The sequence below is a fragment of the Gopherus flavomarginatus genome, chromosome 1 (genome assembly GCF_025201925.1).
Source record: "Gopherus flavomarginatus isolate rGopFla2 chromosome 1, rGopFla2.mat.asm, whole genome shotgun sequence".
Taxonomy (NCBI): domain Eukaryota; kingdom Metazoa; phylum Chordata; order Testudines; family Testudinidae; genus Gopherus; species Gopherus flavomarginatus.
Window position 1 is genome coordinate 201572830 of NC_066617.1, and position 72089 is coordinate 201644918.

At 42.9% G+C, this 72089-nt stretch overlaps 1 protein-coding gene across 2 annotated transcripts; it reads right to left on the minus strand.

Annotated features, from left to right (window-relative positions):
- Window positions 1–6893: 6893 nt before the first annotated feature.
- On the minus strand, window positions 6894–34531 carry C1H21orf62 (chromosome 1 C21orf62 homolog). 2 transcript variants are annotated; one of them, XM_050942914.1, is made up of 3 exons: window positions 34364–34531; window positions 15019–15163; window positions 6894–7610 (listed from the first exon to the last, which is right to left on the minus strand). In XM_050942914.1, exon 3 carries the CDS (start codon window positions 7566–7568, stop codon window positions 6894–6896), a length of 675 nt encoding a protein of 224 aa, XP_050798871.1. In that variant the 5' UTR covers window positions 7569–7610; window positions 15019–15163; window positions 34364–34531. The 2 variants fall into 2 exon arrangements, with proteins under 2 accessions (XP_050798871.1, XP_050798870.1); XM_050942913.1 differs by lacking the exon at window positions 15019–15163.
- Window positions 34532–72089: the final 37558 nt, after the last annotated feature.

Below are 72089 nucleotides of genomic sequence, written 5' to 3' on the forward strand. Positions count from 1 at the left end.
CACTTCAGCCCTCTGTCACACAAGCCACTCACACAGGGGAACGCTAATCAGGATTACCACGGTTCTAATACCGATGGCGTCTATGCCTGCCCTGGGCAGGGGAACTGGGTGGAGTAGGTTTTCACTGACCCGCCTTGAAACAGCAGGTACCTACAAGGAAGGAGGTAGAGGATGGGACGGGCTTCCTTCCGGAGAACCCGCGGTCCCCGCACGCCTGTCGTCAGCCCAGAGCACCAGCCTTAAGCCAACGATGCTTCTGAAGCTACGGACTTAGCGGTACGGTTTTCCTAGGGGCTTCCCTCCTCTCCGAGAAGGGAAGGGAGCTTACAGCTCCAGGGGGGCAGAATAGGGACTCTGCGGTCCTGAAAGGACAGTGCTCGAGGAGCGGTCACAGGGTCATAGGTCGTGGAAGGGAAGGGAAAAGGGACGGGGAAACACACAAGCACCCAACAGGTTAGCCACTTACCAAGGCCTGCCAGTTGGGAAGCCTTATACAAACACTTCACACACAGAAGCTCAGCTGTGGGGCTTGCTTTCGAGACACTCCCGGTCACAAGCTTTCGCTTCGCAGGAGGCTCGGGGCGTCTTCCCACAGCTGCATTCACACTGGCCGCTTGGCCCTCACACACACAGACACAGGCACTTTCTTGACACAGTCGTCAAGGCGAAATCACAAAAAACTGGAACGCTATACCCGGATCCCCCTCAGACCTGGTAGGAAGGGGACCCCTGATCCCCCGGATCAGGACGGACCAAAAGGAGCGCGGTCCGTGGGCTGTCGAAGGTACCTTTGAAACCTTGGGAGCGGAGCCTTTAGAAAGGCTCTGAAACCTCAGAATCTCGGAAGCCTTAGAGAAAGGGCATCTGGTCTGTCTGATGGCTAAAAGTTCGAACCCAGCTTGTGACTTACCCAAACCGGAGCCTACAGACCAGTCCTCTGCCAAGCCCCATAGAGATTTCAAAAGGTCTCTTACCTTTTAATTGGGCCCGGGGGTTGGAAGGAGACTGCCTGCGGTCCTCCGATTCAGGAGAAGCCCTCTTGTGGGTTCCCGGCCAATGCACCAAATTGTCGTGGAAAAGGACCACCACTCAGTTGAGTTGATCAGACAGCCTGAGGCTCCTTTATTGATTAATCAGAGAATACAAGCATATATGCAGGGAGAGACGACTGGGAGAGTCGCTCTACCTTACAGCAGTGGTACCTGGGTTTATATAGCCAAAAACCGCACATTAGCATATGAACTCATGCATCCAAATATACCATATTTGGTTAATACAATGACACCATTTCCTAAAAATATATAAAATAAGCTAATTTTGCAAGCTTGCCCTTTGCAACTTCCCCTTTTTACAGGTTGTTGTGTTTGTCAGGATCTTGGCACCTGGTGTCCACCTACTTGCGGTTTCTGCAGCTGTGCTCCCAAGCAAAATTTGAGGAACTTGGGTTCAAAAATACATGTTTGTTCCTTTGGCCAAGTACATTGGGGTTATTTTTATGCGTGCACAAGCTTTTTAATAAACTATAGTGACCTAGCAGTTGTTAGTCTATTTCAGTAGTAATACAAGGGACTTTATATTAGTTTAATCCCTTAAAGGCAGCATTTTAATAGCATAATAGTGTGATAATAGTAGTGTATAGAGAAATCAGAGAGTGAGCCTCAGGAGGGTCAGCGGAAAATCAACCCCTCTCACCCTGCCACATGCCAGTACGATTGAGGCCCACTGTCTTGATGCAATCTATAGCAGCATCAAGACCTGGCTTTTGGGCCTGGGGTTATTTTTCTTTATCACCACCCTATACCAAAAACCTACCGACCGCTATGCCTACCTTCATGCCTCCAGCTTCCATCCCAGGCACATCACATGATCCATTGTCTACAGCCAAGCACTGAGGTACAATCACATCTGCTCTTACCCCTCAGACAGAGACCAATACCTACAAAATCTCCACCAAGCATTCTCAAAACTGCAATACCCGCACGAGGAAATAAGGAAACAGATCAACAGAGCCAGATGTGTACCCGGAAGCCTCCTACTGCAAGACAAACCCAAGAAAGAAACCAACAGGACTCCACTGGCCATCACATACAGTCCCCAGCTAAAACCCCTCCAACGCATCATCAGGGATCTACAACCCATCCTGGACAATGATCTCACACTTTCACAGGCCTTGGGTGGCAGGCCAGTCCTCGCCCACAGACAACCTGCCAACCTGAAACATATTCTCACCAGTAACTGCACACCGCACCATAGTAACTCTAGCTCAGGAACCAATCCATGCAACAAACCTCGATACCAACTCTGCCCACATATCTACACCAGCGACAACATCACAGGACCTAACCAGATCAGCCACACCATCACCGGTTCATTCATCTGCACGTCCACCAATGTAATATACGCCATCATATGCCAGCAATGCCCCTCTGCTATGTACATCGGCCAAACTGGACAGTCTCTACGGAAAAGGATAAATGGACACAAATCAGATATTAGGAATGGCAATATACAAAAACCTGTAGGAGAGCACTTCAGCCTCCCTGGCCACACTATCGCAGACCTTAAGGTGGCCATCCTGCAGCAAAAAAACTTCAGGACCAGACTTCAAAGAGAAACTGCTGAGCTTCAGTTTATCTATAAATTTGACACCATCAGCTCAGGATTAAACAAAGACTGTGAATGGCTTGCCAACTACAAAACCAGTTTCTCCTCCCTTGGTTTTCGTACCCCAACTGCTAGAACAGGGCCTCATCCTCCCTGATTGAACTAACCTCATTATCTCTAGCTTGCTTGCATATATATATATACCTACCCCTGGAAATTTCCACTACATGCATCTGACAAAGTGGGTATTCACCCACGAAAGCTCATGCTCCAAAACGTCTGTTAGTCTATAAGGTGCCACAAGATTCTTTGCTAATTTTTGGATTGGCATCTTTTTCCTTAGTCCCTAAAAATAAATAAAGGAAAGGTCCTATATGCAAATAAAATTGAAGAATGCATAAGAAGAGTTGCTTCTTCTCTATGGGCCAACTCTGAGGTTCTTACTCAGTTTTCACTCACGTTTTATACTCTATCCTTACTCGCAGTTTGCAATGGGAATTTGCCTGCGTAATGAGTGAGTTAAAAATTGAGTAAGTACTCGTGGTCTAGTGAATGGGAGAAGGGTGAAAGGAGCTTCAGATCCAAGTGGTTTGTGCTTTGATGGAGTCTGTTTTTAAAAAAGAGACAATGTGTCTTTACTTTTCAGCCATAAAAATAAAATAATGCTGTATCTCACTATCAGTAGGTTTACCAGATGTCTTGTTTTTATAGGGACGGTCCCGTTTTTGGGGACTTTTTCTTATATAGGCACCTATTACCCCCCGCCCTCATCCCATTTTTTCCACAGTTGCTATCTGGTCACCCTAACCATCAGAAACAAAGCCCTAAAGAAAATAAAAGGGTAAAGAGAAAAAAGTAGGTAAAATTATGTTAGTAGTTACTTATGACATCAGGGTATTTACAACTATTCATGGATATAAATAAATATTGCATTTGGAAGGCCTAACTCAATTTAAAATATCTTAATTTAAAATAGAAGCTCCTTGTTAAAGATATCATGATGGTGAGTGTGACGGGTTAGATCACAGAAACCCCCCTGGGAACTGCCAAGTGATGTGCCAAGACTACTTCTGCCCCTGCTTTCCCTGCCAGCTTGGGACCCCAGCACCCTGTCTTGTTGAGCCAGATACATCCATCTGCTCCAAAACCAACTCAGGGTCTGAATTACTTGCCCCAAAGCTGCAGACTTAACTGAAAGCAGCCTACAGAAGTGTTCTTTTCTTTAACACTCAGATGCCCAACCCCCAATGGGATCTAAACCCAAATAAATCTGTTTTACCCTGCATAAAGCTTATGCAAGGTAAACTTACAAATTGTTCGCCCTCTATAACACTGACAGAGAGGTATGCACAGCTGTCTCCCCCCCGCCCCCTGGGTATTAATACATACTCTGGGTTAATTAATAAGTAAAAAGTGATTTTATTAAATACAGAAAGTAGGATTTAAGTGGTTCCAAGTAGTAACAGACAGAACAAAGTGAATTACCAATAAAATAAAACACACAAATCTAAGCCTAATACAGTAATACAATTGAGTACAGATAAAATCTCACCCTGAGAGATGTTTCAATAAGTTTCTTTCACAGACTGGACACCTTCCTAGTCTAGGCACAGTCCTTTCCCCTGGTACAGCCCTTGTTCCAGCTCAGGTGGTAGCTAGGGGATTCCTCATGATGGCTGCCTCTTCTTGTTCTCTTCCACCCACTTATCTCTCTTTTGCATAAGGCCGGAATCCTTTGTCCCTCTCTGGGTTCTCACCCCCTCCTTCTCAATGGAAAAGCACCAGGTTGAAGATGGATTCCAGTTCAGGTGACATGATCACATGTCACTGTAAGACTTCATTACACCCTTGCCAGCACACACATACTGTATACAGGGAGACTTACAAGTAAAACGGAGCCTTCTGCAGACAATTGTCCTGGTTAATTGGAGTCATCAAGATTCCAAACCACCATTAATGACCCACACTTTGCATAATTATGATAGGCCCTCAGAGTTATTTTTCATGTTTCTAGTTTCAGATAAAAGAGTGGTACATTTGTACAAATAGGATGATCCCACTCCGTAGATTATAAGTTTTGTAATGATACCTTACAAGAGACTTTTTGCATGAAGCATATTCCAGTTACATTAGCATATTTTCATAAAATCATATAGAGTGCAATATCACAGTGAGTATGGTCTGACAACCTATACAGGTCAGAAAGATAGAAATTAGAGGTCAGAGTGAGTTTACATTCTCTTAGGAAACTGCTAAATCATGCCCGCCAGAGATATCAGCTACTGGTATTAGAAGTTAACAAATACTTCTAGAGAGCATTTCCCCCCCCTCCACCTTTGGAATGTACCAGACTGCGCCAAGTTTTGAGTATTTTTGAAATCTCTCTTAGGGAAAGATTTCCTTATTTTCTGACTACTTACAACACTATCACCCGCGTTCCCTTTTCAAATTACACAAGCTGAATACTGTTCTTTGTCCAGGGGCCTGTTAAGATAAGTTCCTGTCTGCATCCTAAAAACTTGCCCATACCGGTATTGCCCTGGCCTCTTCTTTTGTCATTCAGTGTTAAACGCATTCTAAACTATATGCATTTCCTTACCTTTTGGGGGCGAAGCCAGACTTTTAGGCACCTGCTCCCCTACTTGGTGTAAACTTTGCTTGTACCAATCAGAAACGAACACACACAGTTTTTGGGCCCCGTCCCCTATGACACTTCTATGATGTCATAGTGGGTACTTTAGGCTGGTCTGCCATGTGCAGGCAGAAGAGGAGAAAGAAAAACGAATCCTATGTACCTTGTGCACACCCGTAACCGAGCCTGATCACCTCGAAGCCTCTCTCAGCTCACGTGTTTTAAGCAGAGTTTCTACCTTTGCCGGTCATTATGAGTTGGTTTGTATTCCTACTTACTGGTTATTACTAAATGCTGCATCTGTGTTTATAAATATTGTTTACTGCATCTTTGTTTATACATATTGTTTGATAGTAAATACTTTAGCCATTGTATGTTTTAAGTTCCATTAACCCTATTAGCCAATCATACGCTGCTCCCCTACCCCGTGTAACTATCCCCAATAAAACTTTAAATTAATTAATTTTAGTTGTGTACGTGCTTGCAGTTTGCATCGTGACCCATACTCTCCTTGCATCCCTTACCTATACAGTCTATTGCCACTTGCAGCCTGGTAAATAACAGGTCTGCATTTTTCTTTCGCCCCTAAAAGTACGTGGCAATCTACAGGGCCCTGCCATCTTTCTTGGTTATATTTATGAGAAAGGATTTCTCTTAAATGAGAAAACAAATTAATAGATTCCCCAGTTCCTTAACACCATCACTCCCCCAGGTGTTATCACAAGCTAAGGGGGAAAGATTTGTTAGATATCCCTTATTGGCAGTACAAGACTGTAAAGATCTGCTGTTCTCGATACTTATTATTCTTTATATATGTGATATAATTAACCTAGCCTTCTTGTGAAAACAGAATGACACTGGCAATTCATCTTTGGTAACCTATATAAAAGGGTCTGCTGGAGCTAGTGCCAAAGGTTCTGTCAGATTTCTGCATTTGTGCAGCCAACAGTACTACTTTAATTAATATGATGCCTGTCTATCTCCAAGTTTTGTATTAATGGAGAACCAAATTAAGACAACACTGGAGTAATTAAACAGCCTTCATAAGGAGATATAATTGCTTATAATACACTATCCTAATGGTTTTCCAAGGTAAATAATGGTGTGAGCTTTCAAACTATAACTGAAAAAGGTCCATGTACTTTTATGTAAAAAGATAAGAGATTCAGTGCATATAACTAGATATACTCACTACTATTCATACTACTTATATATTTTCCACATATTTACTTTATCTAGCAGAATGTGTAAAAACGCATTACACATGGGTTGTTATTATTATTAGGTAGTTCTATACCCAAAAGATACATTGTCATGTTTTCATATGCCCAACTAATGCACATTCATAACGAAATTAATCAACATATTTCAATCTTTACCATACAATAATTAAGTCATTTTGAAAACTTTGTTACATCACTTTTAAAATTGATCATTACACATTTTCTCTGTTCTCTAAGAAACAGGTTACAGAATTAATTCTCTGTGTTCAAACTATTTTGAACCCCACACAGTGTCATTTTGAGTGCAGTAAGAACTGACCCACACTTCCTCTCCTTTCTGGGTCAAACACAACAGACTTGCAAAAGTTCCATATCTTGTTCTATTGACAGGTTAATGTGCCCCTTACTGTACTGCTGAAGTTGCTGAACATGGCTCAGTAAATGAATGTTACAACATAGCTTTTGTTATTAATAGTTGAAAATATATCAGAATATGGGAGACTTGGAAAGTGGTCTGTAATGCTGGAGACATTTTCCACACTGTAGGACTTCAGTAAAGAATACCTGTTGAAAAGAGATGTATCCAAGACAGAAATATACAAAAACATTTGCCTGTCTTTGTGTAGCACCTTCAGTTTGTCTCTCATCTCATTGTCACCACTATTGTAGATTGTTAAATTTTGCTCCAGAAACTGGCCCTCAACCTCACTGTTTATTTGCAGCTTTTGCAATCCCAAAATGGCCAGGTATTCTCTTGGTAGAGGAGTGGGGCCACAGAGCGAAAGCTTCAGGTAGTGCACCACTGTAAAGTTCAACAGCATTCCAAGCACAGTTGTATCTGTGAACCAAATTGTTAGGTCACTGTGGTAGCTGGCTCTCTCAATTGTATAAGGCAAGATGGTTTTGCAACTGCACATGAGGTTTGCCAAGCTGTAGTCACAGTCATGGATATCAGCAGAACAGCTGCAGTTGCGAATTGTATTTTCCTTGGTGAAAATCAGAGTGTTGTTCTTCTGACCTCTCACAAAACTGTTAAGACAGAAACCAAGAACGCCAACCAAAAGGAAATGGTGCTTATGGCAGGATACTGACATCACACTTCCCGGCATCTTGTCTTCTTTTACTCAGTGATTCTTATCACTTGCCATTACCTAATGAGAATAAGAGTAGCTTTATTATGCTAGGGTTCACTTAATTGTTAATACTTTCTCCCACTCATTGTCTGACTTGTCTATTCAGGGCTAAATTGCCACTTTACAATCTACCCTAAGTTAGGGGACAAGATGGGTGAGGTGATATCTTTTATTGGACTAATTTCTGTTGGTGAGAGAGACAAGCTTTCAAGCCACACAGAGCACTTCATCAGGTCAGGAGCGGCACATAGCTGCACTGATCCCAATGTAGGTCAGAGAACAAACTGTGACTCAGTTGGATTTCTTGCCAGCCGTTCCCTTCCACTGGAGGAGGAATAAATTGTTTTACTCACTTTTATAGATCAGCTTGCTTCCCCCTGTGCACTTCGCCAGTTACTCTGGCTGACAAAGGTGAGGGCAAAGATATAGGGCTCCTCCTACTCCTTGCTCCTATCCATCTCCTCCCAGTGCACTTGCTTGCTGCCAGGAATATTGAGTGAGTACTAATAACCCCCGCAACACTAGCTGCAGTGGAGGGCAATCCGAGCAGGGAAGTAAAAGGTGGGGTCTTACTGCCTCTCTTACTCCCCTGCATGGCTGAGTAAGGGATGTGACAATCTAGCCCTTAGATTGTGAACTCTTTGGGGGCAGGGACTGTCTATTACTCTGTGTTTGTGCAGTGCCTAGCACAATAATGTCCCTACATTCATTGGAGCCTCTGTAATAGAAATAATAAAGGCATGGAGGTTTATAAAGAACAAATTGTATCTCAGTCATTTAATCTTTACTGTTTTATAGCTCTCATCAGAGCTATGGTTGAGTACCAAACCAATATGAACATTCTTCTCTCAGGCCATAGCCTACACGTATGGCGGCGTGTAGACTATACACACTGCATGCCCCTCAGCATGGGTATAAACAGCAGTGAGGCACTGCTTAAATGAGTAAGGACATGACAGAACCTTAGGGTACATACCCTACACAGCTCTCTACCCTCCCCCCCCGCATATTGTCTCTCCCATCCGTACTGCTATTTTTAGCAGTGTAGTGTCCCAACCCACCAGCAGCAGGAAAAGGCTCTTTCGGGGGGGAGGCGGCAGGGAAATGCTCTAGCAGTGTGAAAGACTCGGGCAGCAGGGCAAGGCTCCAGCAGTGGGAGGCAGGGGAATAATGCACTGCTGAGAATAGCAATGTAGATCAGGGAGGCACTGATTAGGCAAGTTAGAGAGCTGTGGTGAGTACATTTCTAATGTTCTGGTGTGTCTTTACTCTACTCACCTGAGCGGTGCCTCACTGTCTACACTGCTATTTATACCCATACTGGGAGGGGCATGGAGTGTCTGTACTGTGTAGACATCAGATACAGACAGCATCTTACAATCAGACTGTTGTGATTTGCCCTCATCCTGAAAAAAACCCACTTTTTCTTCTGAGTAAAACTAGAACAAGCCATGAAGCTTTTATGAAGTAAAACACAAAACATATACATCATATACATTTGCTTCATATGCATAATTATTCCTCAGACATAAAAAAGGCGTTCATTGTCCAAAATGAAGAGCTTGCAATTTTGTAAGTAAAACACAAGAACACAATAATCGACTGCTCCGGTCTGCTAACTGGCGAGGCCCATCAGTCTTTTGTATTTGTTCTTAGATACTTTTACCAGCTTATTTGCTTTTTCAGAATCTAACCTGTTGCACAATTTAGATTTAACCAGTCCAAATATGCTAAAAACACACTTGGTTGATACTGGGCTGCGTAAACAAGGCAGGGAGAGGGTCTTTTAAAATTTGCCATAAATCTGAATTCAACTAACTTTACTTCCATAATTTTTCACCATTATGATGCAACCGAGTATGCAACAACTCCTTTCCTGAGCATAACTTTTAAGCAGAAGATGAACGGAGATTGCTCGTGAAAGAACCCGATGCTGAAAAGTTGCTAAAGAGCCTGATACTGAGACTTAAATTATCATCACATCTATGTTTTCATGACGACAACGGCATGGAAAATGTCTCACTTTCAGGATCATTAAGTTAATGTTCTGCTCTTCCATTTCAAATAGACAGAGTTTCAGTGACTCCTTTAATCTTGAAAATCTGAAAGACTGACTTTCTGCACCTTTTGAGATGGATATGACTCCTGTCTTACTACTTATCAAGGTTTACATTTTATTTCAAAAGAATTATCTTTTTTCATTACTTGAGAGCACACTATAACTTATTTCTTACACTCCCTTCAACTTTAGACAGGTAGAGTAAGATAAGTTTATACAATGATGTTTGATAATCACTAAACACTAATCATATGTTCGCAGCATTGATCTGCAGCTTTCACATTTATTACTGGTAAAACCACTATAGTGAATTCAACACTGAAGACTCAAGACAGAAAACTAAGGTGAGCTAATCAGTTTGGGTATGTCTACACTACGGGATTATTCCGATTTTACAGAAACCAGTATTTGGAAACAGATTATATAAAGTCTAGTGCACGTGGCCACACTAAGCACATTAATTCGTCAGTGTGCGTCCGTGTACCAAGGCTAGCATTGACTTCCGGAGCGTTGCACTGTGGGTAGCTATCCCATAGTTCCCGCAGACTCCCCTGCCCATTGGAATTCTGGGTTGAGATCCCAATGCATGATGGTGCAAAAACAGTGTCACGCGTGATACTGGGTAAATGTTGTCACTCAATCCTTCCTCCGTGAAAGCAACGGCAGACAATCATTTTGCGCCCTTTTTCCCTGGATTGCCCTGGCAGATGCCATAGCATGGCAACCATGGAGCCTGTTTAGCCTTTTTTCACTGTCACCGTATGTGTACTGGATGCTGCTGACAGATGTGGTACTGCAGTGCTACATAGCAGCATTCATTTGCCTTTGCAAGGTAGCAGAGATGGTTACCATCCCTATTGCACCATCTGCTGCTTTGGAAATTGGCGATGATGGTTACTAGTCCTATTGTACTGTCTGCTGCTGCCATGGGTGCTTCTGGCTGGCCTCGCTGAGGTTGGCCAGGGGCGCATGGACAAAAATGGGAATGACTCCCCAGGTCATTCCTTTCTTTATGTTTTGTCTAAAAATAGAGTCAGTCCTGCCTAGAATATGGGGCAAATCTACTAGAGAACCAAAGAGCACAGCCGCTCCGGGTCAGAGCCCGAGACATCCCGCAGAAATGATGAGCTGCATGCCATTCTAGGGGGTACCCCTGCAACAACCCCACCTGTTGCTTCCCTCCTCTCACACCCCTCCTGGGCTACCATGGCAGTTATCCCCCTATTTGTATGATGAAGTAATAAAGAATGCATGAATAAGAAACACTGACTTTTTAGTGAGATAAAATGAGGGGGAGGCAGCCTCCAGCTGCTATGATAGTCCAGGCAAGACAGAATCTCCATTAAACAGGAAAGGGGAGTGGGGAGAGGAGCTCAGCCTCCAGCTTCTATGGTATTCCAGCCAGGACTGAATCTCCAGGAGACAAAGCTTATTTTTGCGCAGGTGCCCCCAGCCGACCTCACCGAGGCCAGCCAGGAACACCCACGGGATGATGATGAGGTTGGCTATCAGTCATATTGAACTGTCTACCATCGGGGAGGAGAGGGGAGGGGAGGGGATGCTGCTGTTTAGCGCTGCAGCACCCCGTCTACCAGCAGCATCCAGTACACATATGGTGACATTGAAAAGAGGTGAGAAACAATTTTTTTCCCTCTTCTTTCATGGGATGGGGGTGTAAATTGACGACATATACCCTGAACCACTGGCGACAATTTTTTTGATCCTTCATGCATTGAGAGCTCAGCCAAGAATGCAAATGCTTTTTGGAGACTGCAGGAACTGTGGGATAGCTCAAGTCCTCAGTCCCCCCTCCCTCCCTCCATGAGCGTCCATTTGATTCTTAGGCTTTCCGTTATGCTTGTCACGCAGCACTGTGTTAAGTCCCTGCTGTGACCTCTGTCTATCATAGCCTGGAGATTTTTTCTAATGCTTTGGCATTTCGTGTTGTGGAACAGAGCTCTGATAGAACAGATTTGTCTCCCCATACAGTGATCAGATCCAGTATCTCCCGTACGGTCCAGGCTGGAGCTCTTTTTGGATTTGGATTTGGATTTGGGACTGCATGGCCACCCGTGCTGATCAGCGCTCCACACTTGGAAAACAAGAAATGAAGTTCGCGGGGCTTTTCCTGTCTACCTGGCCAGTGCATCCAAGTTCAGATTGCTGTCCAGAGCGGTCACAATGGTGCACTGTGGGATAGCGGCCGGAGGCCAGTACCGTCGAATTGCGACCACACTAACCCTAATCCGAAATGGCAATACCAATTTCAGCGCTCCTCCCCTTGTCGGGGAGGAGTACAGATATCGGTATTAAGAGCCCTTTATATCGATATAAAGGGCTTCGTTGTGTGGATGGGTACAGGGTTAATTTGGTTTAATGCTGCTAAATTCAGTATAAACGCGTAGTGTAGACCGGGCCTCTGATTTAGAATCTCATTTTATATGGTCCACTGGCCTTCCAAAAGTATTGTTGTAAACCAACAATTCACAGCTCCATCTTCTCCTCTCTCTTCTGTGTCCAAAGACAGCTGATTCCACTTCTTATTTATGACCCTCTATGCAGTCGCCATTGACTTCACCCATTCTCTTTCTCCTCCTAGCTTCTAGACAGTTCTATAATTGTATTACTGTCTTATAAATTAAATTAATGGAGATATCCTACCTCCTAGAACTGGAAGGGACCTTGAAAGGTCATCAAGTCCAGCCCCCTGCCTCCACTAGCAGGACCAAGTACTGGTTTTTGCCCCAGAGCCCTAGGTGGCCCCCTCAAGGATTGAACTCACAACCCTGGGTTTAGCAGGCCAGTGCTCAAACCACTGAGCTATCCCTCCCCCCAATAGGCATAATAGCAAAAATCTTTATTTTCTCATCACTTTCCTTTTTATTTTTTTGGCCAGATTCAATGATATGTTCTGCCTCCTTTATACTACTTCATCAAAGCAAAGTAGCAAAGCAAAGCAGTTTAACAACCTTCATGTGTGCTACAGACAATATAGTAGATTCTTCATCCTGCTCAAGCTCCACTTGGTTGCACTGGATGGAGGGCCACAAGAGCTAAGAGGGACACCCTGATCTTCAGCCACCCAGCCTCATGTTTTTAGAGTATGTAGTACAATGGTACCTGATCTTGACTGGGACCTTTGGTTCCTACCACAGTGAGTATAAATAATAAATACCACGGGCAGCGTGTGACTCCTGCATTTGGGGAGGCTGGGCACTGGAACTCCCTAACAGTGGGGGAGGCCACTGGTGCCTGGACTATGGCCCCATCCCCTGCTCCATCCTGAGGCCCGCCCCAGCTTGGCCTCGTCCCCCAAGGCCTCACCCACACTCCACCCCAGGCCCTGCTCCTGGTTGGTCCCGTCCCCTCTCCACCCCCTCCCCTGAGGCTCCTCTATCTGCCGCTACCTCCTTTCTGCCCCTGAGGCCCGCTTTCTCGCTTCTTGTGCCTCTTCATCCCCTCCCCTGAGGCCACCACTGCTCATGCCTCTTTGACCCCTCCCTCAAAACCCCCCTACCCACTGCTTGCACCTTACCACTCCCTCCCTCAAGATGTCCCCCACCCACCATTCTTTGGAGGGGGTGGAGAGGTGTGAGCAGGGTTAGAGTCCTCAGAGGGAAAGAGGCAAAGTGTGGGCAGGGCCATGGGGGAAGAGGACAAGCGAGAGCAGGGCCTTGGAGTGAAGCACGGGTGGGGCTATGGCCCACATGTCCTTTTGATGGCAGCACTCTGAAGGCGGTGGGCCAGCAGTAGCGCCTTTAGAGAGAGGTGCACCGCATCTTGTTTGGGGAGGCTTAGTCTCCCTGGTCTCTTATACCTTCCGCACACGATAAATATTACAGTACTACTAATGGTAAATACTACTATTACTACATAATATCCTGCCTCAAGATAAGAGATAAGATACATGGGTGGGAATATTGTTTTCCTATTAATTTGAAATCCTATACAGTAGAACCAATTAGGACAAAATTCTGCCCAGGGGTGTGGTTCCCACTGAAGACAGCCAGAATCTTCTTTGAATCCGAGGGAAGAATTTAGCCCTTAGAATGTTTAAATGTTCTCTCACCTCTAGAGCACATATCCAGTGCATCAACCAGTACAGTACAATAAAAGCTGATTATTTAAAAAAATGGGGCCTGCAAGAAACTAACAGTAATAATATATAATTAATGAATATTCACAGGGTATGAATCCAATCCTAATTTAATTAAACAATGGAGTCTTTTAATATACAAAAGTTTGTGTAGCACCATATTAACAGAATATTTCAAAATGCATTTAGTAGCTTATTAGACTACCTTTGTATTAGTAATCTGCGGCTGATCCTCAGAGCTCCCTGCTAATGGGTTTTGTTCACATAGTAGAAGTCTATGCTTTGGATCTAGATATTCTGGATTCAGTCCCTCCTGACAACCCAACAAAGAGCATGTTTAAAATTATTAACATCATTGCATCTTGATAGAATGGCTTCATTGTCCTCTCAATTACATTCCAAATTTATAGTTTACAAAAGAGATACATTTCAGTCCACTTATTTCTTTGCTGTTTGGTCACACACCAGTATATTTACAGAAATTATGCCCCAGGATTTACACATCCATGAAAAGAGGAAGATGAGTGTTCTAGACCAATCTCTAAGGAGCTCACTCCAAAGGGATTTAATTTCATACTCACCTCATGTCTAGCAACTATTTTAAAAATTAGAAAAATATGTTTCATTTGAACTCAGGATACAGACAGCTTCTTGTTGAAATTAAATATTTAATCCAAATTCCACAGCATTATCTCTCACAACATACCAGAAATGCCACCTGAACATTTAGTTAATGTTAAACTTCAAAGGTCAAGTACAACCATGCTGTAACTCCCCTGATATTATGCAGTTACACAAGCAATGAAGTTGGCCTCAAACATCTAAGAATCCAAGCATGCATTACAATGATAATTCTACTACCATACCTTCACATTTTGTTTATTTTTCTTTGTCTTAAGGCTATGATAAAATAAATCAGAATATTTACAGTATCACTATTGTGTCATAAATACAGTAATATTCCCCTCACACATTGCCAGGAATGATCTGCATCTATCTGTTTTAAAGATAGTATTTTGTGAACAAAATTCATAGATAAGGTTAGCAGCACTATGAATTTATATAAAAGAGGTTTTAATTAAAGTGCTATATGAGCCTGGAACATACCATTTCTCCTGAATTGCAAACTCCACACAAAATCAATAGGAGTTTAGTGATTTTTCCAAGTTCTGAAAGCTTATAGACATGACAAAAAACAAAAGCAAAACATTTTTTTGATAAATTCTAATCAGATCTAACTAGTTATTCCTCTGCTAATTTTTTGCACTCACCTGAGCTTTGCTTTCCTTTGTTACTCTCATGCAGCCAACACAGGAAAATTCTGTTTCACAGTTAGTTTAGTCACAAGCTGTGTTCTATACCTTGGTATTGAATGAAGCATTATCTCCAAAACTACTTGCTATCCTCTTTTGTTCCCTGCAGCTCAGAAACAATCATAGCAATAAGTAATGCATGCTAACTTTTGGTGTGTTTTTGGCAAGCAGTATGCAGGCAGTGAAATATCTGTTGTAGGTTACAGTGTGTCCACAAAATATTAAAATCACCTGCACTGCACTGCTATTTGAGCCTCCAATTATCTACAAAGACATGTGCATTACATAACTCCTATTCAAACTACTCTGCTGTCTGCACACTTTGGGGGGTTTGAGAAAGGTTTTGGCGGATTTTTTTAACAAGCTTTTCTGGAAAAAAAAAGAAAGAAAGAAAAAGTAGGAAATTAATTAGAAAACAGTGATAACACCTGAACACAGCAGCTTAATTGCTCCTATCCTTAGATACATCTTTTGAATCATTATTAGTGCTGTGGAGGGGCTGTTAGAAGGGTAAGGGTCACAACTCAACAGGCAGGGGAGACCCCCTTGGGAAAGTCTGGAGGAGCTGAAAAACTGGAATATGATCATGAGGCATCAGGGAGGCCCAGAAGGCACTGGGAGTCTGTAGGGAAGAAAAAGTGGAGGGGGTTGCAAAGGGGAAGGCAATAGAGTTCTAAAAGACTGGAGAAGGAGAAGTGAAGTGAGGAAAAAGAGCCTGAGAGAAAGGGATACAGGACACAAGGGGTCTGAAGAGTATGCATGGATGGGAATCTTTTGGTTTCAACTAAGTAGACAAACCTTTTCCTGCTTAATCAAACCAAATCTCTGAACTATTTGGTTTAGTCATCACAAGTGTAGCTATGTAGAGCTGGCCAACAATTTCAGGGTTGTTTTTTTGTATTGTTTTTGTTTTTACAAGATTCTTCATTGAAATTTCAAATTTAAATTTAAAAAAGGGGGAAAACATTTTAACACAATTTTTATAATCTCCCACGACTCATGGTGGGTTATACCTTCCTGAAACATAAGTCTTACTGCTTTGCAGGGAGACTCTCTTAGTTTGGATTAATGTTTAGAGAGTTTTTAAAAGCCAGGAGGTGCTGGAAAGGGCTCACAGGGACATTCAGAAGCTCCTTATTAAAATTCCACCACTAAACTAAAGGTAAGATTAGGGTGATTTCCTGTCCTCTAATGGGACTGGATTCTCCATTGTGTCCAAGGTTACATCATGGCACAAAGTGGCTTTAGGTCTAGAGAATCTGGGCTATGGAATCTACCCCTCCTCCTCACACTTTCTCACTCTCTAGATGTTGCTTAATTACCTTAATAGAGACAATTTATCCCTGGGGCTCTTTAAAATACTCTAGAGAGTAGTCTGTGGAATTCAGAAGATTGCATTAAATGTCAGATACTTTAATAAAATTTCCCAGAGAAGGAACTTGAGTCCCCGCCCTGAAATGCCTGTCATACACAACATCCCATTTCAAATCACACTTCGTTAAACACTCCACTGTACTATCAATATACCTCCTATATTTTCAGAAACAAAGTATAAACATTTCCAGTGAAATGTGTTTCATATACATTTGTTGCCTTCCTTCCTTGGCTATGGTTAAGAGACAGTGCTTTGGACATAAAAAAATGAATAGACTGTCCATTCCTCTTTGTAGCCCAGGCACATTTGGAAGAAGGGTTTATCACAGGTTAACAGGGACATTTTCTTGTGGGAACTCCTCAGTAAAATATTAATGATACATGACTATTTAAAAGTCTCTGCCACTGTACAATTTGTTTCCATTAGAGGTGATATTTCCTTCAGAAAATCAGCAATTGCCATAAAAGTGTGAAATTGTGAGCATTCCACCTACAGGTTTTTTTCAGCTTTCAATTTGTACATTGAAAGACTGTAGAGCTCAAAGAACTATTACTTCTTGAATTTCAAACTGGTGCTTGGCAAGTGGACTGAACACTATCCTTCCACGACAAGTCAGTAAACAGAAACTGTCCAGTCTCACATGCTCATTCTGGAGCCAAGTATGTCCACATTATCTGAGGAACGTGGGTGTATTCCTGAGCTAAGAAAGACTCTGGTATGGATTTCATTTTTAAATAACTGTTCGATCCAGTAGTTTCAGACAGTAAAATTTGTCCAAACTTATGCCTGATATTTAGTCTTTAAAATTGTTTGGAGTGGTGAAAATCAGTACATATTCATATCAGATATGTAGAATTAGTTCAATCATTTATTTTAATTAATTGTTTGCCCGATAAATACTTTCTGATCAGAACATGTAGAGGTTCTGTACTCCAAGTGTCTGTAGGATTCTTTTGCTTCCAGTGAGAATCTGTTTTAGTCTTAGGATTGGAAAATTCTAAGCCGTGTCAGGATGCAGGATGGCCTTCTGCAGAACCAAAATTTATCCCACCCAGCAAAGAAATGGACTGTCCAAAAGATGAACCAGCAGCTATGTCATTTCAGAAAGAAAGAAAGAAAAAGAGACCTTGGTGAAGGGATGGGCTGAATGTGTGAGCAAACCCTTTACCCAATTGCACTGACAGTGTCTCTAAACTGTTCTAGTTTAATTAGTTAACTTTTCTACAGTGCTTTGAAAATCTAATGCTCTATGTAAGTAAGGCTATGTCTACACATCCACCTATGTCAGCAAAACTTATGTCCCTCAGGCATGTGAATATTCCATCCCTCTGAGCAACATAAGTTACACTGATATAGGCGCTCATGTGGACAGTGCTATGTTGGTGAGAGAGCTTCTCCTGCCGACATAGCTTATACTGCTTGCGGGGGTGGTTTTTTATGCCTATGGGAGACCAGCATAGAGCATCTTCACCACAGTGCTGTACATGTAGACATGGCCTAAGATTCTTTTCATTTACAAGTCAGACTATTGCCAGCTCCATCCCCCAATGTATAAATAATATAGACTGAGGTCTGCTTTCTCCCATCCTTCCCATCCCATCCTTCCCCATGGAATCTTTTTTAAATGGTGCCTTGTGGAAATAAATTCAGTGAACAGAACAAAAGGAGAGGAACAGAAGACAGCTATAAACAGCTTCTGAGTTATGCCACTCAGAACTACCATTGCAATGGGAAATTAATCAAATTTACAAATTTCTGAAATAAGCCAAGGCCTGAAATAATAATTAGGTTCCACCAACAGGAAGTGCTCTTCTTATCACCGCTCTTTCATGATATTATTACCCCTTTCCTTTTAGCATTCATTCAACCATCCTATCCGGCAATAGAATCCACCATCCCTACAAAATAAAATCACTTCCCTCTTCCAGTTTCCTGTGATTAGTTGGATTGCCCTTACTGTTCTCCAGAGCTCTGGAGCCCATTTACTTACAGCTAGCTGCATGCTTACCAGTCACAGAACTGATAAGCCACAGAAGCAGTGGTGGGCAACCTGTGGCCCGCAGGGTAATCTGCTGGTGAGCCGCCAGACAGTTTGTTTACATTTGCATGGCCACCTGCAGTTGCCAGTGGCTGCAGTTTGCCATTCCCGGCTAATTGAAGCTGCAGGAAGCGGCACAGGCCTCAGGGATGTGCTGACTGCCACTTCCTGCAGCTCTCATTGGCCAGGAATGGTGAACTGTGGCCACTGGGAGCTGTGGGAAGCCATGCAAATGTGAACAAACTGTCTGGCGGCTCGCCAGCAGATTACCCTGATGGGCCGTGTGCAGCCCACAGGCTGCAGATTGCCCATCACTGCACAGAAGACATCAAGCTGTAATTTAAACAACGCTCACCTTCCAGTGAGTGAAAAGGAATCATCAGATGGAAACCAAAAGAGGTTCAGGAGCTCTGGGGAAATTAGTAGTGCCATAGTCTGGCATGCGGCAGGAAAAAGAAAGTGTGCTTATTTAAAGTTTCCTCTGAGATGCCAAACTCAAATGTGGCGTAAGGATATGGAGACCCTGCAAATGACACCTATGTCAATCTGTTTACTTATTTCAAGAGTTCAGTAAGACTTGGGGCAATGAGAACTATGTGAAGACATTACAGCACAGCTTGTCTATTACAGTCTGTAAAATGTAAGTGCTAAGGCGGTATTTAGTTATCTATCTCAAAAGTTATCCTACATTCATACATCTTTGCTACTTTTGACACTGTCAGTCAGCTTTGCTATCTTATTCTCACTGGGATTTTGAGATACTGTCCTCTCCTGGTTCTCCTATTTCTCTGATGGCTCTTTCAGCATCTCTTTCAATAGGTTCTCCTTCTCCCCTCTCCTACTGCCTGTAGGGATACCCAGGGCTCTTCTCAATTCTCACGCTGTCTCTAGGCAGTTTCATCAGATAGCACTCTCATCTCTAGGACAATGACTTGCAAATCTCTTTCTTCTCCTTCCATTCAATCCCATATTTTAGCCTCTCTCTCCAATGTGATGTCTTGTCATCAGCTGAAGCTTAACAAGACCAAAATGAAACTCCTTATGTTTCCTCCCAAACCTTCCCTAATGTGCCCCTTTTCTATCCCTGCTGACAGCACCACCATCTTTCCCATCACTCCAACCTGTGATTTGGGGTACTTTTGACTCCTCCCTTTCCCAGTCATATACATCGAGCCATATCCAAATCCTGCTATTTCTACCTCCTCAACAGCCATCCTTTTCTTTTCACTCCCAGATCTTCTTTTCCCAGCCAAATCTTTAATTTGGGCCCTTATTATAGTCCACTTTGATTACTGCAATATCCTCTTATTTAGCCTCCTAAGTATCCTCATTGTCCTTTTACCAGAGCACAATATGTCCCTGCTGTTCTGGGCTCCTGCACTAGGAAAGCACGGCAGGCAGGGTAGTCTCTAGAGCTGGTCTAATTTATGCCTCCGGTATTCAGTGGGAACAGAATTGGGATTAAAGTCTTCTGATCCTACCTCTGAACTAGAGCTCATCCAATGATAAATACAATCTAATTTGGGTCAAGATGCCCAACTCTTGGTATACTTTAACCCTCCCCCATACATTATGAAGTATAAATTCCTAAAGAATTCAGCTGTTTTCTTCTGGGCACAGGTAATTCTCTATTTGTAGGGCCCTGTCTAGAGGCAGAACTATGCATTATTGCTACAGGCTACTGCTAGATCCTTGGGATCACATTCTGGCAGGCTCTGCCCATGGACTCCTGAAAGGAAGTCAGTGGTCAACAGTGGGATGGGGATGTAGAAGTTGTTCACCCCTATTTTGCCTCTCTCCAAACCTATATAGAGAGTGCTCTACATGCACTTTGTAACTAGAGTGAGTGTGATGTGGACTGGGCATGTTCATCTGCATAGAGCTCCTGCCCTACAGGCTTTACAGAAATTATTCCTAACAGGAATTCCTGCTTGAACTAATCTTTGCGTGGGGGGTATGGAGAGGCCTGCTTACAGGTTATATCATTAACTCTGATTTTACAGTGTATGGATTAACACTGTGCACAGCACTGGAAGAACACACGTATACACAGTAGCAAGGTTTTCACAGTGTCTCGGCCTAATGCCGCAGCTATTGAATTTAATGAAAGTATCTGCATATATCTGACTGGGGTGAGGCTATCCTGCTTTGCAGTGACCAAAGGCCATATATCTTATCCCAACCATTATTTATGTATTCTTATTATTTAACTGCATTATAATAGTGTCCAGAGGCCCTCAAACAAACAGAGGGCTCTATTGGATAACTGGTTGTGCAAACACATAATAAGAAACTGTCCCTCCCCTAGACAAGCTTACAGTCTAAATAGACAAGACTGACAAAGAGTGAGAGAGGGGTCCAGCTACATCACTTGCATTAGGTGCTGGAGGCAGGATTTTGGTTTTTGTGAATGTAGAACAGCCATTTCCTACCTTTCAAATATGCAACTCCAAATTCCTTCCACATACCCAACAATTTGGATCCTAGTTCTATTTATCTCCTTCACTTAATATTTTTCTCCACGACGGTAGGGAGTTGAGTGGAGAAGACTATCCTGCTCAGAAATCTGCAGCTTTCCCCTCATTCCTGAGGGGGCCCATATTATGATATGAGATTATGATGGGTGGGATTCATAAAGGTATGTAGGTGTTAACTTTCATGGGAGTTAGGCACCTAAATAACTTAGTGAATCCCACTCTGTATGACTTCCCAGCCTAATGGTATTAGATGAAATTCTGGAGCATTTCAGTATTACTTCTTTCTTGGCCAGACAGTTTTACTGAACAACAGGGGTGCATCAGTATTTGATATTGGAGCCTTCACCTTGCATTAGACTGGTACCTTGCACACTCCCCTTTCCTACCCTTCATGTTCCTATGCACCATGCCCCAGAAAAATGCTTCCATTCCTCATTTTATTTCTGCCCACTTTTTCCTTTCTCTTTCCCCTGTCTTTGATCTATTTTTTTTATTTTCTGTGCATTTTTCCTTCTTCTATTTCTTCTTATTTTTTTCCTTTGTTGTTCGTTTTCTGTTGCCTCTCTTTCAGTGACTGTCAGAGCCTGAGCCAATCCCCCTCTCTGATTGAACTTCAGTCTGTTGTGATTGTATCTAACTACTGAATCACATGTGGTTCTAAGGTCCCTGGGTCTGGGTATTGACTGGTCACTGTTCCAAGCTCTGGGTGTCTCAGATGCACTCCCAGGTGCAGACCTCATATCTGACATCCTTTCTTGGGCTCTGGAATCCCTCAGTCTGGCCATCTATACCACAGAACAAGTGCCACCGCTCTCCTGAAACCTCTTAGACACTTTCCCCTTAGAGCAGGAGTGATGGAAGCACCTTAAAAGTGTGGGGGCCACAGGCCCCTGATCTGTGGCCCCATCCCCCCGCCCCACACTGCCCCCTGAGGCCTGGCCCTCACACCATCCACTCCCCCAAGGTCCCACCCTCACACTGCCCCTTGTCCCTGAGCCCCCGCCATCACACCGCCCCTTCTCCCCTTTATAGGACTGAGAATTTTTGAAATTCCACTTCCTGTTTGCTCGGCATGGAGAGCTCACATCACATCTTCCCAGCTGACCATGGCGGCTCCATGCAGCAAACACTCTCCTGCTTATAGTACACCTGAGTTGTTGGATCTGCTGGTGCTGTGGGGAGAAGAGGCTGTGCAGTCCCAGCTCTGCTCCAGACGTAGGACCTTAGATACCTATGGTGAAATTTCTCATGGCATGTTGGATAAAGGTTCTGAATGGGACACACAGCAGTGCCGTGTGAAGATAAAGGAGCTGACGCAGGTGTACCAGAAACAAGGGAGTCAAACTGTTGCTCTGGTGCTGTTCTGAAGACCTTCCACTTCTATAGGGAGCTGGAAACCATCCTCTGTGCATCCCCACTTCCTCCACCAAGAGCCCCGTGGATACTTCATGGAGGCTGGAGAGAGCAGTCTGTGGAAAAAACCCTGAGGGTGAAGTGGTGGACGAGAAAGTGGAATTGAGGATGAGGTGGAACAGGCCTGAGCTGTGGTTAGCCAGGACCTCTTCTCAACCCTGGAAGGTTGGAGCCAGTCTCAGCACTCTGTCTCTGGCGTTCATGATGCAGGAGAGGAAAGCTCTGGTAAGTGCTTGTTTTGAGTTGATGCTGCTTGGTTACATGAGGTAGAGCTGTCCTTTGCTTTTTTATATGCTAGAAGTGGGTTAAGGGACAGAAATGTACAAGACTAGCAGTGTTTGTGTCTGCTACACATCTATGCAGTGGGGCCCCCGCAGAACAGTGTGTTAATGAACATTGAGATTTCATGGGAATCCTCTAGAAAGATCTCTAGGAAAGTTTCCTGGAGGTACTCGGCAATCCTCTTCCGGAGGTTCCTTGGCAGAGCTGCTTTGTTTCTCACTCCATTGTAGGAAACTTTCCTGTGCCAACTGGCAATCATTTGTACAGGGACCAAAGAAGCACACAGGCGAGCAGCATAAGGACCAGGTCTGAAGCCACACTCATGCAGGAGATGCATCCTTGCTTACCCTAAGGAATGAGATACCAGCTTCAATGACCCCTGCATGTGGAAAATGGTGGCAGAATTTACAATATTGTCCCTACTCACTTGCAGTGATCCCTTTAAAAAGCCACCAAGATCCTTTGCCCCATCTTGAATGCCCCCTCCCACTCCTGAGCTGAACTTACCATGTGTAGGGTGTTTGCTGAGCTCTGTGCTTCCAAGGGACAGTGAGAAAGAGGTGTATTTTACTATTATCATTTGAAGCTGTGAGTGCACTAAGAATCATGCCTCTGTTTATTGTTTCTTATGCTTCTGCATGTATGATCTTCACGGGAACCCCCTATACATCAGCAGAGTGCCTCCACCAGATAAGGAAGTGACCCAGGAGGAGCAAGGAGGACATGTTTTGGGAGATGCTCCAATCCTCTCATGCCACAGATCAAAAACACAAAGCATGGAGAGACTCAATTAATGAAAATTTAAAAATAGTTAGTCAGGAGAGGAAGCAGGGGCATGAGCAAATTGTAGTGGGCCAGGAGTGGATGATAAAAGTGATGGAGGAGCAAATAGAGATGCTCAAGTCCCTAACAGCATTGCAGGCAGAACACGCATGCTTGCCTCCCCCTCTCTCCTGGAGCCCATACAGAACTGCTTGCCATGCCCTCCCCAAACTCCTCCCACACAGTCCTTGCATCTTCCTGGCCTGTCACAGTACCCCATTCACTCTGCCCCTTTGGACACCTTCCAAAATGACAGCTGTAGTTACACACAGCTATGAGAGCCTCTGTCGAGGAAGTGCCCTTGTCAATGTTATGTCCCTTTCCAGAAAGCGTTTTCTGTGTGTTGTTTATTGATATTTAATAAAAAAAATACTCTCTGAAAGATAATCAATCTTTATGTGTTTCCTACACATGGTGGTTGCTGCTGGAATTAATACACAGTGGCAACTGGCACATTCACAGTCTGCAAATCACGGTCAGGAAGCAATCATCAAAATTATCATGCAAAGAAGCAAGTTAACAAAGCATGGCAGAATGCTTTATAGAAAGACACATTACTGATGCTCATTGTCAAAATGGTGCCTCAAAGCCTCCCTGGTTCAAATAGTGCCCGCTTGTGCCCCTCTTATAGCCCTTGTATCAGGCTGCTCAAAATCAGCTGCTAGGCGATCCACCTCCACGCTCCACCTCTGGGGAAACTTTTCACCCTTAGCCTCGCAAATATTATGTAGCACACAGCAGGTTGCTATGACCGTGGGAATATTTTCCTAATTTAGGTTTAACGTGCCATAAAGACAGAGCTAGTGTGCTTTTAATATGCCAAATGCACATTCAATGGACATTCTGCACCTTCTCAGCCTGTTGTTGAAGCGCTCCTTGCCACTGTTCAGGTTTCCTGTGTAAGGCTTCATGAACCAGGGGAGTGGGGGCAGGGGAGTATCTCATGTAAGGCTGGCTCTCCAAGGATAACTATGGGCATTTCAACATCCCTCAGTGGAACCTTCTGGTGTGGAAAGAAAGTCCCTCTTTGCAGCTTTCTGTACAGGCCAGTGTTCCTGAAGATGTGTGTGTCATGCACCTTCCCTGACCACCCTGTGTTGATGTCAGTGAAACAACCCTGGTGATCCACAAGCACCTGCAATACCGTAGAGAAGTACTCCTTTTTGTCAATGTACTCCATCACAAGATGGTCCAGGGCCAAAATAGGGATATCCGTGCCATCAATTGCCCCACCACAGTTAGGGAATCCCATTGCCGCAAAGCCATCCACTATTTCACAAACATTTTCAAGAGTCACAGTCCTTTGTAGCAGGATGTGACTCGTGGCCCTGCACACTTGCATAAATGCAATTCCCACGGTGGACTTCCCGTCTGCAAACTGATTCGCGAGTGACTGATAGCAGTCTGGAATTGTCAGCTTCCACACAGCAATCACCACATGCTTCTCACTGAGGGGACAGCTCTCATTTTGGTGTCCCTGTGCCGCAGTGCTGGTGCGAACTTCGCACACAGTTCCAGGAAGATAGCTTTGCACATCCAAAAGTTCTGCAGCCGCTGCTTGTCATTCCAGACTGTGCAGGTTGACTGTGCACTGTGTGAAAAAGTACTTATGTTTGTTTTAAACCTGCTGCCTATTGATTTCATTAGGTGAGCCCTGGTTGTTCTGTTAAGTGAAGAGGCAAATAACACTCCTTATTCACTTTATCCATGCCATTCACAATTTTATACATCTCTATCATATCCCCTCTTAGTTGTCTCTTTTCCAAGCTGAAAAGTCTCAGTCTTTTTTATCTCCTCTCATATGGAAGCTGTTCCATATTCTTAATCACTTTTGTTACCCTTCTCTGTACTTTTTCCAATTCTAATATATATTTTTGAGATGGAGTGACCAGAACTGAATGCAGTATTCAAAGCATGGACATGGAATGGATTTATAAAGTGGTTTTATGATATTTTTCTGTCTTATTAGCTATCCCTTTCCTAATGGTTCCTAACATTCTGTTAGCTTTTTTGACTGCTACTGTACACTGAGCAGATGTTTTCAGAGATTGTAAAGTTTCATAAGGAACACCAGGTACAGTCATGTACTTAGATATCCAAATGATAGCAACTGACATCAAAAACTGGGGGTGCAAAGCAGATGCCAATTTTGAACATTTAGACCACTATATGCAAAGTATCTGAGCCACAGCTGTTGTGAGAACTATGGGCCAGTTCTTGAGCTAAAATCAGTATAGGTTCAATGGAGCTGTGCTAATTTGCACCAGCATAGGATCAGCACAACTACAACTTAAATGTATCCATCTTTTGTGTATATGAAATATCGTCCATAATATTGCAACAATGTAATTTTTAAAATTTCATTTCCCTGGTGTTGCATTATATTTGTATCTTAAGAGAACACTGTTAAAGTTCTATTGGAGGATCTGGTAGCAAACCCTAAATTTAGGTTGCATAACATTTTCAATTATAAAAGATTCTTGTGATCTTTTCTTTGATAAATTCTCACAACTCCATTGTACGCAGAAGGCCTTTGATATTTGGCAGGGGGAATGTCTTTTCTTTTTGGCTCCATGAAATTCAGTTATGATTTGGCTCAGCTATGACATGTTAAAAAACCACATTCCCATTCTCTCGCTTGTGTTCCTCAGGAATATTTGGACAGCCTGCCAAAATCACTGAACATTGTGAGGCCAGGCTCATGCTGCTGCTGGAGCGGGAGTGAGAAGAGACAGCCAGGCTGAGTGTCCCACATTAATCTCCAAACCCAGCCTATGCTCTCAGTGGCCCATTCACATGCATACACACACTCCAAAGCACCACATGGGATAGGAACTTCCCCAACATTTAGTTGTGGAGGGGAAAGAGAGAAAGAGATGGGGCCAGGGCTCCTCTCAGCCACTCCTTGGTGCCAATAGCCAGTCTCTCCCGCTGAGAGCAACCCCTGGGGCAGGAGCTGGGTAGCTCAGGTAGTGGCAGTCTGTGCTACAGTGTTGAAAGTCTGTGGATCCAACCTTTCTGGTGACTCGTGAGGGGGCAGGGGGACTGTTACAGGTGCACACAGTAGAATCTGTTCCTTTTTCTTAAACAAAAAATCACACACGCCCCTCCATAATTCCTCCTTCCCCAAAACCTAGGAAATGGTGTTATAACAAATTACATTAAAATATGTTTTTAAGGTTGCAAAGCTCATGCAAACTTCATTCTGTCCTCTTGTGTGCACATTATGATACAATCATTCAGCACACAGATGGACGACAAGAGGGCAGGCCTGACATCAGGGCACTCTATTTACAAGTTATTTTTTGTATTTAGAAACCAACTACCTCTTCTGCTTCCTCCACCACAATTTAGAAGTGTAATTTTAAAATATATTTTATATTGTTTCTCATTGTTGCTTGTGAGATGTTAGTAATATCCATTTCCTCCCTAATGTTTTTGCCTCCATTCTGTTGCAAGTTATAAGAAATGACTTGTGGGTATGGTTTTGAAACCTAACCACCTCCCACCCCTCAAAAAATTAGTACACATGAATGAACTTTGCAAACTATTAAGCAAGACAAATAGTGCAGGTTACATATTTGGCTGACTAACTTAACATTTACATTTGTGTCATTTCCTTCAATTATACATTAAAACTGAAAAATGTCTAGCACAAGAGGCAGCTGAACCAGTAGAGAAGTTTGTAAATTTAGAAACTTTCAAGGTGATTATCAAGGTCAGTGCAGGAATTAGATTACCGAATGGTATGCAGGTCACCCAATAGTTTTCCGTCCAAGAAGACTGAAAAACTAGATTTTGAGAGAATGAACAAATTACATTTCTGATATAAGAAAGCTGAACAAGAAACAGAGTGTATGTTTGTCTATCTAAGACCAGAATCATGGTCAACCATCCTGCTGAAGGATATCTAATGCTACTAGAACTTGTGATGTATTGGGTATCACATAAAAAAAATACAATTCTCTTTCAGATTTTATAAACCAATGTTATAATAGAGCATAGTGAAAAGTATACTCAGAACACAGAATTGGGTCTCTGGGCCAGTTTTTTCCCTGTGCCTAGACATGCCTGCTGACAGAGCATAAAAGAAGATAAGTAAGAAACATAAAGAACCAGTTACTGTGTTGGATTTAACTTGTTTCTCTTTTGAAGAGTCTTGCTCCAGATGCTGACTCACTGTTACTTCAATTCAGATCAAATCAATACATTCTCACTGCTAAGGAGTGTATTGTTCTTTCCTCACAAGAACGTGAGGAAAGATGTAACTCAGCACTTTCCCCTAGAGTTCCTCAATCCTTTATGTGCCAGCTTTAAAGGAGTGGGGTAGCACGTCTGCTACCTGCTCAGAGGTGAAAGTAAGCTGGACTGGACTGACTTCTCTGGTGGTGATTTAAAGGGCCCAGGGCTCCAGCTGCTGCGGGGAGCCCTGGGCCCTTTAAAGTGCCGCTCAAGCTCCGGCAGCGCTTTAAAGGGCCCAGAGCTTCCTGCAGCGGCCAGAGCCTCTGGCCCTTTAAATCGCTCCGGAGCCCCAGGGCCTTTAAATCTTGAAAGGCCCCGCCTCTTCCTGTTGAGGCCATACCTCTTCCGGTTGAGCCATGCCCACTCAGAACTCCACGTACTGCTAAGTCCTTTAAGTTACTTATGGTTTTGAAACCTAACTACCTTTCACCCCTGTACCTGTTCCAATGATGTGGCCATTCAATTATACAAGGTAGCAAAGAAGCTGTGCCCTCAGCTGCAGAATTTTTGCTTTCAGATGGAAACAATCCAACAGGTAATATTAATCACTGCCATAAGCAGGAACAATGCCACTGACTTCAAGAGAGTTTGGCATGCATATGTTAGCAGAGGATTTGATCCTGAACAGACAATTTTAAATTATCTAAATTTGGCTTTTTTTTTTTTTAAGAAAAGAAAAGCTAGCCGAAAGTCATATTGGTCATAAACTGACCACCAGAATGATTCAGCTTTGATTGTTTCAACCAAACATTTTTAATATTATGCCAGTTTTTCAGCGTTTTAAAGCACGCTGTCCAAAAAGCTTCGTTGCCAGATGATTTTTTTTCTCTTTTCTTACCAGCTTCTGGTAATAAAGGGAATTTGGGGGTGGGGGTATTTTTATTTATTTATTGTTTCTTATTTTAAATGCTTGAATTTGCTTTGTTCATGCCCAGTAATTTTTCAGTTAATTGCAGATCTGCTGTATATTAGGGAAACCAAAAAAGCAATAGTCTGTGGGTGTTGTGTAAGAATGCTGCTGTCTCAGGGAAGCTAATCTCATTCAGTGGAAACCTCATGACTATACAATTAACTTCTTCACAGGGTGCTTTCTTTCATTCTCTATTCAGAAGAAAAACTAATTAAAAATCTTCATTGATCGCTTGTGTTTACATGTGACTATGTGAAAGTGCTGTATCAAGCGCTGAGGAGCTTAAATCCATAGAGTCTTGTGAGCCTGGCTAAAGAACACAAATTGAATTTAAAAAAGCCCCAAAAACAAAAAACAAAAACACAAAACAAAACAAAAAAAATCCCAACCAATCCTAGACCTATATCAAAATACTGTTAAGGGTGTTGGACAAAAACAAAGACATTTAGAATTAGAACTCTATGAAGACTGCCCATCTCTCCTCTTATTCATAGGTATTACAGGATGTCAGAACTATGTGCTGTATTTCACAATTCATGTGCTGCAATAAGTAGGTAAGCACTACAGAAAGGGTGGACTAGCTGCCATCACTACATAATTTTCCTTTGGTTTTGTTGGCTTAAATCGGGCCATGCTATTTAAAAAATAACTATCCCTCCCTCTCACACTAAAGATTTTGCATTCACACAGGTATTGGGTCTGACTCCACAGCAGCTTTATGCCAGATAGAGCAATACACACACATGAGGTAGACAGGGAGAATTATTAATCACAACTCCATGCTTTCTGACAGGGTTCAGACAGAGCATGCAGAGAACCCTTCAGACACGTGCACAGCAGAAGAGCCACATTTAGAACTCTGAAAAGGCTCAAAAGGCACAGGCTGAGGATCACTGCTTTGTATTGTTTAAATATATCTTCACAAGAAAAGTTATGAAGTTTCTAACCTTCTCACATAGAAATCGCAAGACGGAAGCAGAAGAAAGGGGAAAAAGCAAACTTTTTTAGCACTTGAATTAGTTAGCCTTAGTGAGCAAAGAGAGATCCAGACTTGTGTTCAACTTTGTATATTTTTATTTTTATATGTAATACTGACTGTCTCGAGAAAAGTGATTTAAAAGAACACTTGGGATTTCCTTAAGACGGTTGTGTTTATGTTCAAATTGTAACTACCTCAAAGTTTTTAATGTACATCTTTCTGGCCTTTGAAACAAGAATGACACCCTCCTCTTCCCACTATACACAGCATAAAGATTATCTTAATATTTACATGAAAATCTATCAAATTTTCTCAACATTACTTTAGTCCTAACCTCTAACTCTGTGAAACCACATCTCCAATGACTTATTCATGTGCTTAACATTAAGGACATGAGTAACTTCATTGAATTCAGTGGGATTACAAATTATGTTCTTAATGATAAGAACACTAAATCCAACCTGGCAGTGTCAGGAAACCTCAGAACAAGTGTAAATTATATTTCCATTGCATAATGGTGTAAAGGGGCCTTACTGTAGATGAGAGTCAGGCCCTTTATAAGCCTTCATATCAGATGAGATACCTGCAGGGCCAGTGCAACCATTTAGGCAAACTAGGCGGCCGCCTAGGGCGCCTAGTGGTTGGGGCGCCTAAAAGTCCCTTCAGGTGAGGAGGTGGAGTGGAGGTGAGCTGTGTGGGGGGATGCGCGGGGAGGGCTGCCCGCAGTAACGGGGGGGGCGCACAGGGGAACAGCTCCCCACCCCAGCTTACCTCCACTCTGCCTCCTCCGCTGAGCACACAGCCCAGCTCTAAGTCTCCTCCAATCAGCGCCACAAGCCTGGGAGAGGAGGAGAATTAGAGCAGCGCTGGCGTGCTCAGTGGAGGAGGTGGAGCTGAGGTGAGCTGGGGTGGGCTACCCAGGCAGAGTTAGCTGCCGTGGTTGGGGGGGGGAGAGAGGGGGGAAGTCTCCCCAGGCAGGGTTAGCTGCTGTGGCGGGGGGGAGGGGAAGTCTCCCTGGGTGGAATTAGTTGCTGTGGGGGGACGAGGGGGGAGAGGGGTTACCTACTGCAGTGGGGGGGTAGTTGCTGCGAGGGGGACTCCCTGGGTCGGGGGCTGAGTTAGCTGCCATGGGGAGGGCGGGGTTAGCTGTGTGTGGGGTGCAAGGTGGAAGTTTCACCTAGGGCGTGAAACTTCCTTGCACCAGCCCTGGATACCTGGCCTTACCATGAAGCCATCGTGGGATCCATGCTGCGGAGGCAGTAGAAGTCCTGGGTTTGGCCCAGAATGTCCAGTTTACTGTAAGAGAATCTATAGTTGGTTCACTGTGGAGGATGATGGCAGAACAGGACTTATGAGGTTTTTTGTTTAGTCAGTTTATGTATGTATTTAGTTAGACAGCAGATAAATATAGAAAACCCCCAACACTAATAGCCTCTGGTTCATAACCAAATGATTAAAGCTGACGTTCTAAAGATTTTGAGGCTGCAGGTTCAAGACCACAATATGACCTGCTATTATTGTTATTAAACTGAAAATTATATTTAAAATATCTTGCACTGGGGAAGTTAAGGCTGCTATCTCTAAGCGGAGCAGCCAAACAGTTGTAGCAGGAATGCTGCTGGATATAAGGACACAGACTTGTTCATAGGTTAAATAATTTTTCTTTTGAAGACAAACTATGTAAAACTGTAACCTTATACTCAGATTCTGCAAACACTCATGCAAGCGCATAACTTTACTCATGTAAGTAGCCCCATGGAATCCAATAGGACTATTCAAGCAAGTAAAAGTATGTGTGATTAAGTGTTTGCAGGATTGGGGCCTTAGATACCACAGAATAAGTATTCTTGTTCAGGCCTGGGCATGTGAAGGATGCAAATTAGCATTCTTTTGAAATAGCAAGCTAGTGAATGCCACTGGTTCAGTCACTGACACTGTTAGTGTTTTGTTTAGTCAAGCATGTGGTATCATAGCAGCCTGTCACTCCCACTAGATGCTTTTGTAGATATTGGAAGAAAACATTTTCAGAGACTTGGGGCTATGATGTTTAAAATTAAGTGAGGCAAATTAATATAAAAAAACAAACCCGGGGGAACAAGAATAATTGTAACCAGCCCTCTGTGGAGAAAGAAGTGATTCAGGACTATTTAGAAAAGCTGGACAAGCACAAGTCCATGGGGCCGGATGCGCTGCATCCCAGGGTGCTAAAGGAGTTGGCGAATGTGATTGCAGAGCCATTGGCCATTATCTTTGCAAACTCATGGCAATCTGGGGAGGTCCCAGATGACTACCTTCATGCCTCCAGCTTCCATCCCGGACACACCACATGATCCATCGTCTACAGCTAAGCACTGAGGTACAACCGCATTTGCTCCAACCCCTCAGACAGAGACCAACACCTACAAGATCTTCACCAAGCATTCTCAAAACTACGATACCCACATGAGGAAATAAGGAAACAAATCAACAGAGGCAGATGTGTACCCAGAAGCCTCCTGCTGCAAGACAAGCCAAAGAAAGAAACCAACAGAACTCCACTGGCCATCACCTACAGTCCTCAGCTTAAACCTCTCCAACACATCTGCAACCCATCCTGGACAATGATCCCTCGCTTTCACAAACCTTGGGAGGCAGGCCAGTCTTTGCCCACAGACAACGCACCAACATTAAGCATATTCTCACCAGCAACCACACACCGCACCATAGTAACTCTAACTCAGGAACCAATCCATGCAACAAACCTCAATGCCAACTCTGTCCACATATCTACGCCAGCAACACCATCACAGGACCTAACCAGATCAGCTACAACATCACAGGTTCATCCACCTGCATGTCCACCAATGTAATATATGCCATCATGTGCCAGCAATGCCCTTCTGCTATGTACATTGGCCAAACTGGACAGTCCCTTCGTAAAATGATAAATGGACACAAGTCAGATATTAGGAATGGCAATATACAAAAACCTGCAGGAGAACACTTCAACCTTCCTGGCAACACAATAGCAGATTTTAAGGTAGCCATCCTACAGCAAAAAAACTTCAGGACCAGACTTCAAAGAGAAACTGCTGAGCTTCAGTTCATTTGCAAATTTGACACTATCAGCTCAGGATTAAATAAAGACTGTGAATGGCTAGCCAACTACAAAAGCAGTTTCTCCTCCCTTGGTGTTCACACCTCAACTGCTAGAAGAGGGCCTCATCCTTCCTGATTGAACTAACCTCGTCTTTCCATTACATGCATCTGATGAAGTGGGTATTCACCCACGAAAGCTTATGCTCCAATACATCTGTTGGTCTATAAAGTGCCACAGGACTATCTGTTGCTTTTTACAGATCCAGACTAACACGGCTACCCCTCTGATAGTGATTTTGGGTACTTCAAGTTTTGGGTGCCCAATCTAAGACATTGTGTATCATCTTGAATATGAGACATCTTACATCATAAATGTGCATGAGTAACTTTACAGATGTAGGTAGTGTGGTTGGTGGAAAAAATAAGGGAGGGTTGATGTTCGGAGGGTACGTGCTTCAGCACTTTCTGATATCAAGGCCCTTTAAGGTGTCCCAGGCTGGGCACCTAAAAGCTGAAACTTCAAAATGACTAGTTTCTATTGGTAATTTCTTTCATTTTCACTGGGTTTCATGAAGCTCTTGACTACAGAACATATTGGGCTAATTCTAGCTTTTAAACAGCACAGTCGTTTTATTACAGCAACAAAAAATTCCATCAGTTTCCCCCCACCCCCCAACCACACCACTTATATGTGTATGCAGGATCAGGTCCTAGGACAAGAAGCTTGCATGCAGTTAATTTTTATTTCTTTATGCCTTTTCTAACATGTCCTGGGCAGAGGTTAAGTTAAGCAGAAAACATTTTCCAAGGCTGGAAAAACAATGGAGATTCTATTGACCAAAGAGATATAGTAAGTGTAAAAAGTGTATTTTATTATATTCTTTTCTTTGGGTCAAAGCCTATATTAAAAAAAGAAAAAGAAAAAGAAAAAGAAGATGAAAAACAGCAATGACCACTGATTAAGTTGACAGTGAAGTTAGAAAGGAGAACTATATATAGTTCACATCATGTCTTCAACTATTGAATTATCATTCCTATTTATACATTTTTGTCACTGATACTAGGATTTCAGAGCCAAATAGCAGCAGAATGTTTTTCTCATTTATTGTGTAATATATAACTAGCATGATTCTGAATTTACAAGTTTAATCAAGGAACAAACACAGTTCATCAGTGCTGCTTTCCTGATCCTCCTATTTCACTCCTTTTCAAAAGGCAGCTTTAGTCATAGAAAATTACACACAGTGGACCCAATTCTTACTCTTCTATTCTGGCATTACTCACACTGAGTTAATCATATTGACTTTAATGGAACTACTTGTGTAAAGACAGAGTTTGCCAGATTGGGCTAACTATTTCCATAGTAAAATCATTCCTTAGCACTGATACTTATAGATTTATTATTTGTTTACTTTAGTATCTCTAGTGAGCCAAAAATGTACAGTTAACTGTATATGCACATAGAAGACAAGCCTCCTGTCTTAAGGCATTTGCTATCAATTCACTGTGAAAACAAAACTGCGTATTTGAAATACCAACTTTCAGTCTGAAGAGAGTTAATGGCAGGGAAATAATTGTGCTATAAGAGAAATTGCCTGTTGCAAAAAAGCAGAAGATACTAAATGCCACTCCTTTAATCACAGCAGTGCATGTTTTTAAAAAAGATGAAACAAAGACAAGTACTTACGTTTCTAGGTTTAGTCTGTGAGGCTCTTCACTGTGTGGCTGTCCACTTTATAGACCTTATCTACCTACTGATGCTTTGCTCTTGTTTGACAGGCTGGTTAATCTACAAGGCAGGGTGGAATGTGTGGTCTTGCACTTGCTGTTCTTTTATGTTTTCTAGAGGCCAACAGCTCAGGCTGTTTCTATGACAACCAGGAGAGCAGCCGAGGCCTACCAATTTCATTAATAACACAGCAGGATACGTATCTGTCTTTATTAGCTCTGTCCATACTCCTGATTGGTAGCATTATACTTATCTTGAAAGTGTGTCCCACACACAAGAAACCTGTCATACTATGGTTGTAATATATGAAAGCAAACACGGAGCCCCGAATTTTTATTGTGGCAGGTTAACAAAACAGACGTTGTGCATCAGACCTGCTCTCAGTGCACAAATACTTTACTTTTAAATATTTAGGACCAAGTTAAAACTGCCCCAGAGCAGCTGCCCTGGAAGGATGGCGAGAAAGGGCTCACTGAATCCTTCCCTGCCCCATGCAATCTGCTAGTGCTGGGACAGCAGCTCTGAGGGGAGTGCAAATGAAAGCTTTAGTACAGGTAGGGCACAGCTTCCAAGGGTGTTTCTCTAGCGCCACTGTGCTTAACCTGGGTGGAAATTCCATAAGCTCCATCAGAATCCTTCTGCTGCTCTCTGCTGGCTTGGACTAGGCTCGGTTGGTTTAAAGTGGAAAGCCAGTAGCTCCAGGAATGCTAGTACACAAAACCTGTTGCTCCTTTCCAAAACCTATTTGGCCAGCTGGAACAATCTGCAGATTTTCAAATGGAATTTCCCCTAAGGTACTCAAGCATAATGCCTCTGTCAACCACTTAGAATATCAGGGCTGGAAGGGACCTTAGAAGGTCATCTAGTCCAACTCCCTGCTCAAAGCAGGGCCAATCCCCAGACAGATTTTTACCCCAGTTCCCTAAATGGTCCCCTCAAGGATTGAACTCACAACCCTGGGTTTAACAGGCCAATGCTCAAACCACTGAGCTATTGCTACAGCTGTTCCTACCTCCTCTGGTGTTCCAAGTAGCAATACAGACCTATGTCACATGGTCAATGTTATTGTTATCCAGACCACATAGGACCCAAACCTGCAAACATGTGTTATCAAAGCATAGTGCTCATCACCCAGAGTTGTCAATGGGACTAGTAGCAAGGGTTTGAAGGACCATACACATATCAGCAGAGCTCACTGTCACAAGGATGCATAGTTAGAGGAATCCCTGTAAATCCTGGGACAACAGAGCAAGAGGCAAAAATTCTCTGTCAGGGCATTAACATGGAATAATGGCAGAGGTATTAGGATGCAAGGGAGAAGATTTAAAAATAAAGGGTCTAAACTTTCAATGCTTATTTAGGCAAACTCTTTTGTAAATTGTTTGGAGTGTTACCTGAGTAAGGTCAGTGATATCTTAGTCAGTCAGGGACAGGTGTAGTACTAAGTTCTCCATTTTGATCTGTATTGCTAATGGGAGTTGTGCAAGCACAGTGAATACAAATGAATTAATAGAGATTCATACTGCACAGAGGAGAGCCACAGTTCAGCTGGAAGGGGAGAACTTAGTCCATGGATTTAAGAGTTGAGTTTGAGTATTTTTTTTTCTCTGGGAAATTCAGAACTATCTTGAATTTAACAATTTGTCTTTTGATTTCTGCATCTAAGAATTCCACTATGAAGTCTGAATCATCAAATTGGTAACTTTATTTCAGAAACCATGATTTTAAAAAAGAAATTTGCTACAACATGCTTGCTATAGCACAACATTTGTAGTTTATATCAGACAAATGTCAAGAACATATATGAAGAGTTTACTACAATATTGTTTTTCAATTTAATGTTACATGATGGGTTAAATTCTGCTCCTGAATTACAAATAAGTCAGTGATGAATTTGGCCCAATATGTGTAATTGTTAATACACCTCCAATTCCCTTATTCTCCTGACAGCTCACTCCACCATTACACTCTTGAAAGCCTATCTGTTCTCTTTGCTAATCTTTCCAGTTCAGGTTTGTTTTCTCACTGATACCACTCATCTATTTAGAATTCCCATCTTCACTCCCCTTTTCTGAAACACTTATTATTTATCAGTTATGTTGCAATAGTGCCTAGAGGCCTCACTCATCATGCCAGGTGCTGTGCAAACAAACAGGAAGTGACAATCCATGCCCTGAAGAGCCTCTTTTACATTACAAATGGCACCAATAGCAGTATGTGGTTCTGTGCCCATGAAGGAATCTCTGGGCCCATTCCTGCCATTAACTTCAATTGAAGAAGGATAAAGCGGGGTTGGGGGGGGAGGCATATAGTATAAACATAGCTAAGCCCATCATGCCACCTACTGGCTTTGGCCAGTGAAATATGGCAATGGGCTGTAAACAAAGCTGTAAGTATCATTAAAAGAAAGCAACAGCCTTTCCTTGTAAGCTAAAAGTTTTTCCATCCATTGACTTCAATGAGCTTTAGATCAGGCCCTCTGGGCTCAACTGTGGCATTTAGTTCCACCCCATGGAAAGCATCAGGTGACATTCTGTAACAGAGAAGCACAGTGCCTCCAGAGCTCCAAGGAGCAATTCTCAACACTCATTCAGGAAATGCAGCATACGCCTTCCCTGTGGCTGGTCAGCTCTTGGTGCTACCATGTGCGGGGATGGAGAGCAATGGCTTTGCCTACTCTCTGCCCCCTTTTCACCAGCAGCCCCTGAGTTCTTCCCAGCATGCAGCTGTACAGGTGGGTCCACAATGTGGGTCTATGTTTTTGGATAGGTTTCCTTGGAGTGGGGTTCGAATGATTGTATATTTGATTAATTTTCCTCAGCTAGTGTCAAGATCAGCTCAGACAGATTTCAGACTGGCTATGGAAAACTTGTAGCAAAATGTTTTGCCTAGTTTCTCAGTGCAGATTCACTGTTCAGATTTGCTGGCAAACCTGAGCTAAATTTTACATGAAGAAGGAGTAATTTATTGTAACAGTCAGAAACCAGGCAAAGTTCAATACCTGGACATGTTTTCCACACAAAGCCAGGCAAAAATGGAATTATTTGTCTTAGTTTTGTGTGGAGATTTGAACCCTTCAGAATGAAACCAAAAACATATTTTGTATGAACAACTGTGAACTGAAAGCACCATTTACACAGCCTTCCTTCAGATTTGAAATTAGCTATATGGTGTCATAGTTCATGGGCTTCCTGTGAGCAATACATAACACAAAAAGGTAAATGGAGGTACTTGATATTCATCAGCCAGTCCTTTTCCTAATCATCTCCACGTAAATAGATACACTATACTGAGACCTAAACAGGCATCGAACAGCCTTACGTAAATGGACAATGGCTGCTAATTTTACTAACCCCACCTAGCAATGTATCATGAAGATGATGTGCTTCTATTCTTATCTTTTCTTTGAAATTAGAGCCTGAAGCTTACATTTTCTTAGTGAAGATCTCTGCTAAAAACTCTTACTCTGGCTTCATACAGAGCATTCTGATCTGTTCGCCTTGGTAAACTAGAAACTCTAAGGGTATGTCTATGCGGCAGTTAAAAACATGTGGCTGGCTCATGCCAGCTCTCTGAGGCTTGCAGGCCTCAGGCTAAGGGGCTGTTTAATTGCAATGTAGACATTTGGGCTTGGGCTGGACCCGGTGCTCTAGGACCCTGCGAGGGGAGAGGGTTCCAGGACTCAGACTGCAGCCTGAGCCCAAAAGTCTACACACAAACAGCTGCTTAGCCCAAGCCCCATGAGCCCAAGTTAGCTGGCATGGTCCAGCCATGGATGTCTAACTGCAATATAGACATATCTTAAGACTGGTGCTGGACCTAATAGAGTCAATACAGTCTAGAATGATCCACACAGTCATATGGATTTCAGGCAGGGCCAGCGCTTCCATTTAGGCGCCCAGGGCACCAGGATTTGGGAGGGCGGCAGACTGCTCCGGTGGACCTCTCACAGGCATGCCTGCGGACGGTCTGCTGATCCCGCGGCTCCGGTGGAGCATCCGCAGGCACGCCTTCGGCAGGTCCACCAGAGCCGCGAGACCAGCGGACCGTCTACAGGAATGCCTGCAGGAGGTCCACCAGAGCTGCGGGACCGGCGAGCCGGCCCTGCACCTAGGGCGCCAAAAACCCTGGCGCCGCTCCTGATTTCAGGTGAATGTTTCCTCTGACTTAACATTTGTTAATAAAATAAAGGGCATAACCATGCAGAAACCTGCACTAGAAGTCACTCTGAAGGTCTGACTTTAATCCCACACTTCAGTTGTATCTAGAATTCTGTCTCCATTGTGCCTGTGTTACAGCACATACAGCATTTTCACTCCGATATACCAGGCATCTGTTACAACTTACTGCATTCTTGTTGTGAAGTAAGGACAACGTTTCAATTTCCCCACTTGTGTGGGTTTAAAACAGACCCTTAACTTTACTTTAAGGCAGTGCTTTCCAGGGGGAGAGTAAATCTCTAGGTGTTATGACTGTCAACAAAACATAAAATGTGCCTTGAGGGTAACCAATTAGGAAGTGTCTGCCTGAGTTAGCAGAGAGCCTGAAACAATAGCTCTGAACTGCTTATTCATTTTAATAGGTACTAGCTCAAATGCCAGTGATAACTCTGTAAATGTTCACTGCTCAAAGCATAGATGAAAGGAGAGGAATAATCATATTATGAAGACATGCATTAGCAAGTTCCTAGATAATGGGTCCTGACTGGTTTTATTTTCATGAAGAGAAGCTAAGTTTTCTAAAGTTTGGGAAGCAATGACTTAAGGGATGTTGTCCAAGCTGATGGGCCTAGAACTATCCCTATATCAATAATGATTTTCTCTTTTATCCTGAAAAATCTTTCAGCTCTCCAAAATGAGAGCTGTAACGATGCAAGCTGTGACTAAACCTCCATTGCCAGATTGGAAGTAGGACTGAAGGAATCCAACATCTGCTGGTTGGAAAATTTTCTATGTTCAAAAGCAGGGAAAAGTCTGGAAGTAGAGTGGAACCAAGCATTTTGGCATCAGGGTCGGCTCCAGTTTTTCTGCCACCCTAAGCAGCGGAAAAAAAAAAAAGCCAATCAGTGGCACTTTGGTGACAGCTCAATCATGCCGCTCCATTCTTCAGCGGCAGTTTGGCAGCAGGTCTTTCACGCCCTCTCTTCCTCTTCGGCGGCACTTCGGCAGCAGCGCAAAGAGGAGAGATGGACTGAGGGACCCGCCATTGAATCTCTCCAAAAACCTGGACGGGCCACCCCTATAGCGGATGAAGTGCCGCCCCTTTGTATTGGCCATCCCAAGCACCTGCTTCCTTAGCTAGTGCCTGGATCTGGCCCTGTTTGGCATAGAGATAGAGGGTCTCCTATGCATTATTCATGCAGATCTCAGCATCAGTGGGAGTTTTGAAGGCCCTAGCTCCTGTCTCCTCAATGCTGTCTCTGAGCGGACATGCAGCAGAGCTGCAGAGCAGACAAAGCAGATACATTTTCCCCTTCTGTACTTTCTAATATGGAAGGCAAACATATGGCTTTTAAGCTCTACCCCTTCAAAAAGGACACCATAAACTTCCTTTTTTTAAAATGAATTTAAAACAGTGTCAGATATAAACACCTGCCATGAGTCTCACTGCCAACTTGTAGAGTTGTACAAAAACAGTTTCCTGTTTTCTAAAATGTTTTCCTCTTCCCAGTTGTGAAAGACCCACCCACACACATACTACAGGGAAAACTGACTGCAGGTCAGACAGCGAAACTGGCTATACACAAAGTGTTATCAAAGGCACGAAGTAAACAAACTGAAAGATCCAGGAAAAACATTTTTTTCTGTGATCCTTTTCAGCTTTAATGTTAGGCCTTTTCTGCAAAGAGGTTGCACTAGTTTAACTTAAATCAGTTGTAAAACTGATTCCATGGCTATGTCTCTGCACCATACAGCAGTTTGTTCATTTTGATCTTTGTGTAAATGCTATTCCCCCCCCCCCAAGCCTGTCTCAGTCATGCAGACAACCAAATGCAGAGCTAGCTTTTTGGATAATATTGACTTCACATCCTCATCTATTAGTACATCGTTAGTCAGGAGGACACTTTCAAGTAGGTAAATGTCAGTTAATTTAGTGCTGCACCATTAATCCTGATATTCAGTTCAAGATACTGTTTATTTTGCTCAGTTTGTTATATATCCTTGGCCTTTAAAATGCTAATTATCAAGCCAAAACATTCAGATGTAGTTGCAAAACAAGATGTCATTATCTTCAGGTCTTGCTCTTAGTGGGCTAAAAATGCCAAGAGTAGGTTTATTTATCTACACAAATGAGATAGATTTGAGAGTTTGCCTGAGCAGAATGTTTCCCCAGGCACAAGTCTCCTCCACAAGATGCTTCATCTGACATTGCTGTGTATGGAAGTTATGCCCAAATTATTTAAGTATGTAACATACAATAGTGCCATCATGTGGTATGCTGCACTTCAGTTTATAACTGAGTGTTATATATACACAACTATTACTGTCTGTTGGCAAATTGACTTTTGAACTAGGGAATGCCTCATATGGAGAAATGATTATTACTGGGTTACAGAAAACATTTATTTATCAATTATTATTATAATTATGTATATTACAGTACTATCACTCCCGCCCCAACTAGAAGTGGTCCCCCATTGTACAAGGCAATGTACAAACTCAAAGTGGGAGATAGTCCCTGCCTCAAAGAGTTTACAAACTAAACAGACAAGGTAGATAGCAGGAACGAAAGAGAGGCACAGATCACATAGCAGGTCTGTGGAAGAACTGGCCTCATTTACAGGCCCCTGGCACTTGAGCACACTGCCTCTCAAATGTGAGTGTTCTGGTACTTTGTAGTACTGCTGCCCACGGCTTTGCTTACATGGTGACAGATTACTCTAACCCAAGTGACCAAAAGAAAAAAAAGAGCTATCTTCAGATTTGCCCCTTCACTGCTGTTTGTAGCACAGAGCTTACTGATTTTGGCAAGGAGAAGAGTTGTGGTGTTTTGTTTTTTACATGTTGACTTAAAAAAATACACTAGACTTTTATACTGATGGTGCTAATTAGATGTCAGTGGTCCACTTCACAATAATAGCATTGTAGGATAATTTTAACAGTCCAGTTTTCCCTGATTCTCTTTTTGATTTTAGCGTTAAGCTTCTTTTAAACTGACTCTCCCTAGGTGAGGTAGAAAACATAGAGCGGATTTGGGTGATGGGGGTGGGGTAATGTTCACAATCTTGAATGAGATTGTGAATTCTGCAAGACTAAAAAATTGTTAAAGAAATTTGTGAACTCTCATTCCAGCAGGCTTGTCCATCCCTGAATTTGGACTTCTTACATACTGCGCTCTTCCACAAAGGACATCCATTGAAGTCCACTTCAGCTGTGCTGCCTATGGAGAATTCAGCCAACTCATATTGCCCACATTAAAAAAAGAACGTAGCCTTACTTTGTCAAGATGTTGGCTGATATCCTTGACTACTCAGCTTAGATGTTGTGCCCCTTGCCCTCTGTGTGTTTGTCTGTCTCTCTCTAGACTGCAAGGTCCTTAGGACAGGGACCATGCCTTCTTTTCTGTGTGGCCAGCACGCAGTACAATATGGGTGCTACCAAAACCAAATAATAATCCCTGTGCTCCAGTAATCCATCAAATACAGATTTCTTCTGCCCTTTATTGACATAACTTCCTTAAAGGCCAGATCCTGTGACATGCTGTGCACTTGCCACTCCCATTGCCTTCAGAGGTGCTCTCAGCCCCATGCAGGGTTGGACTCAAAACCTTGAATTGCAAGCCAGATTGAGTGACTGGTGTTAGCCCTGTCAGTATTTAGCTCTGCTTTACTGGCTGGTAATGAGCCAAAGTTTGGCTTTTATCCAGCAGTGCACGACTGATGTTATTCCTATATACTTCCAGAACCGGTAATGGTAACACATTCCCACCTGCATGCTGAGCAGACTGCTAGTGATGAATTTATCTAAGCTGACTGATATCATTTGTCTCTTGGTTCACCCCATGTCTTTAATGTGATTACAGGAAAAAGATTAGTTGTGTCTATGTTTATATATTTTTTCCATACAAATTAAGAACATTTTTCTTTTGGTTGAGGACAGCAAATTCACCCCCATTTACTATGTAATCTATCTATAACATTCTTGTGGGTACCAATGGCTGTGGTGTCTTCCCACCCCTCCGCTTCTGAAAGAGGGCAGTGCTGCCTCTGGAAGGTTTGATTACAGGGAAGAGACAGAATATTTTAAATTCTTTAGGTGAGTAAAGATTAAGCATGTGCCTAACTTTAGGCATAGTAAGTATTCATTGACTTGAATGACAAGTCAGAGGTTTAACACTAGGCACAGGCTTAAGTATCTTTCTGATTCAGTGCTTGAATCAGAAAATTATTTCAAGTTTTACAGTTCCTTGAGGGAGAATTTTTGGAAGTCATAGTACTGGGGAGCTAAACTAGCTTGTCTCTTACACCATACATTCTTTTTCTTTTCTCTTTATTTAGTGTGTGTGGAACAAAGGGAAACCTTATGATGCCTCAGGGCTTACTACAACCATAGGTCAATAGAAATAAGCAACATTTCAACAAGAACCTACACAAGCAAGGAGGGTTTATCAAATATAACAACATTAAAACACAGGATACTGAATGGATTGGGGGAGTAGTAATGGATGTTCTCTTCTCAGCTAAAAGTTGGTCAAGGCTGGTAGATAGTGACTGTTCAGTACCATCTGTGAAGTAAGATGATAGGTCTTAGTCTAGTTCTTAGCAGAGAAGTGTCCAAAGAACAGAAACCACCACCACAGTTGGCATCAACTGGCATTCCTGGACAATCTCAGCAAAGAGGCCAGGGACTGAATGAGTTTTCAGGCTGATCTAGTGTTTGTCTCACTCCTAAATGTGGTCACTCCAGGTCAAGGTTAAGGAATACCGATGGTATGAAGAGATGCTTATACTGCAATGGTCCAAGCTGCGTTAGGGAACTTTACTTGAGCTTCTTCTTGGAAGGAGGCCCAGAGTAGTGTGCTTAGTCCATATGGACCACACACAATATAATGCCCTGTCGAAAACCCGAGCCAGCCTTGCTCTCCCTGCTTACATTGACTTCTGTACACTATTTGCAAAATGGTAACATGCCATATTATCAACAAACACAAATCTATGGAAACTCACACGTTAAAATATTCTTTATCTGCATATTTACCTTGCAGGAGCTATCTTCTTGGTCATATCTGAAGTAGCTGGGTTGGGGAGTTTAATTCTGCAAGACACATACATAAGAAATAAATGTTCTTCATATATTGCAAATATTGTACATATGCTAGTGTATGACACAGGAAAAGGGATACTTTTCATACTGTTTTAATGAATTGAACAGCATGGGCCTGATCCTGCAAATCCTTACTTGTGTGAGTAGTCCTAAAATCAGTGGAACTGCCATCAGGGTTAAGGACCAGGCCACAGACTTGTATAATTCTATGTTAATATTATCTGGGTTGGCAGTTGAACTTTGCCAGTGTAGTTTTACTGTTTGACTTTGTTGGGGTAGGGCTGGGGGCAAAAGTGAGAAGGAATTAGCTTGTGTTTGCTGGGTATTGCAGACAATTGATAAGAGAATTTTGAGACCACTCAATTGCTTGACATCTAGGTACATTAAAGGAGAGAGGGATGTCCAGTGGTTAGGGCACTAGCCTAGGACTTAGAAGACCTAGGTTCAAGCCTCTGCTCTGCCACAGACTTCCTATGTCTCCTTGAACTAGTCACTCTGTGCCTCAGTTCCCCATCTGTAAATGGAGTGCTGTGGGGCTAAAATACATTGAAGTATGTGATGGGTCCCAGATACATCTTATATGGATTCAGTGTATGTATTAGGTTTAATAGGTGATTTTTATTAAGTTTATGTGGCTTTATGAAATCTGTATTTGTATATTTGAGACCAGATTTTGAATAAGCAACACCCACTGCGAATAACAACAACTGCTAGATGCTGAGCCCTTTACAAATTCTGGCCAGTGCTGTTTATGTTTTGTGCCATAACTAGATACACTCCTTCTCCACTTTCTCCCCAAGAAGAAAGCTCTGGAGTACCCACTGGAGTCATACACAATTGTGCTAGTGCAGGTGCACAGCTATAGGGGAAAGAACCAGGCTTTACCTTGCACAGATTCATAGTCCTCTTGAAGGTCAGGCATAGTTGCTAAGGGAAGTTGCCTTTTATATTTTCTCAGGAATACACATGCTCCTCTGGGCTATGAAACAGGCCCAATGTACAGGGTAAAGTATGATGCACCATATAAAGAGGTGTAGCCGTGTGCATGCTTTCCCAGCAGCCCAGAGAACGCCAGGAAGCATTCAGTGTGTCAGTGCTCCTCCTTGGCCACCATGGCTGTGGAGTGTCCCCAGCACATGTCTGTACCTTTAAGGCAGAACTGAGCCCTATATGAAATCTCATTTATGCATGAGACATCTAAATCTTTTAATAAACAGACCACAATTGTCTTTGGTTGTGCAAAGAGACTGATCCTCGGAAGAGGGGAAAGCTTGTGTCCCAATTTGAAAAGTCTGCTAAACTGCTATGCCAGAAACTGCAATGATAGGAACACTCAATTATAGGATTAATGACAATCGAGGGATTTCCTGTACCATGGGAGGAATTTACATTTATGTAAACAAAACACAGATGTGAGTGAGAGTTCTAGGGATGGGGTGTTGGACGAGAATGGGGTCGCAATCAAGGATTTTGTTTTTGCAAAATAGTAGTTGCTTGGCTGTTATTTTATTACACTGTACTATTTTATTTTTATGAGCTTTTTTTGCTGCTTGCATTTTTTGTTTTAAAATCAGTAAACACATAGTGAAAAAACACTGAAATTTAAAATATTTTCTCCTGAACTAATCTGCTGGTTGGACCTTTCATTGCAAAATACCCCATAAAACAAACACACAGCTACACATCTGAAGCCCATGTGGATTTGGTCTTTTCTTAGTTAAATACGCTTTTTATATATGTTTAAACAAAGACCAGATAACATAAAAACACTTATTACCTCCCGAATCAAGCTCTATTCTTACAATTCATTCTATGTACTACAGCTAGTCATTGTAAACACCTCAGAGCAGGGATTATGCCTATTTTTATTATTATTTATTATTTGTACTGTGGTTTTGCCTAGGATACCCCATCATGGATTGGGGGCCGATTGTGCCAGGGAATGTACAGACACTCAAAGTGACAGTCCCTGCCCTGATGAGCTTACAATCTAAGTTTGTTCAGTGCATTGAAGATGCCAGTAGAAACAAATTAATAATGATAATAAGTGGGTCAGCCTATTGGTTACAAAGAGGAGTTTAGTCTAAACAAAGTAGAATCCTATTTATTTAAAGCTTTTAAAAATACAAGCTTAGAACTGTACAGTAATGGATTTTCATTATCTCACTGAACAATAGTAATGTAGGGAAATAAATGAGCAAAGAAATAGTTCTTCCAAAACATCAGTTTTTTTATGAAATAATTTATTATTATTTCAGCATTTTGCAGCTTCTGTGGAGTTGCAGTAGCAGGGTTATTTTCTAAGGGTCAGAGGGAGAGCTGTAATGATCACAGTTTTATCTATAGAGGGCACTGTTTGCCTTGCTTTCTCGCAGAAATTTGGTATTGCTCAGTGGGACCTGTAGTTGTTAGCACCACTTCCTTACATTTTACAGCAAAAAATTTGATACACCATTACAACTGTGCTTTATTTCACCAAGATTTTCATCAGAAAATACATGAAACTTCGAAACTCAATCTGTTGCCAAACCATAGTTTAAATGACACACTCCATATACAATATGGGTCACATTCCCAGCTAGTGTAAAACAATATAGCTCCATTGACTTCAGTGCAGCCAGGATAATCTACAGCAGCTGAGAATTTGGCCCATTTTATTTAATAAGCAATAAATTTTATAAAACATGGGCAGGATTGTACCCAGCTCTGTGCACATTCACAAAGAGGGAAAAAGCACAGGGAACCTGCCTTTCTTGTTTACCCATGCAGGGGATGGGCACAATTTGACAGTTGTGTTCTCCTGAGTGCAGAGACTGCAAGGCAGATTCTGCACTCTGGTTGCTTTGTGCTATACCACCGGCACAAAGCGGCTCTAACGCCGCCAGCATAGCTAGCCATGGGAGCGTCTCTCCACTACACGAGGGATCCTTCAGTATTAGACACCGGGACATGGGTGGTTGCACATACTAGTTAGAGCAGGAGTCATGCCCAGTGGTTAGAGAGGGAGTCAGTAGCAAGGAATAGGAGCCCCAAGGTCAGAGCCAGAGCCAGAGCCAAGGAACAGAGCTGGGTTACCTAGAGTGAGGCAAGGCTGGGTCTAAGGCCGGGTGCAAGGGCAAGGCTGGGAACAAGCAGGCACAGGAACTATCACAGCCATAGGCAAATGCTTTAAGTAGCCACCAAACTGCCGCTGCTGGGCTTAGGAGCTGATCTGATGACTCTTCCCACCAATCAAATGGCAGCTAGTCATGCAGTCAACTACAGGCCGGCTGTGTTTGTTAGGTTGCCTGAAGTGTTACCTGTCAGCTCTGTGTTCTTGGGGAACCAGGGTGCAGTATCCAGCCTGTCTGACTCATGAAGGACCCCCACCCTCAGCCTCTGCTTGAACCAAAACCGATTAGAAGAAAGACTTACAAAAAGCAATGAAAAGGCAGTGTGGGAGACACACCTAAATCCCTCTGGACAAGGGTGACAGGATTAAGGAACCTCCCTTAGCCTCTTTTGCATCGGAGATGGGACAGGGAGGCATCTCCATTAGCATACAGAATGGAGAACAGAAATTCCAAGGCAAGAACCGCACCGAACTCTGGGACCAGAAAAGCAGAGAAGCACGGCATGATGGGGGATCTCTGCTCCACATGTTAACAAACCCGCCTGCACACACCCAGCTCAGCAGTTATCAGAACAATTCTAGTAATAAATCCTTTATTGGTATCCAAAATACGGAAGCTGCCTAATTGCATTGTGAGCTCCCTGGAAGGAACACCACCCATAGCCAGGAATGATCAGTTCCTATTGGCTAGCCCAGGGGTCTCAAACATGCGGCCGTCAGAGTTATTTCCTGCAGCCGCCAAGTTACCCTCCCACCTGCTCCCTCTCCCCCCCAGCTCACCATGTCCCCATTCCTCTGCCTACCTCCAGATGTTTCCCACCACCAGACAGCTGTTTGGCAGTGCTTAGCACTTTCCAGGAGTGGGAGGGAGGAGCAGGGAGCCGTTTGCTCAGGGAAGGAGGTGGGGAAGAGGCAGGGCAGGGGTGGGGCCTCAGGAAGGGGTGGAGTGGTGGCGGGGTTGTGGGCAGTGGAGGTGGGGGGCTTTTGTACCTTTATATGAAAAGGTGTCAGTGATGCAGCCCTTGGGCCAATATATTAGTCTTTATGTGGCCCTCGTGATGATTTGAGTTTGAGATCCCTGGTCTAGCCTGAACAAAACAACGTTGGTATACTCCTTTGAGCCATCAGTTTACCTGTAAACAAATCTAGTGTTCTCCCTTGAACCATTGTTGTTTCCCTATTAAAAAAACCCTACCCATGCTCAAGTAAGTGCTCTGATGCCTGGATCCAAAATCTGCATCAGTTCCATTGGGACTTCATCTTCTCCTGACTGATCGTGCTGTGGCCTCTGCCTGTCTCCAGCATTCCAGAGCCTCAGCTACCACCACCACTTGGGACCCCCGACTGGTTCAAGCTTCATAGAGTGGTGAGAACCCAACTCTCTCTCTCTCCATTTTTTTTTCCTACTCTGGGTATAGCTTTCTAACCCTGACTTGTATGATCAGGTATAGATTTCTAAACCTGACTTTTGTAATCAAATTTAAGCTAGATTTAATATTGTAACTGTTTTGTTTGTTTGGCTCTCTTTGTATGGTTATGACCTGGCAATAAATAACTTTTATGGTTAAGCTGGTTACTCTCTCTCACTCTCTCTCTTTTTTGTGTTTTTGGTTTCCCCATTTGCTTTGCAGTAATGCTCCTCCTACCTAAGCTAAAGATCCCTGTAGCAGCCAAAAATCCTGAGGGGTTTGCTCATCAAGTGGGTTACTACCAGAACAATTGTAATGTGAAAGTGGGGATAGGGACATGCTGAATCTGTTGCATAGGAAGGTGGCAGCTTGGAAGTGCTGCTCGACCCAGCCTGCTGAGTCCACGGACATATAAGGGGTCAGCTTGTTAGTGCTGATTGACCCAGTCCTCTCAGACACGCTCTGTTAATGTGTGTGTGTGTGTTCGTCTTATTCTGGGGCTGGAAGAACCCAGCCCTGGGGAACCTAGGCCCTGCAGGATAGCTCCATTGGGAGGGAACTTGCAGAGGGGAGAAGTAGAGTTTCATATAAGAACACAAGTGACACAAGCAGTACATTGACAGAATTACAGAACAGCTCCCAGAAAAGTAACCCTAATAAATGAGCATACCCCAAAGTAACAGGCAAATCTGGTAACAGAAAACTGGGTCTGCTGCAGGCCCTGATTCCTGACATTCAGTAGCATAGAGCTACCTCCTATGCTGTCCTCTCTCCTGCCCACCAGAAGGGTGGCACATGACTAGAAAAAAAGGGAAATGGGTGAGGCTTCCCTGCACTATTGGCAGCTGGTGCTAGGCCCAGGAGTCATCAAGCTGCTCCAGTTTACTCTTGGTGACTGGCCTTGTGCATAGCTAGTCATCAATAGTAACTAGGGGGCACCACGGTGGTTTAAGCTAGCTTTAAACCCTGGCCTCATCAGTTGCACTGTGGGCTCCTTGGCCACAGCTCAGGATTTGGGCCTATGTGAGTCTAGGACCACTGCCAGCACCAGAGTGGACAGGGAAAAAAGGCAGGGCCAGGGCCAGGGCCTTACACCTGTACTCTCTCAGGGAGCTGGCCATGTGCATAAGGGCATGGACACAGCACCCTCTTCTAGGGTGGGGTAGCAGCTGTATTGCCACTGCATTCCCTACAGCTTTAGGCCTCACCTGGCAAGGGACTCTGAAATTAACTCCTCCTGGCTAGTGGGCTCTCAGCCCCTGGCAGGATTGGGTTTTCTGGGAGGCATTGTGTTTGCTTCAGGCCTAATGCCTCTTGGTGTTCCTGAGATGGTGCATATCTTCAGTCCCCCACTGCCATATTGCTCAGTTAGAGCCCTGGAGTGGGAGCCCTCCTGCTGTTCTCCATGAGAGGCCCTTGCCTTTGGAATTCACTCCTCTTCCCTGGTTCCAAAAGAGTCTTAGTTTGTTGACCTTCAGGGCACACTGCAAAGCCCTGTCTTTTCTCCCTGGCTTTTGAGAAGGGGGAGATTTGTGAGGCAAGTGAAGGCTTATAATTTTAGTTCCTTTTGGCTGTGGCCAGGGTACTGTTGTCTAGGGAGTGGCTGAGATAATCCATTTATTTATCTGTATAATTGAATATTTTGAACAATTATCCAAGGAGGCCAGAGACTGGGTTGGGGGCTTTATTTAGTAAAATAAATAGAAATAAAGAGAGAAATAAAAATACAAGTGGGTTATGCATTAGACACAATAGAGTCCGATAGTCTTGATTTAGGAAAGCAGTTAAGCACATGCTTCAGACCCAGACACTTCAGTGGGATTTAAGAATATACTTAATGTCCTGTCTGAAATAGGAATACTTTCCTGAAGTGACACCTAGCTGAGTAATACACTTACAGAAAAATTCATAACACATCAGATTTTGAGACAGTAATAATAATGAAATAATGGAAAATATTTTACCTACACATTAAAACTTCTTACAAATCTGATCTAAAATGAGTCAAAAAAAGTAGGATGTTTCACTTCTAAATATTTTTAAGAATTTATTTTCCATTTACTTGAGACTATTTCTATTCCTTTTACTTTTCTCAGTGTTTTTAAGAGCTGAAAGTTCACATTGAGAGTAATAAATCCCATTAATAGTGGTCTGTAATAGTAGACCTCAGTGTTTAAGTGCTGAAAACAGTCATATCTTGACTGACAATCAGCTCCTAATCATTTGAAAATATTGATGCCATACACTTATGCCAAGTATCATGCGAGATTTCTATAATGCTCCATTTCCTCTGGGTTACACATTCATCTTTTGACATGCACTAGGAATGACAATTTAAATAAGTCATGCATAACGTACACAGGAAAAATGGAGAACTCTCTTTTCCAATTTAAAGAATACACATTTGGAATTCATCAAATCAATCCCTCTTTTCTATTCCCAACTGGCCATCACAAAACAAGTCACTATCAAGTTGAAAAGGAATAGATTGTCTCTAGCCTAATATGTACAACAGGTACAGTATCGTCTTTAAAATCTCTGCTTCATTGAACAATTAGTTCCAGAGCTATTGTGTGTTCTGCATAAGATGAGGCAAGTCATAATATTAAACTCAGTGTCAGCGTACTGCAACTTAACTCTTTTTCATCCTGCAGGAGGGAGATACGTATATGAAACTGACATTTTTTACTTTTATTTAAAACCCAAGAACATTCACTTAGGATCCAGTCCTACTCCCACTAAAATCGATAGAAAGACTTCCATTGACTTAATGAGCATGCAATCAGGTTCTGAAAGAACAGGTAGTGGTCAGACAGACAATATTTTTGAAATTGGTTCACATTTAGTTAAACATTGTCTCTGACAGGAGAGACCTTATACTGAACTACATTTAAGCTTTTCTGTGTATTAACCAGTGAATACAGAAGGCAAGGGTACAAGGTGTTGTGGTTGAACTGAAAGTTAGAAGTTCTTAAATATATTTTTGCTTCTGCTGCTGATTCAGTATCTGACCTTGGGAAAGTTCCACAGTTTGGTACCCACTCAGTCATGACATATATTACTATTTATTTCATCATGAAGATAGTCCCAGCCCTATATTACAACGTGCCAAACAAATAAGAGATTCTGTCCCAGCCTAAAAGCACAACTCCAGGACAACAGGTTACAGAGCCAGCACAGACTGACCTGTGGACTTTAAAGCCAAAATATTTCATGGAGCAGGTGACTCTTCAGGAATTGTTGGAAGGAGAAGAGGGAGGATGCATGGGGAGCACTCATTAGGAAATTGTTCTAAGCAAAAAGGTCATTCTCAGCATGTACCAGTTGCTATGAGAAGCTAGAAATAGGCCCAGAGAAATTACTTTCTAATAAAATGTTTTGTTTACTCTAGAGGATCACTCTTAAGTGACTCTTGAAAAGCAATTAATTTCACTGAATTAAAATGAACAAACAGTGTTAATTGATAGCCAGGGCAGCATGCAATTAAATTTTACTTCCATTTCTTCTGGCTCTGTGACAGTTAATATAACTAACAAACCCTTACTTAAGTCTCAGTACTAAATATCACAGTAATGCTGCAGACCTAGAAACCTCTTACAAATTAAAGTAACAACCTATAATTGCAACACAGGCAGGCTGCCAAGAATCCTGGGGAGTATATTTTGTTTCTGAAAAAACACATTTCAGTTTTTCAGATACAAAATATTGCAGAATTTCAGTTCTACACAATTTTTTTTGAGTTTTTGGCTTTTTGTCCTGATTCAGAATTAAAAAATATTTCTAAGAACTTGAAAATATTCTCAGAACTGAATTTTGGTTTCCAGGCCAACTCTAGCAATGACTGAGATTATTCCTGGTTTAACTCTTTACTGCTCTTTTATATACCTTTCCATTTCTTTACTGCTTTTTTATATACCTTTCCATTAGGAATTTTGCCTGATGCAAACCTGTCCTTCTACTTCCTCAGTCTTTATGTCCTCTTATCAGTGTTTAATCATACACTGCCATTAATATCACTTCTGAATGTGGCCCATTTATACTTACTCCAGATTCACAACATTCTGTGAATTTCAGCCACCAAATGATTCTTTATGGTTTAGATTATGATTACAAAGTCACTTCTCTTTCAAAATGAGCAGTTTAACTTTAAATACAATATTGCTTCTGCTATTGCAACAGCGTCAGCATACATTTTCCCAAGTGAGGCCCTGTCAGATGTTTAAGTATCTTGTATGTGCAGTTGCCTAAAGAACTCACAACACAAGTCCCTGTTTGTTTTCAAGACTGTGATTTGCAAAGAAAAACTGATTCACTGAGTCAATATAATTTATTCACTGTTCAACTTCAGCAGAACTGCAAAATGGCTGATTGTGTCATGGCTGACTTTACTAATGAACAGCAGAGCACAGACAAAAATTTTAGAACTCACTGGTTTGGTGTTCCTGAGCCCCTTTCAGCCCCCTGCCTTCTAGTTCACTTGTGTTCGCAAGTGACATGCAGTTACACAGATTAAAAAGACTGCAGTAATGGAGAGCTCTTACAAACACTCCCACCATCTTTCCTCAGCTTCCATTCTACTACTTCCTGTGTATAGGCCACAGCATGCAGGATATAGAATCAGGGCCCCTGTTACGGATATGTAAGCCAAGCTTTTACCCAGCTCAGTAATCAAGGCATTGGGGTTTGGAAAAGTGGCAATAAACTGTACATTTTCCTTTATTTAAGCAGGAAGAATATGGTAGGAGTGAGAATGGCTGGAAGGAAAGAAGGGAGAGTGTGTGAGAGCTTCATTAGGTGGAGCAGTGGGAGTCTCCCAAGAAGAGTTTGAGCAAGAGCTTCTAGGTAAGGGCAGGGTAGTGACTGAATAAACTGACACCACCTCCAAGCAACACACTCACTCTAAAATTACATCTGACTGGCATTGTGGACGCCACAGGAGTCTGAGCACTGAGTTTGTAGCAGTGTTTTAGAGATACTGCAATTACCCTTGCTTTGCTTTCTGGCATTCAGCACACACTTAAAGCCATGTCTACACTAGCACCTATGCTGGCATATCTTTTGTTGCTCAGGGATGTGAAAAAAACCATGCTCTCCTGCTGACATAGCTACTGCTGCTCGTTGAGCTGGTTTTATTATGTTGGTGGGAGAGCACTCCCCTGTTGGCATAATGTGGCTTCACAAGTGATCTTACATCGGCGCAGCTGTATCAGTACATCTGTGCTGCTGTAAGCTTGTAAGTGTAGACATGGCCTAAGACTTGGACTATATCCCACTCTTTTCCAACCCTTTGAAACCATCCTTGCTGGGCAATATTATATACTGATGGTTACATGGGTAACATTCAGATTATCTCATGTGATGTGGCAAGCTGAATTTTAATTGTGGCCTTCAGCTCTCACATGCTCCCTGTGATTGGGAGCATAGGTGCTGACTTTTCCTTTTCCTCAGGGATGCTCTACCCCACTCCACCTGAGGCTCCACCTGCAATCCACCCCTTTCCCCAAAGTCTTGCCCTTGCTCTGCCTCTTCTTGCCCCCACTCTGCCCCCTCCCTGAGGCCCCCACCTGCCACTCACTGCTCTCTGCCCTCCCTCAAACCCCCCTCTGAGCTGCCAAACAGATGTTTGGCAATGCTGCCTATCAGCTGTTTGGTAGTGTCCCCAGACAGCTAATTCGCTTCACCGCCAAAGAGCTGTGCCCACTATTTCTTTTCCATGGGTGCTCCAACCTATGATTGGGAGTGAGTGGGTCCAATGGTTAGCACATTGGAGACAGCATTTTGGGTTCTGCTCTTTTCCTCTGACATGCAATATGGTCTTGGATAAGTCATGTACCTCAGTTTACCCAGCTAATAATATTTAGCCACCATGCAAAGTGATGCTAGGCTTAATTATTGTTTGTCCAGACCATCAAAATCCATAACTAATTCATAGCTACAGACATCAAAGTCATCACTTCATCTGTGCAGATGCAACATTAAGTGTAGAAGCCAGAACCTTTAATTCCAAAACCCAAGGAGAATCTCAAGGAGCTGTAGTAGAAGGAGTGCTAGGGTTTATATCCTCTGTAGGCCACCCCCTTGAAAGCAACATGTTCACACACATGAGCATGTCTGGCTTCTCAGTCAGTAGAGAAAACTAATGTACTAGCCAGCACATTATGTTCAGATGAAAGGCGTGCCATGGAATGATCGAAAGGCCACACAAGTCAATGTGGGTATGTCCTACACAGTTGCTGGGAGACAGCCTCACAGCCTGGGTCAACAGACTTATGCTAGTGAGGCTCAGGCTAGTGTGCTAAAAATAGCTCTGTGGATGTTACCTTAATGTTCAGACTTGGGCTGGCGCTTGGACTTTGAAATCTAGGGAGCGGGGGTGAGCTTCAGAGCCCAAGCCGGAGCCCGAACATCCACATCGCTATTCTGAGGGCTGCGAGACTTGCTTTCAGAGCTGTGTAGACATACCCTGTATAGACATGCCTTCCACTGATTTCAGAGGACATTGGACCAGGCCCTATAAGAACAATATTATCATTGTCCTCATACAGAAGTTTTGGTTTGCCTATAAGGAAAAGCTGTACATTGGTGAATCCTTGAAATTGCACTGAGTGACAAGGGAAAACCTTTTTGCTTGTCTTTGAATGACAAAATTTTTTTAAAAATAATTTAAAAAATGAAGGACATAGTGTCTTTCACCTGCCAACTAACATCTCCTTCATGCAGGTGTAGAGTCCTATTCAAAGTAAAATAGATTTTGATTTTCCTTTTCGCTGTTTAAACAATGTAGAACTCTTTTTACAATAAAACAGGTTGAGACATTCTTTTACAATAATCACTTTTATAGTTTTTTTACAATTTTATTTTTTGACCAGTAAGTTTTCATAAGACCAACAGTGAGAGATTAAAGAGCACACACACTACATTCACATGCACATATATCACCAGCCCAAGTATTAAAAAATCATGAGTCAGGCCCCAAAGATTCATGAGATGGGCTTAAAAATCCTGAGAGATGTTTTTTAAAAAATCTTTTTATTCGCTTTTTTTACGGGAGCTTTAAGGGTGTGTGTGTGTGTGTGTGTATCACATTTTCAAGCTTTTCTCTGCAACCATAAAGACTAGATACTTAAAAAAAAAAGAAAAGAAAGCTGAGAGTCTCACATAGTCACATGACTCCAAGAGCTGGGGCTGTAAGAAAAACACCAAAGATTGTGAAACTTGCAACTGAATTGTGAGTGCTGCCACTTCCATCTCAGCATACTTAAACCCAGGGTTGTGAGTTTGGTCCTTGAGGGGGCCATTTAGGAATCTGGGGCAAAAATCTGTCTGGGGATTGGCCCTGCTTTGAGCAGGGGGTTGGACTAGATGATCTCCTGAGGTCCCTTCCAACCCTGATATTCTATGATTCTACCTGGGGGGTAGAAACCCCCCACAACTATTAAGCTGATTAAATAACAAAAGAAAGGAAAATAATCAATGTAGCAAAACATACAATGGAAGAGTAACAGTAATAAAAATGTAAGTCCTGTATCTCTTTGAGTAGTGCCACCCAAAGGCAGCGATGCTTTTCACAGTAAGATTTGAGGTTCATAGAATATTAGGGTTGGAAGGGACCTCAGGAGGTTATCTAGTCCAACCCCCTGCTCAAAGCAGGACCAATCCCCAGATTTTTACCCCAGTTCCCCAAAAGGCCCCCTCAAGGACTGAGCTCATAACCCTGGGCTTAGCAGGCTAATGCTCAAACCACTGAGCTATCTCTCTCTTCCCAGTCACTACCAGGCCCTGAATCTATTAGACAGTGGGGGCATGGCAGGGTGTTGGGGGTCCTCTGCCATGGGATCTGTGAGTATGAGAGTATAGTAAGATGCAACATCTGCCCATCTTGGGATCCATTCCTTGTGCAGGACAGAAATGTACTAGCATCCACAGAAACAAACAAAACATGTGAGCAGGTGCAAATATACTTTGTAAACCACAGACTTTGTGCACCTGATCCAGGGAGCTGGGTCGGACATTGTAGAATTGCTGCAACAATCTACATGCCCAGCAGCGAGTGCAGGGAGTGCTGAGTGTGCATCTGAAGCTGGATGGTTAGGGAGGGTGCACTGCACTACAGCACAGTGTGATTGCAAGTTGCAGCAGTGCACGTGGGGTAGACAAAACTCTAGAGATTAGGCATGTTAATTTAGTGGCACAAATGGTCTCTGTTAGCCAGGGGAGAAAGAATCTCACAGATCTTCCTAAGTGACAACACACCAGCAAAAAAATCTACAAGGGGTATTTTGTTTAAACCTAAGCACATGAAAAAGTTTTTATTTAATTTGCATGGATAGGTAACTGTATGGCAATGGCACAAAATCTTTGTCAGCTGGGGAGTGATGTCTCCAGTAAAGCAGAAAGCTGCTGGATGATGTTTGCAATCCTAAATACAACAACACAATGTGACAGTGTACCAGCCTCATTCCAGTAGTACACACAATTGTTCAGGAAGGATCTCTTACATGGCTGGGGGGAATTTGGTAAGCAGAAAATTGCTACCCAAATGGGATTTCAGCCAGGACACTTGATTTAACATCGCCTACTTTTGTGAGAAGTGCTAGATAATGTTTAGCGCTCCCAATTTGACAGATGAGGCTGAACATGAGCTGGAGACATCTAGTACAAACATCTTGCCATTCCCCTTCATCTTGGAGGCGCAGAGAGGATCTACTCCAGCAGAAAGTCTGACTTTTAAAAACTGCATCCGGTACTTGTTGGGAAGGGATTTGCTGTAGCACAGCTACATATACCAATGCTTCCCATCCACACTTCTCTTTATGACAGGATAGGTCTAACAGACCCAGTCAGGTGAAGTACCTCATTCAACTCCATTGGAAATGACAGCCATACATAAGCTCTCACATACATACACATGGTGACAGGAAAACAAGGCACAGTTAGACATAGACGGTGCATTCAGAAGGAATACCACCTACTGAATCACCAAGTGTGTTTTCTACAGGCAGTATTCACAACACCAAGTATTCAAAAATCCTGAGTCAGGTCTCAAAAAAATCCCAAGATTGACTTAAAATCACGAGTTTTTTAAAATAATAAACGTGGGGCTCTTTTTATGTGCCTTCTGATATCAGACATTCAGGATACAGTGGCTTCATGCCTTCAAGTGTCACTCTGCAACCACAAGTGAAAACTGATGGCTTGTCTACACTTGAAAGGCTACAGTGGCATGGCAGCAGTGCTGCAGCAGCACTGTTTTAGTGCTTCAGTGTAGACACTATCTACACCAATGGGAGGGGTAATCCACCTCCCTGAGAGGCAATAGTTAGGGGAACAGAAGAATTCTTCCACAGAATTCTACAGGAGGTCAGACTAGATGATCACGATAGTCTCTTCTGACCTTAAAGTCTAGGTATAGAGTGAAAAATCATCTCTGTGCTCCCACTCACTACTCCCAGAATTGCACATCCCAGAATTGCATTATAGTTTTTTTGGCCACAGCATTGCATTAGGAGCTCATGTTCAGTTGCTTTTCCACTGTCACTCCTAAGCCCTTTTCAGGGTCCCTGGTTTCTAGGATACAATCCCCCATTCTGTAGGTCTGGCCTATATTCTTGGCTCCTATATGTATAACTTTGCATTTGGCTGTATTAAAACTAAGTACTAGGGTGGATGGTGCTTAGAGTGGGGACTGATGAGATCACAAGCCAGGCTGGTATTGCTGGAGTCCACAAAGCAACATGTTTGTGCTTGAGTAGAGCTTAATAACTACTGATCATATTACTTATTTACATGGCTTCCAAATATATCTCTGGTTTCTCCTGTATTGTAATGTGTATGGAGGGTCACAAGAGATGTTTTAGTCTATGTCACCAATCTTAACAATCCTGGCTCCATTCAAGTCAATGGGAGTTTTGCCCCTAACTTCAGTGGGGCCAGTATTTCATTCATACTGTCCATTGTGTATCACTGATTCTTTACATTGTTTAACACAATATAAAGGTGTTTGAGTCCATAGAAAATATTTATTAATAATCTAAAAAATTACACTTTTAAAATGGTTGTGAGAGTTGTGGGACTGTCTGTTCTGATGTCTGAAGTCCTATAACCAGAACAAGTATATGATAGTTTCTTTTAGGGTTGAGCTGCAATAAAAGAGCGTGAGAGAGCAGTAATGCTTATCATATGTCTTGTTGATTCCATAATTTTTGAGAGAGGGATGGTGTGGGTGTGGGTGTGTTCATCAACAATTTGGTTTAAACTTCCTAGAGGGAAGGACTTAGGTTTGCTAGCACCTTTAAGGAAATGTATTTTAAAAAAGGACCATGAAAGTAGAACTGGCTGGATATTTATAAATATATAGGTGAAATTTTCAAAAATTATATGTGATTTTGGGTGCCTCCATTTTTGGTTATTGAACTTGAGACACGTGATGGGGCCTAATTTTCAGACAGTGCTGAGCACCTGCTCTCTGGAAACTGTACTCCTTTTAAAATTATTTCAAGCTGAACACTTGGAAATGGAGGCTTCCCAACTTACTAGTTGCTTTTGAAAATTTAGGTCATATCCACATAGCTGTAACAGAACAGCGACTTCTAGTGACTTTCTTTGTTTGGTTGTTAGGTTTTTTGTTTGTTAGCAAATAGCAGCAGAGATTTAAATGACTATGTTTAAGTTCACATTGGTTTTCTTTCTCCTCTTCTTGGAGTATCAGTAATCTGCTGACTTTGAGATATTTTGTTTGGTGTTTACTTTGTGATTAATCTTTCTTTTTCCTTTTTGCATAAGCAAAGAGGATAAATTCATAGGAACATGTAAATAAAGATATTAACAGGTGTTCTTTGCCTGGTGTTCAACTCAATGTTAGCCAATTGTATACATTCTAGGACTTTTTTTTTTTACACTAAGCTAATTAGTTCATTTATTCCATGTGCAGTGAGCATTTGAAGGAATAGTTAATGAATGTGCGATTGGCTCCAACTCTGTAAATACAAATGAAAGGCAATAGCCAGCACAGCTTTTGCTTGTGAAGTCTCCCTTATTTAAAACATGGCTCCTTGGCATTAACAACCTCATTGACCTTTCCTCCTCCTTTTGGATAGCAAAATCCTCCACCAGGCAGCAAACGACTTTCAAATCCAAACACCTTGCATGTGAAATGGCAACCTCATGACTAGAAAAAGTAAATAAAACCCTTTCTTCTCCCAGCCCCTAAAATCTCTTTTTGAAGTAAATAAAGCTCTCTGGAGAAAATGAAGAGTGAGACATTGCAATGAGCACTGTTTCTAGTTTTAAAAATATATATGTAAAATTGCAATTTTAAATCCTTTTCTAATTTTAATTATGAGAAATAAATGTCTTTCCTCCCTTCTTTCCAGCAGTACATTTGAATTCATAATAGCATGTTGCCATGGCAAAATCTATAATCCTTTACTTCTTTGATGAAAACATGTCCTTACAGGAATATTGGGGGGGGGAGAGAGAAAATTTATACAGTGGCATTCAGTTGCATTGCTTTGATGACTATAGCTGTATAAGTGCTCTAGAAAATAAAATGGGTTCATTCTCTGAAGGTATATCGTCACAAAGGCATGCGAGAGAAGTGTCAGTGCTGGTCATGGAGGCTGAGGCCTAGAGTTGCAGGTCCCAGTACTCTGACTGTTTCATCTCAATGACACTTGTGAAGAGAATCTTGTGTGGAGTACATTGAGGTGGAATGTCCTTGTGAGGCTGACAAAAGAGGGTTGGATATGTCAAATGGAATCAAGCTTAAAGAGGCTGGAGGGGCTGTTTATCATCACCAGCTTGTGCTATTAAATGTGAGATTAAAGAGGAAAGAGTCCGCTGGCTCATTGGGCCCATTCAGGAGGAGCTTGTTCCAAAAAATATTGACAGGATGGCTTCTATTCAGAGCCACAGCTGACATCACCAGCCACACAAAGGGACTTTAGGGGGTTAATTAAAACCAGGTAATGGAAGGAATCAAGTACTGACACTTCACAAATGCCACAGTGGATCCAATGCAAGAGAAAAGACATATGGTAGGAAGAGCAACCTCCCTGCTGCCACCCACTGTCTTATATTCAACCAGTGATTGACACTTGATTATTTTTCTGTGGACACTGAACATTAGCAGTTGGTTTCCAATCTTCTGTTGTGAAACATGAGCAAGATTGGTTAGCAAACTATCTCCAAGAGCACCAGTCCGTATAAGCCTAATAGAATTCCACGTTTTCCATTCACATCCTTCTATAGATGTTTGTTAAATAGTTGAAACTTGGTGTTTTCACTCACTATATCTTTTCAGTTTATAAAATGCATTGATCAAAACATTTTCTTATTGCTCCATAAGCCGTCAGCATGTAATGCCCTCTAGGCGCAGTGATTTAGCCGAGCTATCTGCGCTGCACCTGTTATTAGAAACACATCCAGACAAAGCTTTGGTATATTTCAGGGTGCACTGAGCCCTCAGTCTCTGTTGTTGTAAGCCAGGGCAGAATGCACCCGGTGGCAGCAATTCTGCCTAGAAAACTGAGCAGTAGCCCATGGAGTCCACAACCACCTCTCTGCCAAGGAGCTAACTAGCCTTAACCCCAAATGGGTAACACTGGCTGGGCAGATGGTGTAGCCCAGGCTAAAGGCTTTTCTATATGGGAAGTTATACTGGTATTAGGTAGGGTGTAAATTTAAACCACAGTGATACTAACTCCCCATGTAGACACTCTTAGGGCTTGTCTACACTTACAGTGCTGTAGTGGTGCAGCTGCACTGCTGTAGCGCTTAGTGAAGATGCTAGCTATGGGAGAGCTTCTACAATCAGTGTAGATACTCTCCCTCTCAGAGAGGCGGTAACTATTTCGATGGGAGAAGTCCTCCCATCAACATAGCGCTGTTTACACTGGGGGTTAAGTTGGTATAACTATGTTACCCGGGGTGTGGAAAATCCACACTTCTGAGCAACGTAGTTATACCGACATAATTTGGTAGTGTAGACCAAGACTTACTCTGGTAGAAGAGTCCTTTTTCAGTTTTGGCTTATGTCACTTTGAAAGCTGTTTAAGATAAACCAGAAAAAGTCATGTTTGTTCCCAAATAAGAGTGTCCGCACAGGAAGTTAGAGTAGTCTAACAACCTGGGTCATAGGCTATGTCTACACTACTGTGATGGGTTCCCCAGGATGCAGTCTGGAACTAGGGTACAGCTGAACCCTCAGTCTTACCAACCTGGGCTCCTTTCACACTGTGATGCTGTGGCAAACTGAAAACCTGTTCAGGTACTGCACTTGTACAAACGTTCACAGGCAGGGACACACCCAGCTGAGTTACATGAATGCTTCTTCTAGCCTCTCATGAACTAACAATAGAGAGACTCCAGCCAATTCCCCACAACCCCCTAGCCTAGGACCCCAGAGCTGTACCAGGATCCTGCCCTAGTCAGAAGCCTGACCAGTGTAAGTTTATTACCTACTGCACCACTCCCTCAGTGTGGAGAGGACATGCACCAGCTCTAGTTCCTGAGCAGATTTCCCACAGGCAAAACACACTTTTAGGTAAAACATAAAATAGATTTATTACAATAGATTTGAAGTGATTATAAGTAGTTAGTGTACAGATCAAAGTTGGTTACCTAAGAAATAAAAGTAGAATCACAATCTGAGTTCTATGAATTAGATAGGATTTGAATCAAGAAGTGTCTCACCCTGATGATGTAGTTTCTTTAGACACCATCTGAGATTCCTCTTTTCAGCCTGGGACCACCTCCCTGTTCAAAGTCTTTGTTCACCAGCCGTGTTTCCAGGTGTTGAGCTGTGCAGGGAGTGAGGACCGATGACGACGTCATTTCCCTTCCTTTATATGTTCTCCCAGCTTGCTGGAAAGATCTTTTGCTATGACATGAATCAAACGGTGTCCATTATTTTTACATGCTCCCTCTGAGAAGTTTTCATTGTATACAGATCCTGTGATAGTCCTTGGTAGTGTAGATTCTGCTTAATGGGCCATCAGCGCTGTCTGACTTCTCCACTGTTGTACCTGAAAGGCTGGTTGTGGGTATTTCCATATTTCAGTAACACATACAGAGCCAAACTTCATAACTTCCCATACGATGGTAGCATATACAATCCAACAGGAGATAAATGTTCAACAGATCAAGACTTTTAGAAGGATACCTCACAAGGCATATCCTAATTACATGACAGTGGTGAATACGGGGACGCCAGGGTGATGCTTTCAGGCACAGCGTGCCACAACTACCACTTATGTCAGCAAAACTTATGTTGCTCAGGAATGTGAATATCCCACCCCCCCAAGAGACATAAATTATGCTGGCATAAGTGGTAGTGTGCACGGCACTATGTCAGTGGGACAGCTTCTTCCACCAACATAGCTTCCATCGCTTGTTGTGGGTGGATTAATTATGCTGACAGGAGAGAGTGCTCAGGGAGGATAGTGGTGCAAACATCACCAATAGTGTGTAGCTGATCTTGCTGGTTCAGAGGCCACAATATACACCTCATCCTCCCGGGCCACTGATGGGAGAACCGAGTCCCTGAGCTGTAGAAATTTCATCAGTTTTAATACCACCGCCCCACCTCAGAGGGGCATTGTGAATATAAATACATTAAAGACTGTGAGGCATTTGGAGACTATGGTGACGGGAGCCATGATAGATAATTTTTGTTTGCTTTATTTGATATTATTTAACAGCATTGTGACAAATATCAAGCTATCCTTTGACCCGTTAGCACAGTGATAATGTGAACATTTTTCTCAATCTTGAAGGCAAAAACTACAGTAAAATCTTCCCAGTGTTGAACACACTAACAGTGCAGATGAGGAAGAACCTCAGCAGTTTGAATGACTCCCTGAATGTTTCCTAACTTGGAAAGATTTCCTTCTCCACTCCATGGAATGCTCTAATAGGCTCCTGGGATTTCTTCCTAGCCCAAATCCCTTCAGTGGTTCCTTCCATCCCCCTTATGATAAGCTTGCTACTGCAATGTCCCAAAACACTGGAACTCACCTCTCTCTCTCCCCCTGTAGCTTTCCTAGGCCATGGCTCCCTGCCTTCCTTTTGCAAAATCATGGAGAGAAGAATGGGATGTGGGCATGCTGTAGTTAAGGAGAGGGAACAGGGTCCTTATTTGTACCTGAAGAGAGATTTGGTTAGTTGAAGGTTAGGGGCCATTCTTATTGTCTCTTACCCCAATGAACAAGGCAATTAATAATACAGCAGAATTAATATTTCACCTTGATCCAAATTGCCAGGTCATTCCGAATATTATTAATTAGTTTTGTTTAAACAGTGCCTTACCTAGGCTAGGCATTTTACAGAACGTAGAAAAGACATGATCCCTGCCCCCAAACCATTTAAGAACCAGTTTCTGTCCCATGCTAAACTGTCTGTGATTGACAACAGCTATGATTGTCCTTGAATAGGAGTATTGCCAGGGGTGTCAAGGTGGCATAACCAGAATGTGTGTTTGCAGTTGCCTGATTTACAGGGGCAAAGAAAATGGATGGGTGTGTAGCCAAACCTTAAATTAGAGTGAATAAATGAGGACTCGGCATACCATTTCTGAAAGGTTGCCGACTCCTGAGCTAGTCTGACCTCCTGGAAAACACAGGCCAAAGTAATTCCTAATTCATCTTTTAGAAATCTTGATTTAAGAATAGTCAGTGATGGAGAATCCACCACAACCTTTGGTAAATTGTCTAGCTTCAATTTCCAGCCATTGGATCGTATTATACCTTTCTCAGCTAGATTGAGGAGCCCATTACTAAATATTTGTTCCCCATGTAGGTACTTATAGCCTGTAATCAAGTCACCCCTTAATCTTCTCTTTGTTAAGCTAAATAAAGTGATCTCCTTGAGTCTATAACTATAAGGCAACTTTTGTTATCCTTTAATCATTCTTGTCGCTCTTCTCTGAACCCTCTCCAATTTATCAACATCCTTCTTGAATTGTGGACAGAGTATTCCAACAGTGATCACACCAGTGCTAAAAACAGAGGTAAAATAACCTCTCTACTCCTGCCTGACATTTACATTTATGTATCCAAGGATTGCATTAGCCCTTTTGGCCACAATGGGGATGTCTACATTGCAATTAGCCACCTGGGGCTGGTCCAAGTCAGCTGACTCAACACAAGCCCTGTAAGCCCTAGTCAGCTGACATGGGCCAGCTGCAGGTGTCTAATTGTAGACATACTCAGTGTCACACTGGGAGCTCATGTTCAGTTGATTATCCACCACAACTCCCAAATCTTTTTCAAAGTCATTGCTTCCCAGGATAGAGTCCCCCATCCTGTAAGCAGGCCTACATTCTTTGTTCCTAGTTGTGTATATATTTACATTGAGCCATACTAAAACACAAATTGTTTGCTTGTGCCCAGTTTACCAAATGATCCAGATAGTTCTGAATCAGTGACCTGTCTTCTTTGTTATTTACCACTACCCCAATTTTTGTGTCATCGGCAAACTTTATCAGTGGTGATTTTATGTTTTCTTCCAAGTCATTGGTAAAAATGTTTAATAGCATAGGGCCAAGAGCTGATCCCTGCAGGACCACACTAGAAACATACTCATTGAATGATGTTTCCCCATTTACAATTATATTTTGAGACCTATCAGTTAGCCAGGCTTTAATCCATTTAATGTGTGCCATGTTAATTTTATCATTCTAGTTTTTTAATCAAAATGTACCAAGTCAAACGCCTTACAGAAGTTTATGTTTTTACATCATCCCTATTACCTCTCACTAGTAATCTCACCAAACAAAGATACCAAGTCAATTTGACAGGCTCTACATTCCATAAACCCATGTTGACTGGCATTAATTGTATTACCCTCCTTTAATTCTTTATTAATCAATTCCTGTATCAGCAGCTCCATTATCTTGCCTGGGATATCAGGCTGACAGGCCTATAATTACCCAGGTCATCTTGTTTACCCTTTTTAAATATTGGCACAACATTCACTTCTTCCAGCTTTTGGAACTTCCCTGATGTTCCAAGATTTATTGAAAAATCAACATTAATGGTCCAGGAAGCTTCTCAGCCAGTTCTTTTAAAACTATGGGGTGCAAGTTAAACCTGCTGATTTAAAAATAGCTAACTTTACAGCAGCTGTTTAACATCTTCCAGAGATACTAGTGGAATGGAAAGAGTGTTATCATATGATATGTCTACATCAACTGTTTTTTCCCATATGCAGAACAGAATTAGTTATTGAACACTTCTGTCTTGTCTGCATTATTATTGATAACACTGGTCTACAATTTTTGAGAAGTCGTCTGCTTCAGAGATCAAATGTGATATTTATTATATATTTTGATGTGCTGAATTCAAATATGACAATTAAAACAACTGATTGGCTACTGTTTCTAAGATATTGAAGTTTTTACATTTTATGTCTATATATATTGTGTAGCTAGTAGAGTTTTAATCATAAATTGTAAAGCTAGGTCTTTTCATGTGTTTATGGTTGCTTTACATGATAATATTTCACCTGCCCTGTTTATGCAACACTTTAAAAATCAGCAAAAGGGTTATATAAATAAAATTTATTATGAAAGAAAAGGCAAAAAACTGCTATGTACATAGTTTAGTCCTCTTCAGTGTCTACTCGGCGCTTCTTGGCTTGTCTCTTGTATTCATTAAATGGAGCATCTCTTGTCACTGTCCAGCAATAGTCTGCAAGCATTGATGGGCTCCATTTGCCCTGATAGCCTGCCAGGAGACTCCACTGCTGTAGTCTGGAGCCCAACAGCTCTGTCTTACTCTTGGGTAGTTCCAAATCCCTGACAAGGTCGTTCAGTTCACCTTGTGTTATGAGGTGTGGTTCAGAGGAGGAGGATGGGAGAAAATGTGGGTCCTGTGACATTGATGGTTCAGGACCAGAAGTTTCATCCTCTTCCTCTGACTCAAGTGAGAATGATTCTGGTGCATCAGGAACCAGCAATCCTTCTCCATGGGGTACTGGGCGTATAGCTGATGGAATGTTTGGATAATGCACAGTCCACTTTTACTTCTTTGACACACCTTTCCCAACTGGAGGCACCATGCAGAAGTGACAATTGCTGGTATGATCTGTTGGATCTCTCCAAATCATTGGAACTGCAAAAGGCATAGATTTCCTTTTCCTGTTCAACCACTGGCGAAGATTTGTTGCACAAGTGTTGCAGCTTATGTGTGGGGCCCACTTCTTGTCCTGATCTCCAATTTTGCAGCCAAAATAAAGGTGATAGGCTTTCTTAACCATAGTGGTTATACTGCACTTTTCTGATGCAAAAGTCACTTCACCACAAACATAGCAGAAGTTATCTGCACTGTTCACACAAGTACGAGGCATCTCTGCTCACTTTGGCTAAACAGAAATGTGTCCCTTTGCAAAATCAAACACTGACAAATAAGAGAGCACGACACTGTATGATTTCTAGAGCTGATATAGGGCAATTTTTTCAGCAGAGTGATGTAAGCTTCGTTATGATTGCATCATCCATGACTTCTAGGAATAACATGATGCAATTCATATCATGTATGACACAATACCAGCTTCAGATTGCATCATTCATTGTTTTGCCTAAAAAGCAAGTACTGTCCAAACCCAGTCATAGATTTATTCATAGATCCAGTCAAAGATGTATTTTAGTCATTTCTGGTTTAAATTGAGATCCCTTCCCTTTATAACTCACTTATCCTCCGCCATTCCCAAGTCAAGAGTCGTATATACTGACCCAATAGTATATCTTGAAAACTAGAGCCAATCAACAATTTTAAGCATCATTTTCGTTCTCAGTGACCCAGAATTAGTAAAGTTGGACTACATTTATTTCAGAAGCATTTTGGCTGTAGAGCAGTGTAATTCTACATATACCATTGACCAATATCAATGTTAGGATTCTTTTTGTTTCTAATATACTTAGAAAAATTCTGACGTATTGTTCTTTACTCTGTTGGCCATAGATTGCTCCTTGTGTATCTTAGCTTACCGTACCCATTTCCTACAATTTTTAGCTTCATATTTATATTTATTATTATCAACTTCCCCTTTCTTCCATTTGTTATATATTATTTATTTTACTTGTTATAGCTGCCTTCACTTCCCCTCTAAACCAGATCAATTTTTTAATCAACATAGCCCTTCTTCCTCAGTTGTGGCTTTTTGGTCATCCAGTAAAGTGGTCTTAAATAATTCTAAATGATGATTCACATTTTTCTGATTAAATTTTTCTATATCACTGGTCTAGATTTTATTCTGTTTGCACACTATAAATGGGACCAAGTCATGATCACTTGTATCTAAGTAACCATTAATTTTTAGTTCTGTGATCAATTCCTCTTTACCTGTCAAGATATACCTGTATTGACTACAACACTTTTTGAACTAGGAAACTGTCATCTATAATGTTTAGAAATTCAAACGATGTTTTAGTATTTGCAACATGAAACCTCCAGCATATATGTGTCACTCCAATTGAAATCCCCCAGGGTCATGCAGTTTTTCCCCCATACACATTATAAGCAGGTGGGTAAGGAGGTGATCTTCCTGTTCACTATTGTGAATATGTAGTTGGGATTTTTATTTCCTCCCATTATTATATACCCATTCTTAGGGTCTGATCTGCAGACTCTTATTTATCCAAAGAGTGCCAGAGAAGGAATATTCATGTGAGAGAGGGCTTGAAGGAGTATGGCCCTTAGGTTTTTTAACCCTAGTGTTTCTTCTAGCTTAAACATGGAGATGAGAAGAGGTCAGATTAAATAACTTTTTAACTGCTTCAAACAGGACTTTTGCCTGCCTCTGAGCAGAATTCTGTAATGGAAGAGATTTTTGATTGGTTCAACTGAAGCACTATCTCAGGCAGTGGGCCATTTCTTTGAGAAACACCTTTTTTGTAGCTTCTGCCAGTAGGTAATTAGAAGCAAAGAGGTATCTGTTGTATGCCTGCAATGTGTGTTAAATCAAAGACTTTGAAGTTGTTCAGTTAAGAAGATTAGTTATGGTTCCAGGGAGATGTGGTGAAGCCTAACCAAATGAAACAGAGTTCATATTGTTTCAAGCATTTGTTAACAGTCAGTGGTTAGAAACATTTCCTTTTTGTAAACTGGGCATTTCATGTGTTGTTTTCCACTAAATAACAACTGCTTTCATCAGTCCTTTTTGGTCCCTTGGACCTTTATCTATAAAGAAAGATGTTTCATTATTATCTTGGCAGGTCATCTGATATAGGGAGCATTACAATCCAATAAGCAAAAGGTTATTTCTCACATCGTTATACTTTTTTTTAAAAAAGAACCACAGTGATCCACACAGAGGTGGGCTGGTAGCACTGGGACTAGATGAGGAACTCTGGGAGGAGATGAGGACTGGCTGAGCAAGATGGTAGGGACCGAACCAGTGAGGTGGAGCAGGAAGACAGATCTGACAAGGACTTAGGGGTCTGGGGAGATGGGAGAACTGGGACTGGCTGAGCAAAGAGATTGGGACAAAGGGGAAGCACTGGAGATTTGGCCTGGGAGCCAATATAGATGGGCAATGTATGTGTGTGGGGGTGGGGGATATGGGGGCTAGGCTGAGTGAAAGAAAGATTGGATGAAGAGCTGGAAGAGGTGAGACTAGGACTGGCTGGGCAAGGAGACTGGAACCTGGCTGAGAAGCCTGAGGAGTGCAGACTGGGCCTGGCTAAGTGAGGAGAATGGGAATAGGACAAGGATAGATTGAAAGGAATGGGGCTGAAGAGGGGGGGTGTCATGGTTTGGGGTACTGGGCAGAAAAGAGTGTACCCACTAAAGTACACTCCCTGCCCAAGTGTGGGTAGAACCCAAGATTCCTGAGTCTCACATTCCCGTGCTGTCAACAAAGGTCTATGAAACCTACTGGCAAAATTTGTATCACATCCCCCTTTAGTGTTGGTCCACATGGAGGAAGACAGCTTAATACTGCTATCAGTTATTCCATTAGCTCAAGGGCAGAGGTTTGTGTGGTGGATCTGAAGGGTCCAGCCCTGCTGATGACCTATATAGGCATCACATGATGGAGTTTCTGTTTTTTTCAGTTTACTTTTTAAAAATAACCCAAGAAACTACATACAAAAAACTATGTTGAACGAACATTAAAGATGCAAAGTCAAGCACTTAAAGATTATGAAATGCCAGAATTCAGGTTTCCTGTACAACCTTAATTCAAACCCCTTGAGCATATGCATTAGGATATAGTCTTGAACTAATTGATTACATGCTTTTTCCCCCACAGGACCCTGCTTCCTTCAGTGCACAGGATGTTCCCTGCTTTGGGGACGAATTAAAACTGTGTTGTGGACGAGGCTCTTGTCTATAGGACTCTGCTTCATTTGTTATGAAGTTGGGAGACGTAATGAATGAGGCAGGAGACTTCAGGAACACAAATGGTGATGTCATGGTTAAGGCAGATAAATACTGCCCTGGAAAATTGGATTCTATCTCTGCCTCTGCCACAGAGTTTGTGTGATGCTAGCCAAGACACTTAAACCAAATGTTTTATCTGTCAATCATTTTCTGGGTACCTGACCTGAGACCCTGGAGTCTGATTTGCAGAAGTGCTGGGCACTCACAGCTGCAAGTGAAGTTGATGGGAGCTGTGCTTTGAACATATAAAATGCTGTCTCATGCTGAGCACTCTGAAAAATAAGGTCCTAGGCATCTCAAGTTGGGCACCCAAAATTAGTGAATAATGTTGAACTTAATATCTGAGCGCCTTAGTTCTCTATCTGGAAAATGGGGAAAATTCCAAATAAATTCAAATAAAGTTTGTTAAGAACTCAGATACTTTGGTGCCCATGGAGCCCGTGAAAAAAATGAAGGCTATTTACTTGTAACCAGAGTTCCTTGGAATGACTCCACTTATTCACACTGCACTGCCTGGAGCAGCCCAGCGGCAGACCCTTCTCCAAGCAGTGCTGCTAGAGTGCACATGTTCCTTCTTGGACCTCTCCCTTCAGCATCTCTGCATGGTCTGAGGGCAAGGTTCTGTAGGGGGGCTGCGTCCTTTACTGCACCACTTCCTTCCATTGCTAACTCAGAGAAACCATGACAAGACCTAAGTAGGAGTGTAACGAGGTGGTGCGGCTTCCCTCCTCATCTGGGAGGGTCGAGCCCCGTCACTCACCCAGAGAGGCGGGGCCACCAAGCAGAAGTCCCGCCCCTCAGAGGGTCAAGCGGCGACCCGGAAGGATAAAAGCTGGCCCTCAGCCCTCAGTTGGAGCCCAGCCACCGTCAGGAGCAGACCTGTCAGCGGGAGCTCCTGACTGGGAAGCTGCTGAGGCCGCAGGCCGGTGTCCAGACTGGTCGGGGCCTCCCGACGCTCGCTATACCGAGGAGCTGCCAGAACTGTCCGGCCCCTGCTACGGCCCCGAGGACACCTCGGAACAGGCCTGGCCGGACTTCCCGGAGGAGCTGCCGGACTTGCCGCCCAGCCCTGGCCGTGAGGAGCCTCCATGGTGGGACGTTCCCGAAGCGGGTCCCACGAACCAGGTAGGCTCGGAGGGGGATACTGGAAGTAGCCCGGGGGCAGCCGACCCGAGTCAGGCTGCAGATTTCCCGATACCCATGGCAGTGTGTTGTGGTCAGGAACTCCACTGACCACCTGCAGCGGTTACCACTGCTATTAGGGCCCCGGGCTGGAACGCAGTGGAGTGGGTGGGCCTGAGTTCCCCCTGCCACCCATCCATGGGTGGCAGAATCCCCCTCGGCCTGAAGAGGCCAGCTAAACTGAGATAACTGTGCATTGGTGCCCCGCCCGAACCAAGGGCTGGGCCCCCTTTGACTGTGCCACTGCTCGGCCCTGTCCCAAAGGGCCCGAGCGACCTGCACCCTTGCCAACCTGTCCCTGAACCAAGAGGGCTGGAGCTGATATAACTGTGTATTGGTGCCCTGCCCGAACCAAGGGCTGGGCCCCCTTTGACTGTGCCACTGCTTGGTCCTGTCCCAAAGGGCCCGAGCGACCCGCATCCTTACCAGCCCATCCCTGAGCCAAGAGGGCTGGAGCTGAGATACCTGTGTATTGGTGCCCCACCCGAACCGAGGGCTGGGCTACCTTTGACTGTGCCGCCACCCGGTTCTGTCCCCAGGGACCGAGCCACCCGGACGGTGGGCTACAGTTCCAAGGACCTAGACCCTTAGACGACAGGTCGAGGCCGGAGTGGCTCCCCTCCTCATCCAGGAGGGTCGAGCCCTGGCAACGCCCACGCTTACAAGGAGTAAAAGGAGGCTGGGGAGTGTGACTACGCAGAGTCACCTCAAAGAACTCTGGTTACAAGTGAGTTACCTTCATTTCTTCTTTGAGTGGCTCTGCATATTCCCGCTTCTAGGTACTGTAGTTTGGCAGGAGGGAGCGGAATCCTAATTAAATAATGATTTAAGCACCGCTCTACGAAATCCAGCATCTGCTCTTAAAGTCAAATTTATAAAATATGGACTGACTTCCAAGGAGCAGCCTTACAAATTTCCCCAAGGGAATGTGTTTCAGGCAGGCAAAAGATGCTGCCACTGCCCTAGTAGAATGAAAATTTACAACAGTAGCAGCAGACCCTGTGCCTAACTTATAACATTCAATGATATATTGTTTAACTCTTCTGGAAACAATCTGAGTAAATACTATGTCCCATATGATTCTTAGCATAAGAAACAGGTAATTTAGATGACTTCCTGAAACTATTATTTTTTATTTAAATAACATGCTAAAACCCTTCTAGCATCTAAAGCAGTGGTCCCCAACACGGTGCCTGCAGGTGCCATGGCGCCCGCCAGGGCATTTATGTGTGCCTATCTAGTGCCCAGCAGGGGAGAGAAGCTGGGGTCCCACATCTGCTGGGCACAGAGTACTCCAGGGCTGCAGGCTGCGGGCACCAGCTTTCTCTGTCCCTGGCA

Bases quoted from the DNA above. Each gene is read 5' to 3' on its own strand.
- C1H21orf62 (XM_050942913.1), bottom strand. From the start codon at position 7,568: ATGCCGGGAAGTGTGATGTCAGTATCCTGCCATAAGCACCATTTCCTT.